Source organism: Antennarius striatus, chromosome 3 (genome assembly GCF_040054535.1).
Source record: "Antennarius striatus isolate MH-2024 chromosome 3, ASM4005453v1, whole genome shotgun sequence".
In the NCBI taxonomy this organism is placed as follows: Eukaryota; Metazoa; Chordata; class Actinopteri; order Lophiiformes; family Antennariidae; genus Antennarius; species Antennarius striatus.
This window is the reverse complement of record NC_090778.1, coordinates 3,189,375-3,261,463: the sequence shown is the minus strand read 5'-3', so window position 1 is coordinate 3,261,463 and position 72,089 is coordinate 3,189,375. Positions and strand designations below refer to the sequence as shown.

At 44.3% G+C, this 72,089-nt stretch overlaps 1 protein-coding gene across 1 annotated transcript; it reads right to left on the bottom strand.

Moving 5' to 3' along the window:
• Positions 1-14,526: 14,526 nt before the first annotated feature.
• LOC137592127 (sialate:O-sulfotransferase 2-like) lies at positions 14,527-34,969 on the bottom strand. Its single transcript, XM_068310046.1, has 7 exons — positions 34,679-34,969; positions 33,621-33,711; positions 28,866-28,987; positions 28,608-28,782; positions 22,654-22,818; positions 22,375-22,575; positions 14,527-14,879 (listed from the first exon to the last, which is right to left on the bottom strand). Exons 1-7 carry the CDS (start codon positions 34,967-34,969, stop codon positions 14,527-14,529), a joined length of 1,398 nt encoding a protein of 465 aa, XP_068166147.1.
• Between the last annotated feature and the right edge of the window lie 37,120 nt (positions 34,970-72,089).

Here is a 72,089-nt window from a genome sequence, read left to right as displayed (position 1 = left end):
TTGAGGCCAAGATTCTATTTAATAGAGTGTTGAAGATCAATTGTGTGAATAGGAAGCAGTATGAGGACGCTATCAGCATGGGGAAAGTGGTGGCCAAAGTAGAGAAGATGAACTTAACTCCTAAAGGGAATCAAGGAGTTAAGGGAGTGGTCTATGGAATGTTTGCTGGTATGTCGGAAAAAGAAATACTGGACAACATTAGAGGGGGACAGGTAACAGATGTACGGAGGCTTAAGAGTAGGGAGGGAGCTAGGGGGGGACACTCCACTTCTGCTAACATTTCAATCAATCTAATTTCATTTATTTAGCACTTAATCATGGCAACATATATTTCAAAGTGCTTTAACAGACAGAGAAACCCAACTGAACCCTCCAGAGCAAGCATAAGCAAAAGTGGCGGGGAAAAACTCCCTCGATGAGGAAGAAACTCTGGGCAGGACCCAGACTCTTTTGGGCGGTCATCCACCTTGACCGGTTGGGTGGAAAAGAAATCAAAGGAAGACAAGAACAGGGAAAGAGAAAGAGAGACATATAGAGGGTGGCAGATAGGCCAGATAGAGTCAGTGTCAATGTGGTTAAGGTTATGTTTCCCATTGCTAAAGTCAAGGCACAATTACAGCTGTGTGGATGACTGTATGGCGGCATGAAGGAAGAAGGAAGCAGGGCCCCAGCTGATGGATAGATGAGGGGTGTTAGTGGTGGGCTTGGAGGAGAAGGTCCACAGCACATGGATAGATGGGGCTGACACTGGTGGGCTTGGAGGTGCAGGTTCACAGAGGAAGGTCCATAGCGGATGGGTGGATGAGGGGTGAACCTGAGAAAAACCTGTGAGGACATAGAGCACAGAGACTCCAGGGAAGAAGTTGAGTTAGTATGGTGTGATTGGAGACTTGGAGAGTGAAATCGGAGAGGAGGAGGAGTAACAGAGATGGTTGGAGAGAAGGAGGAGGAGAGAGGAACTCAGTGAGTCTGGATGTTGAATCTCCAGCAGTGTAGGATTATAAGAGAGAGAGAGAGAAAAAAGTAGTGTCCTAAGTTGCCTTAATTGTAAAATTTGTGATTTTTTGTTTTAAGTCTAGTCTTAAATAGTGCGAGGGTGTCTGCCTCCCGAACTGAGGTAGGGAGGTGGTTCCACAATAGAGGGGCTTGATAGCAAAAGGCTCTAGCCCCCATCCTACTTTTGTAAATTCTAGGAACCACCAGTAGGCCAGTATGTTGAGAACGTAATGCTCTAGATGGATTATATGGAACTAAAAGTTCCTTCAGATAGGTCAGTGCCTGGCCATGAAGGGCTTTGTAAGTGAGGAGGAGTATTTTAAAATCTATCCTAGCTTTCACAGGAAGCCAGTGCAAAGAAGCCAACGCAGGAGAAATATGGTCTCTGGCACTGGACCTGGTCAGAACATGGGCAGCAGCATTCTGAATTAGTTGAAGAGTCTTCAGCAACTTTTTGGGGCAGCCTTAAAGAGTGCGTTACAATAATCTAATCTGGAAATGATGAAAGCGTGGATTCATTTCTCTGCATCACTGCCTGATTTTAGCAATGTTTGGGAGATGGAAAAAGGCCGTTCTAGAAACCTGTTTAATGTGTGTGTTAAACGAGAGCTCCTGATCAAAGATGACACCTAGGTTCCTCAGTGGTTTTGGCCTCAAAAGTGATGCCATCCAAGGCTATTACATCACTTGGCACTACATCCCTAACAGTTTTTGGGCCGAACACAATGACCTCAGTGTTAGCCGAATTTAGATGCAAAAAGTTATTGGTCATCCAATCTTTAATCTCTTTGATACACGCCTGTAATTTGCACAGCTGATTGACTTCATCAGGTTTAATCGAGGGATATAATTGTGTATCATCGGCATAACAATGGAAGTTGATGGAGTGTTTCCTTATCAAATTACCCAGAGGAAGCATGTATAAGATAAACAGTATTGGACTAAAAACCGAGCCTTGAGGAACTTCATAGCTAACTGTAGTTGACTGGGAGGAGTCGTTATGAACGTTAACAAACTGGGAACGGTCAGTTAAATAGGACTTAAACCACATCAGTGCTGATCCCTTAATACCAATTGTTTTGTCCAGTCGTGGCAGAAGAATATTGTGGTCAATTGTGTCAAACGCCACAATAAGGTCCAAGAGAACCAGTATAGAAACAAGTCTTCTGTCTGAGGCAGTTAGAAGGTCATTGCTAACGTTGACAAGTGCTGTTTCCGTACTATGATGTTCCCTAAATCCTGACTGGAAATTCTCAAATAAACTGTTGTATTTAAGGTAATCACAAAACTGATTAGCGACTATTTTCTCCAAGATCTTAGATATAAACGGGAGATTTGAGATGGGTCGATAATTATTTAGAACAGTAGGGTCCAGATTACGTTTTTTGAGAAGTGGCTTAATTACAGCTACTTTAAAGGACCGTGGTACATATCCAGTTGATAATGACAGGTTAATTATATTAAGGAAGTGGTTGCTAAGTAAAGGTAGGGCTTCTTTGATGAGTTTAGTTAGTATTGGATCTAACAGACAGGATGATGCTTTAGCTGAGGAGATTATTTTAATCAGCTGACTGATCTGTATTGGAGAAAAGACATCTATAGAACCAAAGGGTTCAGGAGTCAGCTGTTTGTTTTCCGGAACTAAGGGACCTAAAGAAGGACCAGAGTTTGAGGACAGGATGCCATTAATCTTTTCTCTGATGAGCCGGATCTTATTATTGAAGAAATTCATAAAATCATTGCTGTGGAGACTTGATGGAATACTAGGCTCAAATGCACTGTGGTTCTTTGTCAGTCTGGATAAAGTACTGAACAAGAATCTGTGATTGTTTGTATTTTCCTCGATTAATGATGAATAATAGGCTACTCTAGCGGAACGAAGTGCCTTCCTGTATTTATGTAAACCATCTTGCCACGCAGAGCGGTGTTCTCCTACTTTAGTAGAACGCCATTTCCTCTCAAGTTTTCGGGATTCTTGCTTTAATTGGTGGGTATGAGAATTAAACCAGGGAGCTCGCATCCCCAGCTTTATAGTGTTGTTTTTTAGTGGAGCAATTAAATCTAAGGATTTTCACAGAGAGTCTGAAGTAACATCAACAAACTCATCAATTTGAGATGGACTAACATTAACTGAGTTCGGAAAATGACCCACTGTGTAGTTCAGTAGTGGGATTAGATTAAGCATACTTGGGATTTCTTCCCTGAATTTAGAAATAGTATGATCTGACAAATTTCTAGTCCAAACTTATTTTGCAGGAAGGGAATTACACAATAGCCGAATGTTGAAACTTATCAGGCAGTGGTCAGAAAGGATAGGATTATGTGGAAAGATGACTAACTCTTCAATTTCAATCCCATAAATCAGGACTAAGTCCAGAGTATGCTTGAACTGGTGGGTAGATTCCTGTACACACTGACTAAAGCCTATGGAGTCTAGTAATGACATAAATGCCCTACTGAGATTAACATTACTGTCGTCCACGTGATTATTGAAATCACCAACAATAATGACCTTATCAGTTTTAAGAATTAAACTAGTTAAGAAATGGGCAAAAAAGTGCTTCACCGAACATGCCACCTACGGACATGTTGGTTATGAGTAAGGAGTCATTTTTGTCATTTGTGGTTGATGTATTGGTTGGAGCTAAGCGCATCTTTCTGTCAAAGACCGCAAATAGATCAGAAATTACGGGAAAGTGGTGGGGGCAGCTGAAAGGTTCCTTGGGGCAAAGCAGGTTCCAGAAAAGTTACATCAGCACATGTCGGAGGTACAGAATAGAGCACAGAGGATGAGGGAAAACAGTGAGGATGAGGATTCAAACATAGCAGATGATGTGGAGGATTGTTAGCATCATAATGTTTTGTATCCTCCAATGGAATGCACGGAGCCTAATTAAAAATGGTCAGGAGTTAAAAAAGTTTGTTGACAAGCTTGAGAATGAGCCAGAGCTGATTTGTATTCAGGAGACATGGTTAAAGCCCAGCTTGGATTTTGTAATCCCAGGATTTGAGTGCCTGAGGTTGGATCGGGCAGAATTGGTAGGTAGAGAGATAGAGGGGATTGATAAATCTCATGGGGGCTGTGTGACCTTTGTTAAAAATGGGCTGCAGTACAGGAGAGTGAATTTAAGTGCTAGTCTTGAGTGTATAGCTGTGGAGGTGTGGGGCAGCAACAGGTACAGTAATAATAGTTGTAAAAATAAAGATAGAGTTCCTGTGATTAACTTCTATAACCCCTGTAATTGTTTGTTATTGTCAGATTTTGATGAGATAATGGAGAAAGTACGGTGCCCTGTTGTATGGACAGATTTTAATGCACACAATCCTTTATGGGGTAGTAAGAAAAGGGACAGCAATGGGGTAGTAGTTGAAGACTTTCTGGATAAGCATGGGTTGGTAGCGATAAATGATGGTAGTCCAACAAGATATGATATTGCTAGAAACACCTCTAGTAACATAGATTTAGCAATAGTGTCCCCCAATTTAGCTAGAATAGGGTAGTGGGAGGTAATGGATAGTTGTACGCGGGGTAGTGATCATTTCCCAATTTTGTGTAGGTTTGGGAGAGAGTTGAGGAAGGAAGAGGGAGAGAGGGTACCCAGATATAACTTTTCCCAGGCCAAGTGGGATGAGTTTCGGGAAAGAACAAATAGCTTAGTAGGAGAGGTTGGCAGTGAGGGCTCTGTGGACAGGTGGAATAGCTCCATTAGTTCCATGATTCATGAAGCAGCTTGTGGCACCATTCCTGAGAAGCGAGAGCTTAAGGCCCAGAAGCGTGCACCGTGGTGGAACAAAAAGTGTGATGAAGCTGTAAGGAACAGGAATAGAGCGTATAGAATATTAAGGAAATATACAATGTTGGTTAATGTTATTGAATTTAAGCGATTGAGGGCCTTGGCAAGGAAAGTCATAAAAGAGCAAAAGAGGAATAGCTGGAGGAAATTTTGTGACACAATAAGTCCAGAGATGCCAGCAGGGCAGTTATGGTCAGCTGTGCACAAAATGTCAGAGGCTTATAGGAGAAGATCTATCCCAGAAAGGTAAAGTTGAGGCAGTGTCAAATAAGGAAAAGGCATTATGTTTGTAGATACTTTTCAGGAGGTGCATAAATCAGAGAATTTGGGGGTTGAGGGGTCTAGGAGGAGGGCAGAGGTGATGTCAGCTAATCGGTGGAAACTGGAGAGGAGCATGGAAAATGAGAGTCCAATTAATTTATTTTTCTCTATTAAGGAACTGAGGGATGCCATTACGGCTGGGGCAAATACCACTCCAGGGCGAGACAGACTGTCATACGAGCTCTTTAAACATCTAGACGACTTTGTGTTGGATGAGATCCTTGCTTTAATGAACACAGTATGGGCAGAGGGATGTCTACCGAAGGAATGGAAGCATGCAGTGGTGGTCCCGATTTTAAAGCCAGGCAAAGAGGTGTCGGATCCAAGTTCTTACCGGCCCATAGCGCTTACATCAGTCCTCTGCAAAATAATGGAGAGGATGGTTACAAATAGGTTAGAGTATTTCTTGGAATCAAGAGGGCTTTTTGTTAATTTCCAGAATGGCTTTAGGAGGGATCGCTCTACAATGGAGTCAGTTGCTTTGTTAGATCAAGAGGTAACACTTTATAATGAGTACACAATATTAAGCATTACTTAAGCATTAATAAATATTGAATTTATCATCTATAACGCATGAATACTCATTAGTATGTAGTTTATAAACGCAGCTATAAATGTTTTACTCATCATTTAGAAGCACAGTAGTTATGGATTAGTAAACACTGAATTCATCATTTATAAAACACGATTCTGACGTAAATACTCATTAGCATGTGGTTTATTAATCACAGTTATAAATGTTTTACTCTTCATTAATAAGCTCATCTATATAAATGATGAATTCAGCATTTCTAAATTAAGTATTACATCACTTACCCACCAGTTAGTTAGGATTTCTCAGTTGTTTGTTGGATCATTTAGAAAGCCTTTACATCACTTACCCACCAGTTAATATTTCTCAGCTGTTTGTAGGATCATTTAGAAAGCCTATGTAAATAATGAACAATATATTCAGATGTTCATGTCTGCATGCTCTTACATGCCCACTATTCAGACATGTACTAATGTGTGTCTAGTGTGTTAGTAGATGCTTTATAAAATCTCACAAATTCCATTTCCAATGGATGGCTTATAAAGTTATTAATTAAGGAATTTGTGAATTCAGGCTGTTACAAAGTACTTACTACTCGTTAATTAAGCATTTTGTGTGAGCTCATCTAAAGTGGAGATTATCTATGCCTTATAAAGTATTTACAAATGAGATTTTAAGGCTGGCAATGCCTCAAAACTCGCAGAAGTTCCAGACCAAGGAGAGACAAAACACTGGGACATAGAACTTATTGCATTGATATTTATTGGAACTTCCCAACATTGTAACTGTACAATTGAAAAATAGGATAAGCTTAACTAACCATAACTCGAATTGTCATGTAGATGACATGGATATTCCCAGAGCCTGTGCCTTGCTAATGGGGCTAATATATGCACACAACCTCAGTTACCGTAAAAAAACCCTTTGGAAGTCTTTCAAAAGATTTTCCTCGAGCTGGATGATCTCTAAGCAAGACCTAAGGTAACGACACTTAAAAATAAGCTGCTGTGCTAAAAAAAATCCAAAAGTTAGAGGTGGTCAAGATATTAAAATTGAAAATTGTGTTTTTATGATAAATATTGTTCTGTAATGTTAATTCTTACGACGCTAGCATCTGCACTAGGAGCTGGCAAATGTGCGAATGTGCACACATCTGGTTCAGTACAGTAGTCGCAACCGCACATAAATGACATTCAAGGCAAAACACCGGAAGTATTGTGAGATTTCTCAATACCGTAAGGCCTTGAAAGTTTTCTCAAACTAAACAATCAGCACTGACAGAGAGCTGAAAATCTGTGCTCTCTGTTTTTTAGCAAACTTTTGAGGAATTACAGTACTCAAGTTACTCAAAAGCTTCCTTAAAAATCAGAGGGCACAGATTTTCAGCTCTCTGTCAGTGTTGGAATTGTTTAGTTTGAGAAAACTTTTGAGGACTTACGGTATTGAGAAGCTGTGTGACAATCTTGCGGTATACTTGCAGTGTTTTGTCTTGACTGTCATTTATGCACGATTGTGACTGTACTGAACCATACGTATGCACATATACCCACATTTGCCAGCTCCTAGCCCGTATATGCTAGCACTTTAGTTAATTGGTTTGGAGACATTTGTCATCCTCAAATTCAGACGACATGTATTTTTGTAGTTCTTAAAGTTTTCTGTATAGGTGTACAGCTGATTTTGCACCTAGTTCAATTGAATGTACAAAAATTTTCACATCTAAATGAGATGTTGGTTGTTTGAATAAACAGGTAAAAAAATGTTATTTAGTCATAGAATGAAAGGATAGTAAGTTAGATTAACGTCAGTCTGTCGCTGAAAGTGCTCCTCTGCTGGGAGACGGTGGCGTGCGGGGGGGGGGGGGTGTTGTTCATGATGGCCCTGAATTTAGACATGGTCCTGATCCCCAGAACTGTCTCCACAGAGTCCAGGCTCAGCCGGACCACTGAGCCCGCTCTGCGGATGAGTCTGTTGAGACGATCCATATCTCTATTCCTGGCTCCGCCACCCCAACACACAATGGCGTATGACAGCACAGTGGAGATTACGGACTGATAGAACATGAGAAGGAGCTTAGGGCAGATGTTGAAGGAGGCCAGCCTCCTCAGGAAATACATCCTGCTCTGCCCCTTCTTGTACACCCAGTCCGAGTTGAGTGACCAGTCCAGTCTGCTGTCTAGCTGCAGTCCCAGGTACTTATAGTTTCCTACCGCCTCCACCTCACTGCCCTCAATGATCACTGGTTGTGGAGAGGGAGGTGCCCGCCGGAAATCCAGCACCATCTCCTTCATCTTAGAGACGTTGAGCTGGAGCTGGTTCTGTTGGCACCACTCCACGAAGTCAGCCACCAATGCCCTGTATTCCCCCTCATCACCCTCCCGGATACATGCCACAATCGCAGTATCATCAGAGTACTTCTGTATGTGGCATGTATCCGAGATGTGCTTGAAGTCCAATGTGTAGAGGGTGGAGAGAATGGGGGAGAGCACGGTCCCCTGTGGCGCCCCCGTGCTGCTGGTCACCATAGAAGAAAAACAGTCCCCCATTCGGACGTACAGGGGTCTGTCCATTAGGTAGTCCATGATCCAACTCACTAGGTAGGGGTCCACAGCCATGGAGGTCAGTTTGTCCTGTAGGAGCCAGGGCTGGATGGTGTTGAAGGCGCTCGAAAAGTCAAAGAAGAGCACCCTGATTGCACAGCCCCCGGTATCCAGGTAGGAGAGCACACGGTGGAGGAGGTACAAGACAGCGTCGTGAACCCCAACCTTGGCCTCATAGGCGAACTAGAGAGGGTCCATTGCACCCTGCACCTGTGGACGCATGAGCTCCAGGACCAGTCGCTCTAGGGTCTTCACTACGTGGGAGGTAAGAGCGACCGGTCGGTGGTCGTTAAGCTCAGTAGGGCGTCTTTTCTTGGGTACCGGGACGATGCAGGAGGTCTTTCACAGTGACGGGACCCTCCCCAGCCGCAGACTGAGGTTGAACAGTCGCTGCAGGGGGTCTCCTAGTTCCGAAGCACAGGCTTGGAGGAGTCTTGTGGAGATCTTATCCGGTCCAGCTGCCTGTAGGGACAGAGCCTCCGCAGCGTTGTCGTCACCAGGTCTGCAGTGATGACGGTCTCGGTCGTGGTGGGAGCAGGAAGTTGTGGCGAGGTTGGAAGTCCAGTGGTTGAGGTGGGGCCGTTGAGTTTCGCAGTGCTTGGAGTGGGCTCGGGAGAAGTGGCAGGGGCAGGGGTGGAAGGGGAAGTGGCAGGAGTGGAAGGAGAGGAAGCACAGAAGGAGGGAGCATCAGTGGATCAGTCTGCAGGGTCGGGAGAGGCCTGGGACAGGGAGCTGGGAGTGGTGGGGGAGCTGAACCGATTGAAAAAGCTGTTTAGTTCATTCGCTCGTTCACTGTTTCCCTCCACAGTGCTGCGCCCTTTCCCGTGTCCGGTGATGGTTCTCATCCCATTCCAGACCTCCTGCACCTGCTTGTGCCCCAGTTGCTTCTCCAGCTTCCTCCCATACGCGTCCTTGGCCTTCCTCAGGCAGAGTGTCACTTCCTGCTGGGCCTTCTTCATCTCCTCCTCGTTCTTGCTCCTGAACGCCCGCTTCTTCCTGTTCAGGACAGCCTTGACTTCCTTGGTTACCCAGGGTTTGTTGTTTGGGTAACACCTGACTGTCCTGACAGGGGCCACGGTGTCCACACAGAAGTTCATGTATTCTGTAAAACACTGAGCTGCCCCCTCAATGTCCTCCCCATGTGAGCCCGCGATGACATCCCAGTTGGTGGTCTGGAAGCAGTCCCTCAGTGTTTCCTCTGCTTCCGGGGACCACCTCCTGACCTGCCGTGTTGTTGCTGTCAGCCGTTTCACCAGCAGGATTTAGGTGGGCTGTAGGTACACTAGGTTGTGGTCTGGTTTACCTAGTCGAGGGAGGGGGGTGGCGGTGTATGCCTCCTTAGCATTAGTGTAAAACAGATAGATGGTTCTGTTCTTCCGTGTGGGACAGTCTACACACTGGACCATTGTGGGGAGAGATGAGTCCAAGGTGACGTGATTAAAGTCACCGGTGATAATGACGAGCGCCTCCGGGTGCTGGGTCCGAAGAGCGGAGGTGGTGCCACAGATGGTCTCTCGTGCCGTCTCAGGGTCCGCCCGTGGAGGGATGTAGACAGCGAGGACAATAACGTGTGAAAATTCACGTGCCAGGTAGTAGCGTCTGATGCTAACAGCTGTTAACTCCAGATCACGGTTACACAGTATTGATTTCATCGTCACATGTCCCGGATAGCACCATCTATCGTTGGTATAAATGATTAACCCACCTCCTTTCTTCTTACCGGCGATGTTCGTGTCCCGGTCCGCTCGTACGGAGGAGAAGCCGGTTAGTCCGACGTTAGCGTCTGGCACGTCGCCAGTTAGCCACGTCTCTGAGAACACAAACAGACTGGTCTCCCGGTAGCGCTGTTCAGTCCTGCAAAGCGCCGTCAGTTCAGTCAACTTGTTCGGTAGCGAGTTCACGTTCCCCATGATGACGGAGGGGACGGAGGGCTTGACTCGCCTCTGGTTAGTGGCTCTAGCCGTTAGTCTAGTCCTTTCAACGCGACCCGCTCGGCATCCGCAATATCTCCGTTGGAGCTCAGCGGGGATGAGATCGCGTGTTGCTGGGTCTCCTTTGACCCTCATAGACATCAACTCCTCCCTGGAGTACACTAGCATATTACTATACATTATCTAAATTTATGTTCAAATAATATACACAGAAACATAGAAAAAAAACGCAAAGTCAAGCATAAGAAACTCGCTCAGAGCAGAGGAAACTGCAGCCTGCTCGCGCATGCACAGAGAAACTATGTTCTGATTTTGGATAAGGAGGACAGACCTATGTGCGTTGTCGCTATGACGCCGAACAAACAATCAACTAACAAGTGCGAGCACACACGCAATACACAAACGCAAAACAAAGCACATTTCCCTACATAGCCTAGCATAAGGTGACTTTATTCATGCAGACAGATAATAGGAACGAAAATGTGAGCCCAACTTACGTGTGTTGTAGCTAGAGTTTTTTTGTCCGTACAAACAAAGCAAGAGATCATAGAAAAGCATGAAATAGGGATGCGTTTGGTTGATCTTACCAAAGAATATGGCCGTAATGCATCTACAATCACCACGTTATTAAAACAAAAGGAAGTTTAAGGAGTGTAAGGCATCGCGTGGGTGGTTGGAGAAGTTCAAAAGGAGGACTGGAATTCACTCTGTTGTTCATGGTGAGGCAAGAGGGCATGAATGAGGACAAACAAGGACAACAAACAATGAGGACAGCAGTTAAAAGGTAACTGACCATCATTTTTATTCTTTATTCTGTTTTTTACGTTAATGTAGCCGCAAGAGGACACAAGCCAGTGTCTTATTGTGCCGGTCCCAAGCCCGGATAAATACAGAGGGTTGCGTCAGGAAGGGCATCCGGCGTAAAACTTTTGCCAAATCAAATATGCGAATCAAACCTATGACTTCCATACCGGATCGGTCGAGGCCCGGGTTAACAACGACCGCCATCGGCGCTGTTGACCTACAGGGCGCCGGTGGAAATTGGATTACTGTTGGTCGAAGAAGGAGAGGAGGAAAGTGCGTTCGCACGAAGAAAGAGAAGAGGAACACCAAGAGTATAGGACTAAGAGTAGGGACGTTGAATGCTGGAACTATGACAGGAAAAGGTAGAGAGTTGGTTGACATGATGCAGAGGAGGAAGATAGACATACTGTGTGTCCAGGAGACCAGGTGGAAAGGTAGCAAGGCTAGAAGTTTAGGAGCAGGGTTCAAGTTGTTCTATCATGGTGTAGATGGGAAGAGAAATGGAGTAGGAGTTATCTTGAAGGAGGAGTTTGTTAGGAATGTCCTGGAGGTAAAAAGAGTGTCAGATAGAGTGATGAGTCTGAAGCTAGAAATAGAAGGTGTGATATTCAATGTTGTTAGCGGGTATGCTCCACAGGTAGGATGTGAGCTGGAGGAGAAGGAGAAATTCTGGTCGGACCTTCATGAAGTGATGCAGAGCATGCCCAGAAGTGAGAGAGTTGTCATTGGAGCAGACTTCAATGGACATGTTGGTGCAGGAAACAGAGGTGATGAGGAGGTGATGGGCAGGTTTGGTATCCAGGAGAGGAACGCAGAAGGACAGATGGTAGTTGACTTGGCAAAAAGGATGGAAATGGCTGTAGTGAATACTTTCTTCCAGAAGAGGCAGGAACATAGAGTGACCTATAAGAGTGGAGGTAGGAGCACACAGGTAGACTACATCTTGTGTAGACGGTGTAACCTGAAAGAGATCAGTGACTGCAAAGTAGTGGTAGGTGAGAGTGTAGCCAAACAGCATAGGATGGTGGTGTGTAGGATGACTCTGGTGGTGAGGAAGATGAAGAGGACAAAGGCAGAGCAGAAGACGAAATGGTGGAAGCTGAAAAAGGAAGAGTGTTGCATGACATTTAGGAAGGAGTTAAGACAGGCTCTGGGTGGTCAGGAGGTGCTTCCAGATGACTGGACAACTACAGCTAATGTGATCAGGGAGACAGGTAGGAGAGTACTTGGTGTGTCATCTGGAAGGAAAGTAGATAAGGAGACTTGGTGGTGGAATGAGGAGGTACAGGAGTGTATACAGAGAAAGAGGTTAGCCAAGAGGAAGTGGGACACTGAGAGGACTGAGGAGAGTAGACAGGAGTACAGGGAGATGCAGCGTAAGGTGAAGGTAGAGGTAGCAAAGGCCAAACAAGAAGCTTATGATGACTTGTATGCTAGGTTGGACAGTAAGGAGGGAGAGACTGATCTATACAGGTTGGCAAGACAGAGAGACAGAGATGGGAAGGACGTGCAGCAGGTTAGGGTGATTAAGGATAGGGATGGAAGTCTATTGACAGGTGCCAGTAGTGTGATGGGAAGATGGAAAGAGTACTTTGAAGAGTTGATGAATGTGGAAAATGAGAGAGAACAAAGACTAGAAGAGGTGACTGTTGTGGACCAGGATGTAGCAAAGATTAGTCAGGATGAAGTGAGGAGGGCATTGAAGAGGATGAAGAGTGGAAAGGCAGTCGGTCCAGATGATATACCTGTAGAGGTATGGAAGTGTCTAGGAGAGGTGGCGGTAGAGTTTCTGACTGGGTTGTTCAACAGGGTCTTAGATAGTGAGAAGATGCCTGAGGAATGGAGGAGAAGTGTGCTGGTGCCCATTTTTAAGAACAAGGGAGATGTGCAGAGTTGTGGCAACTACAGAGGAATAAAGCTGATGAGCCATACAATGAAGTTATGGGAGAGAGTAGTGGAAGCTAGACTAAGGGCAGAAGTGAACATTTGTGAGCAGCAGTATGGTTTCATGCCAAAAAAGAGTACTACAGATGCAGTATTTGCTTTGAGGATGTTGATAGAGAAGTACAGAGAAGGCCAGAGGGAGCTGCATTGTGTTTTTGTAGATCTGGAGAAAGCTTATGACAGGGTGCCCAGAGAGGAACTGTGGTATTGTATGAGGAAGTCTGGAGTGGCAGAGAAGTATGTTAGAGCGGTGCAGGACATGTATGAGGACTGTAAGACAGTGGTGAGGTGTGCTGTAGGTGTGACAGAGGAGTTCAAGGTGGAGGTGGGACTGCATCAGGGATCAGCTCTGAGCCCCTTCTTGTTTGCCATGGTGATGGACAGGCTGACAGACGAGGTTAGACAGGAATCTCCATGGACTATGATGTTTGCAGATGACATTGTGATCTGTAGTGAGAGCAGGGAACAGGTGGAGGAGAAGCTAGAGAGGTGGAGGTTTGTCCTGGAAAGGAGAGGAATGAAGGTTAGCCGCAGTAAGACAGAGTACATGTGTGTGAATGAGAGGGACCCAAGTGGAATAGTGAGGTTAGAGGGAGAAGAGATCAAGAAGGTGGAGGATTTTAAGTACTTAGGCTCAACAGTCCAGAGCAATGGAGAATGTGGAAAAGAGGTGAAGAAGCGTGTCCAGGCAGGATGGAACGGGTGGAGGAAAGTGTCAGGTGTGATGTGTGATAGAAGAGTTTCAGCTAAAATGAAGGGAAAGGTGTACAAAACTGTGGTGAGACCAGCGATGTTGTTTGGTCTAGAGACAGTGTCACTGAAGAAAAGACAGGAGACAGAGCTGGAGGTAGCAGAGATGAAGATGCTGAGGTTCTCTCTGGGAGTGACCAGGAAGGATAGGATCAGGAATGAGTACATCAGAGGGACAGCACATGTTAGAGGTCTTGGAGATAGAGTGAGAGAGGCCAGACTGAGATGGTTTGGACATGTCCAGAGGAGAGATAGTGAATATATTGGTAGAAGGATGCTGAGTTTTGAACTGCCAGGCAGGAGGCCTAGAGGAAGACCAAAGAGGAGGTTTATGGATGTAATGAGGGAAGACATGAAGGTAGTTGGTGTGAGAGAAGAGGATTCAAAGGACAGGGCTAGATGGAGGAAATTGATTCGCTGTGGCGACCCCTGAAGGGAAAAGCCGAAAGGAAAAGAAGAATTCTGTTTTTTACGTTATGCACAACTCTCATTTATTGTGTAATAATCTAATTGTAACATGTATTTGTTATATGTTTTGATGCATTTTTATGCTTTATAAAACATGTCTGAATTTTGGGGGGCTTGGAATGGATTAGGGCATTTGCATGCAAAACATGTCTCTCCTTACAAAATGTTCTACTTACGAAATTTCTTCCAGAACCAATGAATTTCGCAAGTAGAGGTACCACTGTATATCTTTTTTTCTTCTTCTTTTTTTAAATAGAGCAGGTGCGGCTTATTGTCCAGAAATTACGGTACATCACATCACCGTTTTGAAGAGTGATGTAATTACAGTCATTTCTAACCGTTAACAGTCTGTTAGCAGAACAATCCAAACTCAACCAACACATGGATCATTTTGCCATATATTCCTCTGGAAGTCCAGGTTGCTGTCTTTCCTTCAAGGCAGCATCTACTATTCTAATGTATTCACTGATGTTGGCATGCATTTCAGGAGTATAAGGGTTGTATTCAAGGTTTCCTTTCTTTGATCGTTTAAACTCTTCATCTATCTCGCCTTCGACACAAAGCAGGCAGTCCTCAGAAACCTTCAATCCCAGGAACTGGACTATTTTCCTCAGTTGGGGGAGCAGATTCCTCTGAAGGTCCTCATAGTAGATCACCTTGATGTTTTTTCCATAACTCAGCCAATTCAATATGTGGGAATGCCACGAATGAGCACCATTCTTCACATACACAGACCATCCTGCAGGACAAAACACAGGACAGAACAGAGTAATACCTAGAGATGTGAGTCTAATTTGGTGACTGAGCTCGTAAATCACACAACTCATGACTGAAACATATTTTCCCCATTTAAAATAAGTAAAATTGTTGTAATCCATTGCAGCTTTGTAAAAGACACATATCCCTCAAAATTTTGAAAAAAAAACAACAGCATATTTTGATCAACCAAAAGACATGCATACATTGCCTGTTCATAATTATAAGTTATGTAAGCAATGATAAAGTATGAAAAGAAATGCAAAAGTCATTCAGTTAAACAATCATCCAGTTAACTCAGGATAACTTTTTAAAACTCTGTATGGAGTTATTGAAGCTCCACATTACATTACAGAGTGGGTCTTTATTGTCTGACAAAATCTCTGAGATAAACACCGCAGGAATACCCTGCCATTGACCCTGTTTTTACCTGTAAAAACTATTTTATTGCTCATTGTTACTGTCAAATAATCCATGATGTGAAACCAAAACCATTCTAATACATATATGACGTTTAACTATATAAGGATTTAATGATATCCTTGAGATGGAGATAAAAACAAATCCAAACTAGAACCAATGCAGTCAGACTGCAACATCCCCGTGACAACCCTAAATTCAAAATTTTACCCTGACCTACTTCTTCTTCTTCTTTTCCTTTCGGCTTTTCCCTTCAGGGGTTGCCACAGCGAATCAATTGCCTCCATCTAGCCCTGTCCTTTGAATCCTCTTCTCTCACACCAACTACCTTCATGTCTTCCCTCATTACATCCATAAACCTCCTCTTTGGTCTTCCTCTACGCCTCCTGCCTGGCAGTTCAAAACTCAGCATCCTACTAATATATTCACTATCTCTCCTCTGGACATGTCCAAACCATCTCAGTCTGGCCTCTCTGACTTTATCTCCAAAACCTCTAACATGTGCTGTCCCTCTGATGTACTCATTCCTGATCCTATCCATCCTGGTCACTCCCAGAGAGAACCTCAGCATCTTCATCTCTGCTACCTCCAGCTCTGTCTCCTGTCTTTTCCTCAGTGACACTGTCTCTAGACCAAACAACATTGCTGGTCTCACCACAGTTTTGTACACCTTTCCTTTCATTTTAGCTGAAACTCTTCTATCACACATCACACCTGACACTTTCCTCCACCCGTTCCATCCTGCCTGGACATGCTTCTTCACCTCTTTTCCACACTCTCCATTGCTCTGGACTGTTGAGCCTAAGTACTTAAAATCCTCCACCTTCTTGATCTCTTCTCCCTGTAACCTCACTCTTCCACTTGGGTCCCTCTCATTCACACACATGTACTCTGTCTTACTGCGGCTAACCTTCATTCCTCTCCTTTCCAGGACAAACCTCCACCTCTCTAGCTTCTCCTCCACCTGTTCCCTGCTCTCACTGCAGATCACAATGTCATCTGCAAACATCATAGTCCATGGAGATTCCTGTCTAACCTCGTCTGTCAGCCTGTCCATCACCATAGCGAACAAGAAGGGGCTCAGAGCTGATCCCTGATGCAGTCCCACCTCTACCTTGAACTCCTCTGTCACACCTACAGCACACCTCACCACTGTCTTACAGTCCTCATACATGTCCTGCACCGCTCTAACATACTTCTCTGCCACTCCAGACTTCCTCATACAATACCACAGTTCCTCTCTGGGCACCCTGTCATAAGCTTTCTCCAGATCTACAAAAACACAATGCAGCTCCCTCTGGCCTTCTCTGTACTTCTCTATCAACATCCTCAAAGCAAATACTTCATCTGTAGCAGTCTTCATCTCTTTTTTGGCATGAAACCATACTGCTGCTCACAAATGTTCACTTCTGCCCTTAGTCTAGCTTCCACTACTCTTTCCCATAACTTCATTGTATGGCTTATCAGCTTTATTCCTCTGTAGTTGCCACAACTCTGCACATCTCCCTTGTTCTTAAAAATGGGCACCAGCACACTTCTCCTCCATTCCTCAGGCATCTTCTCACTATCTAAGATCCTGTTGAACAACCCAGTCAGAAACTCTACTGCCACCTCTCCTAGACACTTCCATACCTCTACAGGTATATCATCTGGACCGACTGCCTTTCCGCTCTTCATCCTCTTCAATGCCCTCCTCACTTCATCCTGACTAATCTTTGCTACATCCTGGTCCACAACAATCACCTCTTCTAGTCTTTGTTCTCTCTCATTTTCCACGTTCATCAACTCTTCAAAGTACTCTTTCCATCTTCACATCACACTACTGGCACCTGTCAATAGACTTCCATCCATATCCTTAATCACCCCAACCTGCTGCACGTCCTTCCCATCTCTGTCTCTCTGTCTTGCCAACCGGTATAGATCAGTCTCTCCCTCCTTACTGTCCAACCTAGCATACCTACTTCTATAGGTCATCACAGCTAGAGCTCTGACCTACTTTCATTGATCAAAGCACTAGCTTTGATCAACGGTACCTGAGAGCACAAAAGTTGAAATTTGACCTTGGCCTACCTTCCTCAAGGTCATGGTCAGCATCTCACATTCTGAAATGTCACTTTTAGCACTTTGAAAAATTATTATAGGCCATTTTATTGTAAGTGATTACAGTAAATAACATATTAAAAACATATCTTGCAAACTGAAAGAAGAGAGGAATTGAGAAATTTAATGCTCAGCTTTACGTTACTATGCTCTGTGAATGTTGATTCAGTCATTCAGTTAATTCTGCATGTTTATGTAGCTGATATAATGCCATTATTGTTATTATTAAGGCACTACCTATAATAAAAATCTGATCATTAAAACACAATATGCACAAGTATTTACTTTACAGACGAGGTTTTAACCAGTTAACTCTGTCTCAGTACCAACAAGATATTTTTAGATCAGATATAAACGAACTTTCCAAACAAAATGGGTTAAAGGGACAGTAAAGTTAAAATGAAACGGGTCTGTATTTGAAGTACATAAGTTAAAAAAAAAAGGCTTGGTGGCATTTTTATTTTTTTTGTTTTTCAATGGAGACTTAGAAAAGTGAAATTTATCCTAAATTATGGAGCGCGCCATGACAGCGGAAGTGACGCAACCGTAGACAACGGGGTGACGCCATATCATTGCAGAAAAAGTTAGCGACAAGGTGAGAGCTGGCATTTTCATAATAATTTATCTGAATATCGCCAAAAATAATGTCGTCGTCATCGGAAACTGAAGACGAGTCCCCAGTGAACCCACCTGGGCTGTGATTATTCCATATAATTACCACCCGATGTACAAGGAGGATGAGTGTTTGGACATCTAGCGATTGATCCCTGATGTCTTCATTCTTGGAACTATCCTCAATTTATTCTTATAAGTCACCAGTTCATCAACTTTTTGCACAATGGGACGACACATGCACATCACAGACAGAAGGGGAACATGCAAAGTCCACACAGAAAGGTTCTGAGTCAGGATTTGAAATTCTGGCTTTGAGGCGACAGTGCCATCTACTGTACTGTACTTCTATTATCATTCTATTATGAAACATCTAAATCTGTTTATTCACATTCCCAGATTCCTCCACATATTATGATCCACTGGAGAGATTATAAATGCATTATGTTCCATCTGCTCTTGTTCTCTCTGTCTTGCCTTTTTTTCATGTACAAATATATCTTAGCTGGTGTGTTTGTGCAGCAACTCCTATTCCTTTTCAGCTGGGAAGCTGAATTGTGCCTCAAAGGATCGCTGTTACACTCCATTTTAGGAGGGTATTTTCATTGACACTAGTAACAGTCAAGACAGCCTAACAATTGGTATCCTTATTAAAATATAGTGTACATATTTTAAAAATGAACAATTTACAATTAAACTACTCCGGTCATCCAGATTATGTGCGTGATTGTCTGTATGTGGTCGACTGGGAGGAGTGCTGATTGTATAGTTTGATGGCTGTCGGCAGGAAATACCTGCGATAGCGTTCAAGTATTTTGGGTGAAGCAACCAATCGCTGAAGGAGCTCTCCAGTGATCATAATGTGCCCAGCAGGGGGTGGAAGCTGTTCTTCATCACTGATGACAGTTTGGCTGTCATCCTCCTTTCTCCCACCACCTCCACTGAGTCCAGGGGGCAACCTAGGACAGAGCCTGTCTTGCTGATCAGCCGGTCCAGTCTTCTCCTGTCGGCGGCAGTGATGCTGCTCCCCCAGCACACCACCCCATGAAAAATAGCTGAGGCCACCACGGTCTCGTAGGAGGTCTGCAGGAGTGGCCCTGCAGCGTGGAGGGATGAGCAGGAGGAGGGGTGGATCGAATCTGTTTAAGAATTCATTCAGGTTATCTGCCCACTTAAGGTCCCCAGCGACTTGATGGTCGGGTCATTTATGGCCTGAGATGGTCCTCAAAACCAACATTTTTGAGGTTGCAAGACTGCAAGCATCTACCGGCGCTTTCGCCCATTAATTGAATGTTCATTTTCAAAGAATGCCAATGTGTGCAAACGCACCATCATGTAGCTAAGTCTGGCCAATATTCAACAACCTATTGTGAGCAGAGCAGCAGTCACACCTGCTTTATTCACCTGCTGTATTATAGATTCTATACAAGCCCAGGTTTCATACCTAGTGAGCAGTGACATGCAGTCATGGGAGGCAGGTGAGGCACGGCCTCCGAATAACTTAATAAGTATTTGAGCACCTGTGTATGAAACATTTTTTCTTCTGGACAAACTGGTTCACACATGTTACGCCCAGTCTAGGAGTGCCTGAGCATAAATGAACAGGCCCCCTCGTCAGCAAGTCTCAACGAGCCACCAGACGAATGGTTGTAGTATTTGGAGAAAAAAGATTGAAGTTCTTTTGAGCCTGCAGTGCAGAAGCTATTTTAAAAAGAATGTCTCGAACAAGGATTGGAATCAAGATTAACTACTTCAGAGCTATGAAGGATTTAAATACTTTTACAAACTTCTGGTGTGGCAAGGATGTCTTATGTTCTGTGCTGAGTGAGAATCTTGTGTTCAGCCATTGCTTGAATTAATTTATGTATATTTCTTTTAGTTAGCTCGTCAAACATCTTTTATTTCAAAGGCACATTCTAATTAATCCGAAGGGAATAATCAGTGTGAGGATCCTGACTGAGATACAGGACTGCATGTAATAATCTTCAAGTATTCTTGTTTAATGTCCAACAGTTCACTTTTTCTGTTTTCATTTTTTCATAAGATTTTTTTTTTTTTTACCAGAGCGTTCAGCAAAACAATTTTCGATTGATTCATACTTCACTAAAGCAGAAGTAAACAAACCACATTGTATGATTACAATCATATCTTCTTTACTTTGGTATTATTTTCCTACTATTAATTCTTTTTGAATATGAATTCCTTTTTGCGTGAATCTATTTTGGATTTTGTGAAGATGCTTTTTTTTTTATCAATGTGATCACTTTGATTATGAGCTTGAGAACAGTTTCATGAGTTGATTATTTGTTTTCATGAATAAAAAGTTAAATGTATTCTTTAGTAAGCACCATCAGACAAAAGAAAGAAGGACTCAGATTCCTGTTTAAGAACACTAGAGCAGGGCGAGTGCTTATTGAAGCAGGAGCTCTAATGTGGATTTGTTTTTACTTTCACCTCATGCTGCATCTCCCTGTACTCCTGTCTACTCTCCTCAGTCCTCTCAGTGTCCCACTTCCTCTTAGCTAACCTCTTTCTCTCTATACACTCCTGTACCTCCTCATTCCACCACCAGGTCTCCTTATCTACTTTCCTTCCAGATGACACACCAAGTACTCTCCTACCTGTCTCCCTGATCACGTTAGCTGTAGTTGTCCAGTCATCTAGAAGCACCTCCTGACCACCCAGAGCCTGTCTTAACTCCTTCCTAAAAGTCATGCAACTCTCTTCCTTTTTCAGCTTCCACCATTTCATCTTCTGCACTGTCTTTGTCCTCTTCGTCTTCCTCACCACCAGTCATCCTACACACCACCATCCTATGCTGTTTGGCTACACTCTCACCTACCACTACTTTGCAGTCACTGATCTCCTTCAGATTACACCGTCTACACAAGATGTAGTCTACCTGTGTGCCCCTACCTCCACTCATACGCAGGGCTTGAAATTGCACCCATTTTGGTCGCATATGCGCCCAAAATCTTATCAGTGCGACTTAATTATATTTGGGAGCACCGGTGCGACTAGGGAAAAAAATCTGGTGTGCCTTTTTTTGTGAGACCGCGCTCCTGCGGTCCTGCCAGGAACCAATGAGAGAGCAGCTGTGGCTGCTGTCCTGGGCGAGGGAGAGAGGAGGAATGGAGATGGACGGAGCGTCTCTATCACTCTGTCACTGGCTTGCTTTTGGGTAGGTGCTCCTAAAGTCTTTGCTGGTGCTACTAACTTCTACATTTGGGAGCACCAGTGCTACCAAGAAAAAAAGTTAATTTCGAGCCCTGCTTATAGGTCACCATATGTTCCTGCCTCTTTTGGAAGAAAGTATTCACTACAGCCATTTCCATCCTTTTTGCAAAGTCAACTATCATCTGTCCTTCTGCGTTCCTCTCCTGGATACCAAACTTGCCCATCACCTCCTCATCACCTCTGTTTCTTGCACCAACATGTCCATTGAAGTCTGCTCCAATGACAACTGTCTCACTTCTAGGTATGCTCTGCATCACTTCCTCAAAGTCCAACCAGAATTTCTCCTTCTCCTCCAGCTCATACCAACAGCATACCCACTAACAACATTGAACATCACGCCCTCTATTTCTAGTTTCAGACTCATCACTCTATCTGACACTCTTTTTACCTCCAGGACAATTCTAACAGACTCCTCCTTCAAGATAACTCCTACTCCATTTCTCTTCATATCTACACCATGATAGAGCAACTTTAACCCTGCTCCTAAACTTATAGCCTTGCTACCTTTCCACCTGGTCTCCTGGCCACACAGTATGTCTACCTTCCTCCTCTGCATCATGTCAACCAACTCTCTACCTTTTCCTGTCATAGTTCCAACATTCAATGTCCCTACTCTCAGTCCTATACTCTTTGGGTTCCTCTTCTCTCTCTTCCTACGAACACACTTTCCTCCTCTCTTTCTTCGACCAACAGTAGTCCAATTTCCACCGGCATCCTGTAGGTCAACAGCACCACTGGCGGTCGTTGTTAACCCGGGCCTTGACCGATCCGGCATGGAAGTCATAGGTTTGATTTGCATGTTTGATTTGGCAAAAGTTTTACGCTGGATGCCCTTCCTGACACAATCCTCTGTATTTATCCGGGCTTGGGACCGGCACAATAAGACACTGGCTTGTGTCCTCTTTTGGACACAAGCCAGTGTCAAGGCCACAAAACCTGCTCTTCAGGTTTTCAATTTGTTCCTTTCAAAGTAAAATCCCACCTCTATAATTATTACCATATCAGAAGTTGTTATACCTGAGATTGAAATCTTACTTTGGTGGATCAAAAGTTCTTGAGTTGGAAAAAGAAATACATACTAAAAAAAAAAGATTCTGACACCGCCTCACCTGTCCCTTTCCAGTCATCCTTGGAAGCAAATCCAGTGTGGCCACCATGTTTTCTGTTAAATTCTGATATGATGGCTTTGTAGGGATTTCGGATCAATAGGATGCTGGAATCAAATTCATCAATACTCTCCTTCTTTTTGCTGTGTGTCTTAATGCAGATCGTTGTCCCCTTCCTCCCGTCTTCCCCCTCTCCTTTAAATCCTATGGAAGAATGATCTCACATAATTAATCACACACAAATACATGCATGAATCAAGTCAAACGAATGTTGGTGCTTACCCTGACTGTAAAGAGTTTTGTCAAAGTATACACTGCCAGTGTAGAAGCCAGTGGTGAGCTCTATGAGATGCCGTACCCAGGTGTTGCCAGATCCAGGAAAACTGGTGAGGGCCACAAGTTTGTTTTCCTGAGGAGGCAGGAAACCTCGTTCCAGGCAGCGGTTATCTGACAAAAAATACAGATTTTACTATGAATTTATTGATATTATCCATTATAATTAACACCATAGCGGCACGGTGGATGGGTAGCACTGTCGCAGCACAGCAAGGCGGTTCCGAGTTCGCGTTCTGCTCTGTGCGGGATGTTCTCTCTATGTCTGCGTGGGTTCTCTTCGGGTTGTCTGGCTTCCTCCCACCTCCAAAAACATGCTCTTCAGGTTAATCAGCCGGTCCCAAATTGCCTGTAGGTGTGAGTGTGTGCCTGGGTGATTGTCTTTGTCTATATGTGGCTCCGCTGTGTTCACTACATCAAGCCCAGAGTGTCCCCTGCTTCCCGCCCCAGTCAGCTGGGATAGGCTCCAGCACCCCGCTACCCCCGACGGTGAAGGAAGTATGTTGCTGACATCTCTGCTGCCAGAGGAAGGATGACAGACCAAAACCTATTCTGGAATAATTATACAATTCTATATTATTCTATATATTATGCTATAGTGATGCTATAGATACTATGCTTCGGAACTAGGGGACCCCCTGCAACAATTGTTCAACCTCAGTCTGCGGCTGGGGAGGGTCCCGTCACTGTGGAAGACCTCCTGCATTGTCCCTGTACCCAAGAAAGGACGCCCTACTGAGCTCAACGACCACCGACCGGTCGCTCTTACCTCCCACGTAATGAAGACCCTAGAGCGACTGGTCCTGGAGCTCATGCGTACACAGGTGCAGGGTGCTATGGACCCTCTCCAGTTTGCCTATCAGACCAAGGTTGGGGTTGACGATGCTGTCATGTACCTCCTCCACCGCACACTCTCCTACCTGGAAGCCGGGGGCTGTGCCGTCAGAGTGCTCTTCTTCGACTTTTCGAGTGCCTTCAACACCATCCAGCCCCAGCTCCTGCAGGATAAACTGACCTCCATGGCTGTGGACCCCTACCTCGTGAGCTGGATTACGGACTACCTAACGGACAGACCCCAGTACGTCCGTATGGGGGACTGCTTGTCTTCTATGGTGACCAGCAGCACGGGGGCGCCACAGGGGACCGTTCTATCCCCCATTCTCTTCACCCTCTACACATCAGACTTCAAGCACAACTCGGATACATGCCACATACAGAAGTACTCCGATGACACCGCGATAGTGGCATGTATCCGGGAGGGTGATGAGGGGGGGTACAGGGCATTGGTGGCTGACTTCGTGGAGTGGTGCCAACAGAACCAGCTCCAGCTCAACGTCTCCAAGACAAAGGAGATGGTTCTGGATTTCCGGCGGGCTCCTCCCTCTCCACAGCCGGTGATCATCAATGGCAGTGAGGTGGAAGTGGTAGAAAACTATAAGTACCTGGGACTGCAGCTAGACAGCAGACTGGACTGGTCACTCAACTCCAACTGTGTATACAAGAAGGGGCAGAGCAGGATGTACTTCCTAAGGAGGCTGGCCTCTTTCAACATCTGTCCTAAGCTCCTTTTCATGTTCTATCAGTCCGTAGTCTCCAGTGTGCTGTCATACGCCATTGTGTGTTGGGGTGGGGGGGCCAGGAAAAGAGATATGGACCGTCTGAACAGACTCATCCGCAGAGCGGGCTCAGTGGTCGGGCTGAGCCTGGACTCTGTGGATATGCTTCTGGAGAGCAGGACCATGTCTAAAATTAAGGCCATCATGAACAACACCAGGCACCCCCTACACACCACCTTCTCCCAGCAGAGAAGCACCTTCTGCGGCAGACTGCTGTCACACAGCGCCTCCACAGAGAGGCTGAGGTCCTCCTTCGTGCCCCGTGCCATCAGGGGGTACAATGACTCTCTCAGGAGGAGCGGGGGGGAGGTGGCGAGGTCAGCACGGGGTTGAAAATGGATTTAATTTAATTTAATTTAAATTTAATTTTATACTGTTGTATATATATATATATATAAAATTTATTTATTTATTTTTTATACTGTTTTTATATTTTAATTCAATTTTATACTGTTTAGAGTTTATTTTATACTGTTTATATCTTTATACTGTAATATTTTTATATTTTATACTGTTTATATTTTTAGTTATAGTTTAGTATATAAGTCCTGTTAGTGCTGCATGTGCCTGTCTGTTAGTGTAATGTATGTCTTGTGGTATGTCCTGTGATGTCAGTGTTTCCTTTTCTCCTGGTGTTTATCCAGTATTATTTGTTAAGTAATGCCTGAGCAGTGGATATATGCAATTTCCTCCGGGATTAATAAAGTATCTATCTATCTATCTATCTATCTATAGTGTATTATAGTGCCATATTGGGCCGGATATAAGACAGTGCTTCTTGCATTGAAATAATACTCAAAAAGTAGGGGTCGTCTTACATTCGGGGTCTAGACATTATACCCATTCACAACGCTATATGGCGCCAGATATCTTTAAAGCGAATGCTGAACTTATCTCCCCAGGCCAAAGCGAACCCCTGTCACGAAGAAGAAAAATAAAAAATAGCGGTAAGAAAGAAAAGAGAAGAAAATAAGAGAAGAGATAACAGAAACTGGAGAAAAGTAGAGACAATCTCGAGAAAAGTGAGTCGAAGATCGCCCAGGTTAACACGCAGCTGAAGAGAAGTTATGATGCAAACTTCAAGATGATGGTGATAAATGACGCAGAGTCTTCAAACAATTGCAAATCGGCTGTGAAATATGGTGTCACAGAGTGTAATGTACCAAGGTGGAGAGCTCAAAAAGATCGCCTAAAAAATGCTCACAGTCAGAGAAAAGCTTTCCGCGTACTGTAATTATTTTCTGTATAAAAATTTAATTTGGTGTTCAAAAAGTCTTTTTTCAAACTTGAGTCTTGAAAAAGACGGGGTTGTCTTATAATCAGGGTCGTCTCATAATCGGGCCTATACAGTCTTCTTCTTTTCCTTTCGGCTTTTCCCTTCAGGGGTCGCCACAGCGAATCAATTTCCTCCATCTAGCCCTGTCCTTTGAATCCTCTTCTCTCACACCAACTACCTTCATGTCTTCCCTCATTACATCCATAAACCTCCTCTTTGGTCTTCTTCTAGGCCTCCTGCCTGGCAGTGCAAAACTCAGCATCCTTCTACCAATATATTCACTGTCTCTCCTCTGGACATGTCCAAACCATCTCAGTCTGGCCTCTCTGACTTTATCTCCAAAACCTTTAACATGTGCTGTCCCTCTGATGTACTCATTCCTGATCCTATCCTTCCTAGTCACTCCCAGAGAGAACCTCAGCATCTTCATCTCTGCTACCTCTAGCTCTGTCTCCCGTCTTTTCTTCAGTGACACTGTCTCTAGGCCAAACAACATCGCTGGTCTCACCACAGTTTTGTACACCTTTCCTTTCATTTTAGCTGAAACTCTTCTATCACACATCACACCTGACACTTTCCTCCACCCGTTCCATCCTGCCTGGACACGCTTCTTCACCTCTTTTCCACACTCTCCATTACTCTGGACTATTGAGACTAAGTACTTAAAATCCTCCACCTTCTTGATCTCTTCTCCCTGTAACCTCACTCTTCCACTTGGGTCCCTCTCATTGACACACACGTACTCTGTCTTACTGCGACTAACCTTCTCTCCTTTCCAGGACATACCTTCACCTCTCCAGCTTCTCCTCCGCCTGTTCCCTGCTCTCACTGCAGATCACAATGTCATCTGCAAACATCATAGTCCATGGAGATTATCTGTACTTCTCTATCAACATCCTCAAAGCAAATACTGCATAGTCTTTGTTCTCTCTCATTTTCCACGTTCATCAACTCTTCAAAGTACTCTTTCCATCTTCCCATCACACTACTGGCACCTGCCAATAGACTTCCATCCCTATCCTTAATCACCCTAACCTGCTGCATGTCCTTCCCATCTCTATCTCTCTGTCTTGCCAACCTGTATAGATCAGTCTCTCCCTCCTTACTGTCCAACCTAGCATAAATGTCATCTGCAAACAGTTTGGCCTTTGCTACCTCTACCTTCACCTTACGCTGCATCTCCCTGTACTCCTGTCTACTCTCCTCAGTCCTCTCAGTGTCCCGCTTCCTCTTAGCTAACCTCTTTCTCTCTATACACTCCTGTTCCTCCTCATTCCACCACCAAGTCTCCTTATCTACTTTCCTTCCAGATGACACGCCAAGTACTCTCCTACCTGTCTCCCTGATCACATTAGCTGTAGTTTTCCAGTCATCTGGAAGCACCTCTTGACCACCCAGAGCCTGTCTTAACTCCTTCCTAAAAGTCATGCAACACTCTTCCTTTTTCAGCTTCCACCATTTCGTCTTCTGCTCTGCCTTTGCCCTCTTGATCTTCCTCACCACCAGAGTCATCCTGCACACCACCATCCTATGCTGTTTGGCTGCACTCTCGCCTACCACTACTTTACAGTCACTGATCTCCTTCAGATTACACCGTCTACACAAGATGTAGTCTACCTGTGTGCTCCTACCGCCACTCTTATAGGTCACTCTATGTTCCTGCCTCTTCTGGAAGAAAGTATTCACTACAGCCATTTCCATCCTTTTTGCAAAGTCAACTACCATCTGTCCTTCTGCGTTCCTCTCCTGGATTCCAAACCTGCCCCTCACCTCCTCATCACCTGTTTCCTGCACCAACATGTCCATTGAAGTCTGCACCAATGACAACTCTCTCACGTCTAGGCATGCTTTGCATCACTTCGTCAAAATCCGACCAGAATTTCTCCTTCTCTTCCAGCTCACATCCTACCTGTGGAGCATACCCGCTAACAACATTGAACATCACACCTTCTATTTCTAGCTTCAGACTCATCACTCTATCCGACACTCTTTTTACCTCCAGGACATTCCTAACAAACTCCTCCTTCAAGATAACTCCTACTCCATTTCTCTTCCCATCTATACCATGATAGAACAACTTGAACCCTGCTCCTAAACTTGTAGCCTTGCTACCTTTCCACCTGGTCTCCTGTACACACAGTATGTCTACCTTCCTTCTCTGCATCATGTCAACCAACTCTCTACCTTTTCCTGTCATAGTTCCAACATTCAATGTCCCTACTCTCAGTCCTAAACTCTTGGGGTTCCTCTTCTCTCTCTTCCTACAAACACACTTTCCTCCTCTCTTTCTTCGACCAACAGTAGTCCAATTTCCACCGGCATCCTGTAGGTCAACAGCACCAATGGCGGTCGTTGTTAACCCGGGCCTTGACTGATCCGGCATGGAAGTCATAGGTTTGATTTGCATGTTTGATTTGGCAAAAGTTGTACGTGGGATGCCCTTCCTGACGCAACCCTCTGTATTTATCCGGGCTTGGGACCGGCACAATAAGACACTGGCTTGTGTCCTCTTGCGGCTACATTATTCGGGCCAATACGGCAATTGTACTATAATATACTATCACAATGGAGTTTGTGGTGAAGACGTTTAACTCCATCATAAACACAAGAACAGTCAGTGATACAGTCACATTATGAGGTGTTGTTTTTCATTTGGATCACTTTCAGATGTGTTCACATGTTTAGTCAGTGAAAGTTTTTTTGTTTTTGTTTATTTTAACAATCAGTGTAGAACTCCTGTTTCATGTACTAGGTTCTAATTTTTCTGATCTGAGCTGCCAACAACATTTTGTCAGTAAATGTAATAAATGTACATGTGTAGTCAATAAGTAAATAAGCCCTCAAGCCAATGACATTGTTTAAAACACACACACACACACACACACACACACACACAGACACACACACACGCACACACACACACACACACACACACGTGGCTCTTGTCTAATGAGAAACATCAAAATATCAAACACAGAGGACAGTCAAGCGTTACTTTGATCAAGCCTTACCTTGAATCTGTATCCGATACACAACAAAGTACTCATTGTTCCCACACCTCTCAAACTCTCCCCCCGGGCAGTGGGGGAGACACATGTCTTCATTCTGCAGCTCATGAAGGGAGAAGAGATGAGTTGGAAAACCACAGTGACAATGATCCCCAGCCAGAACAGCCAATGATTGATCCTGAAATAGAGAAGCCATTGGTAATGGAATACACGCATGTGTTCCAATGTCCCAATGTATTTGTCAGTGGACATTTTTCCAACCTTCTCTGTGCACATGACCACACATTTGTCCACAGACATGTTTTGGATGACTGTACTGATAGGAAATGCAAGAGTGATGTTGTCTGGCCTGTGGAAACATCCTTTGAAAATGGGCTTTTCATCTGGAAGGTAGAGGAGCAAAACATCACACAAGTCCAGTTTTATGGTCACTGAAGAAGTTGAAAAAAGTTGAGACCCCAATGATGAGACAGAGAGGAGACAGTCAGCAGACACAGGTGAGAGTCTGTTCAATGCCCTTGATTGTCCTGAAGCCTCTTCAAACCAAAAATATACTGTACATGTGTGAGTGTTTGTGTGTGTGTGTGTGTGTGTGTGTGTGTGCGTATACAACAGAGAGAGACAGAGGTAGTCCTAAACAGACAAATATTCAACTTCGAAACATTCGGATATACGGACAAGCATGGACCTATATGTGTTATAGGAACCACACGCAAATCACGAATTCCGCCATATAGTGGCGAACTGTTTATCTTGTTATTTACGGTAATTTAAACATTTATGAACCCTCCCCATACTGATATTAAACCATCTTCTATCTGTGTCACCTTTCCCCACACTCTGATAGACTGTTTAAGGCGCTTTTTGTCTCATGAAAGTAGGCACTGTATTTTACTTTTGTTCCGCTTTTTGCCACATCCCCGGCTGAGCAGCACCGCTGCATTTGCACAGCTCCAAAACTCGTCTCCACCTCTTGTTGTTTGTTGTTGCCTTTGTCTCAGAGCATCAGGCTCTGTACTTGTATACTTTTTATCATGGATGATAAAACAAAGACTAGTGATGACAGTGGTAGTGGTGAGAATCTTCCTGATGACAACTCTGTCTCTCACCGGCAATAACTTCCCTATCTTCCTCCTTTGCGCTAAAGGTGAGCTATATGCTACATGCTTTTGCACCATATAGTGGATTGTGAACATCAACAGCTAACTCTGGCAATTGTTTTTGGATGGTCTTAAAGAAGTGGTTGAGATTTCATTGAAATGTTTTCTTCTTCTCCTCAAGGATTAAATAATGAGTAAATTTTACCGTGAATTAATCTGAATTAAAAGAAATTGCGTGAATCACGAGTGCCGCTTAATGGTAGATATTTTAATCATTCATTCATCTTCATCCTGTCATCCGTAGTCGGGTCGTGGGGCCAGCGGTTTCAACAGGGAACCCCAGACTTCCCTGTCCGCGGCCACACCAATCAGCTCTGACTGGGGGTCCCAAGCGTTCCCAAACCAGTGTTTAGATATAATCCCTCCACCTGGTCCTGGGTCCTCCCCAAGGTCTCCACCTCCCCAGGGAGGTTCCCTGGTGGCATCTGCACCAGATGCCCAAACCACCTCACCCGACTCCTTTCTACACAAAGGAGCGGTGACTCTACTCTGAGCCTAATGTATAGCAGTGTTTCTCACCCTGTCTCTGAGGGAGACACCAGCTACCCGCCTGAGAAAGCCCAATTCGGCCGCTTTACCTGCAATCTCGTTCTTTCTTTATTCTTTCTTGTTCCTGTTTCACTGTCTCACCTGGAGAAGCCGGGGAGCACTGTGAGGATCATGTTTTTTTATTTCTTGAGCGCTTTAAATACAATACAACCGGAACTGTTTTGGGACAAACTGGAGATCACCGGGTTGGACCACCACCTCACAGCCTGGATACTGGACTACTTGACCAACCACCTGCAGTTTGTGACGACTCGGGACTGTGTGTCAACCACGGTTGTCTGCAGTACGGGGGCACCGAAGGGAACGGTTCTGGCTCTATTCCTGTTCACCCTCTACACTGCAAAAAATACGACCCCACTCACCGTCTCTCTCGCTCTACGGCCACACAGGTGAGCGGGTGCGCCTATTAAACTATATTAACACCCCCCTCCACAACACATACTCTAAACAACATCACAACAACAGTAAACACAATATTAAAACCATCATTCTCTTACAAAATACCTCTAAATCTGTTCATGGCTCCAACACTAATCTTTTTCTTTCTTGTAATTGATATATGTTGTCATTTCAGAATCTTTCTCATCCTTCCTCCATAAAATCTGCTCATTTCTATTACCTGTGTTGCTCAGCCTGCTCCTGCTCATCATCTAATCAACCTGTTTACTACTTATACTCTGTTTAGCCGTCAGTCAGATTTGACATTAATCCCTACTTTAAAGGCTTCCTGTTCTTCCATTTTAATAAGTCTTAGTCAATGAATCACCTCCTTCACAGGATAGTACTTTACTGAACTTCAACTTTGGGAATGATATCCTTCTATGTTGGTCATTTGAATCTTTTCATGTCCAGTACAATATCTAATGATAGAAAATCTTGCGTAACAGCTGGAAAAGTTGATTATGAATGTCTTTTATGAAAGACGTCATATCTTGGGTTGTTTCCAGAATTAAATATAATTAAAAGGACTAAACTAATGCAAACCTGTATCGTCACATGAACCATGTTGATCTCTGTTTATTGTTAATGTTAAAGTTACATGGTAAAACCTTAAAATGTTATTTGTTATTTTTTTAAGTGGAGAACTCATGAGTAATATGCTGATAAGCATAATGATATGCTTATAATAATATGCTAATAAGCATAATAATATGCTTATCAGCATATTACTGCGGCTCAGCTTGTTCTGGAGGGTCCTGTTGGGGTTCTCTGCCTGTAAAAGCACTTCGAAGTATCTGTTGATGTGTTTAAGTACTTTAAAAATAAAAGCAGATTGATTTATGGATAAAATTCAAAGAATTACTGATTTAGTGTGAGGTTTATAACTGTAAACATAACAATAGTATAAATGTGACTCAGCTGCCTCAGAGATATTCTTGATGGCTCAGTCCTTGCTATTCCCATAATGCCCAATGCGCTCAGGGTCTTGCGGAGCGAATGCCCCACAAATCCCCTGCTGCCAACATCGATGGGCATAGATCTTTGATACACGCCTGTAATTTGTACAGCTGATCGACTTCATTTAATCGAGAGATATAATTGTGTATCATCGGCATAACAATGGAAGTTGATGGAGTGTTTCCTTATCAAATTACCCGGAGGAAGCATGTATAAGATAAACAGTATTGGACTAAAAACCGAGCCTTGAGGAACTCCATAGCTAACTGTAGTTGACTGGGAGGAGTCGTTATGAACGTTAACAAACTGGGAACGGTCAGTTAAATAGGACTTAAACCACTTCAATGCTGATCCCTTAATACCAATTGTTTTGTCCAGTCGTGGCAGAAGAATATTGTGGTCAATTGTGTCAAACGCCGCACTAAGGTCCAAGAGAACCAGTATAGAAACAAGTCTTCTGTCTGAAGCGGTTAGAAGGTCGTTGCTAACCTTGACAAGTGCTGTTTCCGTACTATGTTGTTCCCTAAATCCTGACTGGAAATTCTCAAATAAACTGTTGGATTTAAGGAAATCACATAACTGATTAGCGACTATTTTCTCCACGATCTTAGATAAAAACGGGAGATTTGAGATGGGTCGATAATTATTTAGAACAGTAGGGTCGCCCTACGAACGCCCCACAAATCCCCTCCTGCCAACATTGATGGGCATACATTGTGCCTTTCAGCCCTGTTGACAACATCTGATGACCAGATGTTCAGGGGAGAGGGGGATGAGGAGGTGTTGGAGGGGGGCAGGGGGAGGGGGCTGCAGCGTGGAGGGATGGGCAAGGGGAGGGGTGGATACCTGATCGAATCTGTTGAAGAATTCATTCAGGTTATCTGCCCACTTAAGGTCCCCAGCAACTTGATGGTCGGGTCATTTATGGCCTGAGATGGTCTTCAAAACCAACATTTTTGAGGTTGCAAGACTGCAAGTCCCTACTGGTGCTTTCGCCCATTAATTGCATGTTCATTTTCAAAGAATGCCAATGTGTGCAAACGCACCATCATGTAGCCAAGTGTGGCCAATATCCAACAACCTTTGCGGTCACTGAAGTTTTGTGAGCAGAGCAGCAGTCACACCTCCTTTATTCACCTGCTGTATTACAGATTCCACACAAGCCCAGGTTTCATACCTAGTGAGCAGTGACATGCATAAAGGGAAGCAGGTGAGGCACGGCTTCTGATTAATTTAAGTGCTAATGAGGGTTTGAGCACTTGCTGTGTGAAACATTTTTTCGTCTGGACAAACTGGTTCACACATTAGTGATGGGCAAATGAAGCTTTTGTGAAGCACTGAATCACTTGAGCCAACTGGTTTGAAAATGGGTTCATTCATCGAAGTTTCAGTTATAGTGACCTCTCCTGGCAAAGTTCAAACCCTGCACTGCAAGTTCGTTTGACAAGAAGCTTTCAGCTACACACATGCACAATCACCTCCTTTTTGCTTGCACTTAAAGTATCTTTCATTTTAAATGTTGATATACCCTAGACTAAATATTATATTCTATGCACTTATAATAATTGACAAATCTGTGGAGTGTTGTTGAGTAGAGAATGCAGGGAAAATCTGGTATTGGTTGGGTGTGCTAGTGCAACTATGGAAGGGCTGATAATTTGGGATGAGGGTGGTCAAAGATTTTTATTGAGATACATAATTTTTTCAACAGTATTTGGGTTAAGTCTGTTTCTTTTCTTGGTGACAATTTCTCCACATTTGGAGAAGACTCGTTCACATGGAACAGATGAAGCAGGTGTGCATTAATTTTTTTTTCGCCAGTTTAAACAAATTAGGATAAACACTCTGGTGGTTCTTCCAGTAATCCACTAGGTCTTCTGACCTGGCCAGTGGTGGTTCGGTCAAGTACTGCTGCACCTCCACAGTTGCGTCTGCAGTCGCATTCCTTGCCCTCCTTGCATCCGAAGCATCTCGATCCAGCGTTTCCCAAAGGTTCCTATCTGAGAGACAAACATGACAACAATCATCAGCATTTTAACTTATTAGAAAAAAAATACTATTCATAATATTACTTGTTGATGTTAGAGTTTCAGCAGATGCTGGTTGAGCCGATGTGGAGGGCTGTTCCTCAGAGACTGTGGGGAGGGTGGTTTTGTTCCTTATACATTCGAAGCACTGTGCTGTCAGTTGCCTCACTGCTGCCTGGGCCTGTCCTTGATTGTAGAATCCAATAGTTTTAAATCTTGGATCCAGCAGCGTCGACATTGTCAGTACCGTTTGGCTTTCCGCGGTCTCAAATTTATTTTGCATCATACACACTAAGTTTTGTCCCAGTTGTTTCGCTGTTTCATGGGTTGTTTTTCCCGTAGTGTCAAACAAATACAACATAAGCATTTTTACCATTGGGATCACTTTGGACACTGACACTCTCTTTTCCTCAGAGAGTTCGACCGTTGCCTGGTGAAAGGGGGAAAGTAATTGGAGGCATGTTGCTGTCGTGTCATATTCATCAGAAGACAGTGGGATGACATCATTTTTTAGTGTTGCCAGAGCTTCACCCACTGACTGTCTCTCTTCGTATAAGCGTTGCAGCATGAGGAAGGTGCTGTTCCAGCGTGTGTCCACCTCTTGAATGAGTTTTTTGACAGGAATGCCCATCTGCTCTTGAACTTCTTTCAGCTTTTCTTTGGCTGTTGTGCTGGCTCTAAAGAAAGACACCACCTTCCGTGCCCTTGTGCGTAGTTCGTTGAGGCCAGGGGTTGCATCCAGAGACTTTTTAACGAGCAGATTCAAAGAATGTGCAAAACAGAGTGCATGTCTCAAGTTAAGCATTCTGACAGAAGCAAGCATATTGGCTCCTGCGTCAGTCACAGTTGAGGTCACTTTTCCCTCAAGGCTCCATTCCTCCATCAGAGATCTTGTGGCTGCACTGATGTTAGCTGCAGTATGTGCTTCAGGGAACGGCACCACTCCCAGGAGCACTGTGTCCAGCTTCATCGGGTCCTCCATGTAGTGGCAGGTCACTGCAAGATAGGCCTCCATGTTAATGGACGTCCACATGTCAGCAGTGAGACTCACAGCCTCCACCCTCGCCATGACAGCTTTGGCCTTGGTCTTCTCCTCCTCATATCTCTGAAGCACCATGCTCTTGAGAGCTCGCCTGGATGGAAGAACATATGTGGGATCAAGCAATCCCACAAACTCCTTGAAGCCACAGTCATCCACGATGGAAAAAAGTAGCGAGTCTTTCACCACCATATTTACCAGAGCTTCATCCAGCTCTCGCTTCCGGTCCACTATGACAAACAGAAATAAAAAGTAAATGATTAAAATAATACCATAAGATTAATGTGAAACTACACTTAAGTTAAGCTGGCCTACGACTCATGAAACACAGCCAGACCACATTGTGTTAGTGTGTCTAATAATATAATAATATAGCCAACCTTGATTTGCGGTCCCCTGATTTCCAGCAGCTCCATGTTTGGCAGTGAAGTGCCTAATCATGGAGGAAGTATTCCCATGATACTTCAGCTCAGCAGAACACACCAAGCACTGGACCTGGACAGAAAGTTATTTGTTAATAATAATACAGTTTGACTCTATAAAGCTGTCACATTAACAGCATAATTTATTATCAGTAATCAATATACACGGATGATAGACCATAGCTGTAGCTAGTTACTGTTAGACATGTAACTTCCTTCATTACAGATGTGACAGTACACCTACCTTATCTGCAGCGATCAGAATGAAGTGTTCCCACATTTCAGAACAACCTCTCTTCCTGGCTGGCTCCATAATGATCAAATGATCCAAAAAAGCAACGCAACGCAATAACAACAACAACTCTCCGACAAAAGCCCACAAACGGTGCATTTTCCAGAGCGTATATAAAGGACTTTTGGCGCTAACATTCAAAACTGTCACAGGTGAGGAGGCGTGTCAGTGAATGACATCCTTGGACCGCGAACCAGTCGGGTGGTTCCCTCGGGAAACGAAGCAGTTGCTGCTTTGGACGTCATTGTCATGTGACTATCTTCCGCCCCAAAGCAAGCTCCGAAGCAGTGGTTCTATTGAATTGTAGTTCTAGGGTTTGAAACGTGTAACGAAGCTTCAGTGTCGAACTGCCATCACTATCACACATGTTACACCCAGTCTAGGAGTGCCTGAGCATAACATGAACAGACCCCATCGTCAGCAAGTCCCAAGGAGCCACCAGACGAATGGTTGTGGTATATATTGAAAACCAAGTTTAGATTTACAAGGACTAAATATTAAATAATATGTTGAGCTCACTTCAGGGTGGAATAATGCCAAAATAACAAACTAAAACAACCCTATCCGCAAAAGAATAATAATTGACCTAAAAGAAAAACAAATGACAGGATCTAACCTTCCTAAATAAATTACACAGGAGAAAAGCATGACCAAATAAACGGCAGTCCAACCCAACTTCTCAACCGAGACTAAGCAGTTCATTTGAGACAAAATGTGGCTGGTTGGAAGCTGGAGAGGATGAAGATCGGCTGCCTGCTGAACCTGCCGCCCACGAATGACTGACAACTTGAATCTTATATACCTGATGAGGCCTTGGCGCAGCCAATCAGGAGAGGGAACAGGTCTGCTTCGCCCAATCACCGTCGAGTGATGGCACAGGCTACTCTGCATACATAAGGAGCAGAAAGAAAAATGGAGTAAAAGGACAATCCCAACCCACACATGACGCTACTCGTCACAACACAAGTACATAGTGAGTGTGTGATGTGTGACAGTTGTGTTACTGTCCTCTGTGTTCATATGAAGGTGTTTAGAACCGCTGACATCAACGTTTGCTAGTTTGGCATCTCTGAATGTAAAGTGTGTGTGTGTGTGTCTGTGTGCAGGTGCTCAGGAAGAGAGGGGCTCCAGGGGAGGAAGGTGAAGTACCAGAGAAGCAGAGGACAGTTAAAGGTCCTGAAGAACTCACAGTGCTGCTCAGAGTTAAGGGAGCAAAACCGGGGGATGCGGGGTTCAAGGCAATCAACCCTTTACAAATTGACACGTCACTACGGAGTCAGATAGGCAAGAGTTTTGAGGCCAAGATTCTATTTAGTAGAGTGTTGAAGATCAATTGTGTGAATAGGAAGCAGTATGAGGACGCTATCGGCATGGGGAAAGTGGTGGCCAAAGTAGAGAAGATAAACTTAACTCCTAAAGGGAATCAAGGAGTTAAGGGAGTGGTCTATGGAATGTTTGCTGGTATGTCGGAAAAAGACATACTGGACAACATTAGAGGGGGACAGGTAACAGATGTACGGAGGCTTAAGAGTAGGGAGGGAGCTAAGGGGGACACTCCGCTTCTGCTAACATTTCAATCAATCCAATTTTATTTATATAGCACTTAATCATGGCAACAGACATTTCAAAGTGCTTTAACAGACAGAGAAACCCAACTGAACCCTCCAGAGCAAGTATAAGCAAAAGTGGCGGGGAAAAACTCCCTCGATGAGGAAGAAACTCTGGGCAGGACCCACACTCTTTTGGGCGGTCATCCTCCTTGACCGTTTGGGTGGAAAAGAAATCAAAGGAATACAAGAACAGGGAAAGAGAAAGAGAGACAGACAGAGGGTGGCAGATAGGCCAGATAGAGTCAGTGTCAATGTGGTTAAGGTTATGTTTCCCATTGCCAAAGTCAAGGCACAACTACAGCTGTGTGGATGACTGTATGGCGGCATGGAGGAAGAAGGAAGCAGGGCCCCAGCTGATGGATAGATGAGGGGTGTTACTGGTGGGCTAGGATGAGATGGTCCACAGCACATGGATAGATGGGGCTGACACTGGTGGGCTTGGAGGTGCAGGTTGACAGAGGAAGGTCCATAGCGGAAGGGCAGATGAGGGGTTGAACAGTATGATGACTTGAAGGAAGCGAGGCAGCCGGACCCCAGTCAATGGTTAGGTGAGGGGTGATACTGGTGGATGGGAGGTGCAGGTCCACAGCAGATGGTCCACAGCAGATGGTCTACAGCAGATGGGTGGATAAGGGGGGGATCAGTATGGTGGCGCGGAGGCAAAAAGGAAGCCGGACCCCAGCCGATGATTAGGTAAGCGGTGATACTGGTGGGATGAGAAGAGCAGGTCCATAGCGGATGGGTGGATGAGGGGTGAACCTGAGAAAAACCTGTGAGGACATAGAGCACAGAGACTCCAGGGAAGAAGTTGAGTTAGTATGGTGTGATTGGAGACTTGGAGAGTGAAATCGGAGAGGAGGAGGAGTAACAGAGATGGTTGGAGAGAAGGAGGAGGAGAGAGGAACTCAGTGAGTCTGGATGTTGAATCTCCAGCAGAGTAGGATTATAAGAGAGAGAGAAAAAAAGTAGTATCCTAAGTTGCCTTAATTGTAAAATTTGTGATTTTTTGTTTTAAGTCTAGTCTTAAATAGTGCGAGGGTGTCTGCCTCCCGAACTGAGGTAGGGAGGTGGTTCCACAATAGAGGGGCTTGATAGCAAAAGGCTCTAGCCCCCATCCTACTTTTGTAAATTCTAGGAACCACCAGTAGGCCAGTATGTTGAGAACGTAATGCTCTAGATGGATTATATGTAACTAAAAGTTCCTTCAGATAGGTCAGTGCCTGGCCATGAAGGGCTTTGTAAGTGAGGAGGAGTATTTTAAAATCTATCCTAGCTTTCACAGGAAGCCAGTGCAGAGAAGCCAACACAGGATAAATATGGTGTCTGGCACTGGTCCTGGTCAGAACATGGGTGGCAGCATTCTGACTTAGTTGAAGAGTCTTCAGCGACTTTTTGGGGCAGCCTGAAAGAGTGCGTTACAGTAATCTAGTCTGGAAGTGATGAAAGTGTGGATTCATTTCTCTGTATCATTCCGTTTTGAAATATGCCTGATTTTAGCAATGTTTGGGAGATGGAAAAAGGCCGTTCTAGAAACCTGCTTAATGTGCGTGTTAAACGAGAGCTCCTGATCAAAGATGACACCTAGGTTCCTCAGTGGTTTTGGCCTCAAAAGTGATGCCATCCAAGGCTATTACATCACTTGGCACTACATCCCTAACAGTTTTTGGGCCGAGCACAATGACCTCAGTGTTAGCCGAATTGAAATGCAAAAAGTTATTGGTCATCCAATCTTTAATCTCTTTGATACACGCCTGTAATTTGCACAGCTGATTGACTTCATCAGGTTTAATCGAGAGATATAATTGTGTATCATCGGCATAACAATGGAAGTTGATGGAGTGTTTACTTATCAAATTACCCAGAGGAAGCATGTATAAGATAAACAGTATTGGACTAAAAACCGAGCCTTGAGGAACTCCATAGCTAACTGTAGTTGACTGGGAGGAGTCGTTATGAACGTTAACAAACTGGGAACGGTCAGTTAAATAGTTTTTAAACCACCTCAATGCTGATCCCTTAATACCAATTGTTTTTTCCAGTTGTGCCAGAAGAATATTGTGGTCAATTGTGTCAAACGCTGCACTAAGGTCCAAGAGAACCAGTATAGAAACAAGTCTTCTGTCTGAGGCAGTTAGAAGGTCATTGCTAACCTTGACAAGTGCTGTTTCCGTACTATGATGTTCCCTAAATCCTGACTGGAAATTCTCAAATAAACTGTTGGATTTAAGGAAATCACATAACTGATTAGCGACTATTTTCTCCAAGATCTTAGATAAAAACGGGAGATTTGAGATGGGTCGATAATTATTTAGAACAGTAGGGTCCAGATTACGTTTTTTGAGAAGTGGCTTAATTACAGCTACTTTAAAGGACCGTGGTACATATCCAGTTGATAATGACAGGTTAATTATATTAAGGAAGTGGTTGCTAAGTAAAGGTAGGGCATCTTTGATGAGTTTAGTTAGTATTGGATCTAACAGACAGGAGGATGCTTTAGCTGAGGAGATTATTTTAATCAGCTGACTGATCTGTATTGGAGAAAAGACATCCATAGAACCAAAGGGTTCAGGAGTCAGCTGTTTGTTTTCCGGAAGTAAGGGACCTAAAGAAGGACCAGAGTTTGAGGACAGGATGCCATTAATCTTTTCTCTGATGAGCCGGATCTTATTATTGAAGAAATTCATAAAATCATTGCTGTGGAGACTTGATGGAATACTAGGCTCAAATGCACTGTGGTTCTTTGTCAGTCTGGATAAAGTACTGAACAAGAATCTGTGATTGTTTGTATTGTCCTCGATTAATGATGAATAATAGGCTACTCTAGCGGAACAAAGTGCCTTCCTGTATTTATGTAAACCATCTTGCCACGCAGAGCAGTGTTCTCCTACTTTAGTAGAACGCCATTTCCTTTTTCGGGATTCTTACTTTAATTGGTGGGTATGAGAATTAAACCAGGGAGCTCGCATCCCCAGTTTTATAGTGTTGTTTTTTAGTGGAGCAATTAAATCTAAGGATTTTCACAGAGAGTCTGAAGTAACATCAACAAACTCATCAATTTGAGATGGACTAACATTAACTGAGTTCGGAAAATGACCCACTGTGTAGTTCAGTAGTGGGATTAGATTAAGCATACTTGGGATTTCTTCCCTGAATTTAGAAATAGCATGATCTGACAAATTTCTAGTACAAACTTATTTTGCAGGAAGGGAATTACACAATATCCGAATGTTGAAAGTTATCAGGCAGTGGTCAGAAAGGATAGGATTATGTGGAAAGATGACTAACTCTTCAATTTCAATCCCATAAATCAGGACTAAATCCAGAGTATGCTTGAACTGGTGGGTAGATTCCTGTACACACTGACTAAAGCCTATGGAGTCTAGTAATGACATAAATGCCCTACTGAGGTTAACATTACTGTCGTCCACGTGAATATTGAAATCACCAACAATAATGACCTTATCAGTTTTAAGAATTAAACTAGTTAAGAAATGGGCAAAAAAGTGCTTCACCGAACATGCCACCTACGGACATGTTGGTTATGAGTAAGGAGTCATTTTTGTCATTTGTGGTTGATGTATTGGTTGGAGCTAAGCGCATCTTTCTGTCAAAGACCGCAAATAGATCAGAAATTACGGGAAAGTGGTGGGGGCAGCTGAAAGGTTCCTTGGGGCAAAGCAGGTTCCAGAAAAGTTACATCAGCACATGTCGGAGGTACAGAATAGAGCACAGAGGATGAGGGAAAACAGTGAGGATGAGGATTCAAACATAGCAGATGATGTGGAGGATTGTTAGCATCATAATGTTTTGTATCCTCCAATGGAATGCACGGAGCCTAATTAAAAATGGTCAGGAGTTAAAAAAGTTTGTTGACAAGCTTGAGAATGAGCCAGAGCTGATTTGTATTCAGGAGACATGGTTAAAGCCCAGCTTGGATTTTGTAATCCCAGGATTTGAGTGCCTGAGGTTGGATCGGGCAGAATTGGTAGGTAGAGAGATAGAGGGGATTGATAAATCTCATGGGGGCTGTGTGACCTTTGTTAAAAATGGGCTGCAGTACAGGAGAGTGAATTTAAGTGCTAGTCTTGAGTGTATAGCTGTGGAGGTGTGGGGCAGCAACAGGTACAGTAATAATAGTTGTAAAAATAAAGATAGAGTTCCTGTGATTAACTTCTATAACCCCTGTAATTGTTTGTTATTGTCAGATTTTGATGAGATAATGGAGAAAGTACGGTGCCCTGTTGTATGGACAGATTTTAATGCACACAATCCTTTATGGGGTAGTAAGAAAAGGGACAGCAATGGGGTAGTAGTTGAAGACTTTCTGGATAAGCATGGGTTGGTAGCGATAAATGATGGTAGTCCAACAAGATATGATATTGCTAGAAACACCTCTAGTAACATAGATTTAGCAATAGTGTCCCCCAATTTAGCTAGAATAGGGTAGTGGGAGGTAATGGATAGTTGTACGCGGGGTAGTGATCATTTCCCAATTTTGTGTAGGTTTGGGAGAGAGTTGAGGAAGGAAGAGGGAGAGAGGGTACCCAGATATAACTTTTCCCAGGCCAAGTGGGATGAGTTTCGGGAAAGAACAAATAGCTTAGTAGGAGAGGTTGGCAGTGAGGGCTCTGTGGACAGGTGGAATAGCTCCATTAGTTCCATGATTCATGAAGCAGCTTGTGGCACCATTCCTGAGAAGCGAGAGCTTAAGGCCCAGAAGCGTGCACCGTGGTGGAACAAAAAGTGTGATGAAGCTGTAAGGAACAGGAATAGAGCGTATAGAATATTAAGGAAATATACAATGTTGGTTAATGTTATTGAATTTAAGCGATTGAGGGCCTTGGCAAGGAAAGTCATAAAAGAGCAAAAGAGGAATAGCTGGAGGAAATTTTGTGACACAATAAGTCCAGAGATGCCAGCAGGGCAGTTATGGTCAGCTGTGCACAAAATGTCAGAGGCTTATAGGAGAAGATCTATCCCAGAAAGGTAAGGTTGAGGCAGTGTCAAATAAGGAAAAGGCATTATGTTTGTAGATACTTTTCAGGAGGTGCATAAATCAGAGAATTTGGGGGTTGAGGGGTCTAGGAGGAGGGCAGAGGTGATGTCAGCTAATCGGTGGAAACTGGAGAGGAGCATGGAAAATGAGAGTCCAATTAATTTATTTTTCTCTATTAAGGAACTGAGGGATGCCATTACGGCTGGGGCAAATACCACTCCAGGGCGAGACAGACTGTCATACGAGCTCTTTAAACATCTAGACGACTTTGTGTTGGATGAGATCCTTGCTTTAATGAACACAGTATGGGCAGAGGGATGTCTACCGAAGGAATGGAAGCATGCAGTGGTGGTCCCGATTTTAAAGCCAGGCAAAGAGGTGTCGGATCCAAGTTCTTACCGGCCCATAGCGCTTACATCAGTCCTCTGCAAAATAATGGAGAGGATGGTTACAAATAGGTTAGAGTATTTCTTGGAATCAAGAGGGCTTTTTGTTAATCTTCAGAATGGCTTTAGGAGGGGTCGCTCTACAATGGAGTCAGTTGCTTTGTTAGATCAAGAGGTAACACTTTATAATGAGTACACAATATTAAGCATTACTTAAGCATTAATAAATATTGAATTTATCATCTATAACGCATGAATACTCATTAGTATGTAGTTTATAAACGCAGCTATAAATGTTTTACTCATCATTTAGAAGCACAGTAGTTATGGATTAGTAAACACTGAATTCATCATTTATAAAACACGATTCTGACGTAAATACTCATTAGCATGTGGTTTATTAATCACAGTTATAAATGTTTTACTCTTCATTAATAAGCTCATCTATATAAATGATGAATTCAGCATTTCTAAATTAAGTATTACATCACTTACCCACCAGTTAGTTAGGATTTTTCAGTTGTTTGTTGGATCATTTAGAAAGCCTTTACATCACTTACCCACCAGTTAGTTAAGATTCCTCAGTTGTTTGTAGGATCATTTAGAAAGCCTATGTAAATAATGAACAATATATTTAGATGTTCATGTCTGCATGCTCTTACATGCCCACTATTCAGACATGTACTAATGTGTGTCTAGTGTGTTAGTAGATGCTTTATAAAATCTCACAAATTCCATTTCCAATGGATGGCTTATAAAGTTATTAATTAAGGAATTTGTGAATTCAGGCTGTTACAGAGTACTTACTACTCGTTAATTAAGCATTTTGTGTGAGCTCATCTAAAGTGGAGATTATCTATGCCTTATAAAGTATTTACAAATGAGATTTTAAGGCTGGCAATGCCTCAAAACTCGCAGAAGTTCCAGACCAAGGAGAGATAAAACACTGGGACATAGAACTTATTGCATTGATATTTATTGCAACTTCCCAACATTGTAACTGTACAATTGAAAAATAGGATAAGCTTAACTAACCATAACTCGAATTGTCATGTAGATGACATGGATATTCCCAGAGCCTGTGCCTTGCTAATGGGGCTAATATATGCACACAACCTCAGTTACCGTAAAAAACACTTCAGAAGTCTTTCAAAAGATTTTCCTCGAGCTGGATGATCTCTAAGCAAGACCTAAGGTAACGACACTTAAAACTAAGCTGCTGTGCTAAATAAAATCCAAAAGTTAGAGGTGGTCAAGATATTAAAATTTAAAATCGTGTTTTTATGATAAATATTGTTCTGTAATGTTAATTCTTACGATGCCAGCGTCTGCATTAGGAGCTGGCAAATGTGCGAATGTGCACACATATGGTTCAGTACAGTAGTCGCAACCGCGCATAAATGACATTCAAGGCAAAACACAGGAAGTATTGTGAGATTTTTCAATACCGTAAGGCCTTGAAAGTTTTCTCAAACTAAACAATCAGCACTGACAGAGAGCTGAAAATCTGTGCTCTCTGTTTTTTAGCAAACTTTTGAGGAATTACAGTACTCAAGTTACTCAAAAGCTTCCTTAAAAATCAGAGGGCACAGATTTTCAGCTCTCTGTCAGTGTTGGAATTGTTTATTTTGAGAAAACTTTCGAGGACTTACGGTATTGAGAAGCTGTGTGACAATCTTGGACAATCTTGCGGTATACTTGCAGTGTTTTGTCTTGACTGTCATTTATGCACGATTGTGACTGTACTGAACCATATGTATGCACATATACCCACATTTGCCAGCTCCTAGCCCGTATATGCTAGCACTTTAGTTAATTGGTTTGGAGACATTTGTCATCCTCAAATGCAGACGACATGTATTTTTGTAGTTCTTTAAGTTTTCTGTATAGGTGTACAGCTGATTTTGCACCTAGTTCAATGGAATGTACAAAAATTTTCACATCTAAATGAGATGTTGGTTGTTTGAATAAACAGGTAAAAAAATGGATTCTTTGTGTGTGGTATATTCTGACTTAGATAAGTTCTTGTACCAAAAAAAAAAATTGACGTAACAATTTCCATGGAAATTATTTAGTCATAGAATGAAAGGATAATAAGTTAGATTAACGTCAGTCTGTCGCTGAAAGTCCTCTGCTGGGAGACGGTGGCGTGCGGGGGGGGGGGGGGGGGGCTGGTGTTGTTCATGATGGCCCTGAATTTAGACATGGTCCTGATCCCCAGAACTGTCTCCACAGAGTCCAGGCTCAGCCGGACCACTGAGCCCGCTCTGCGGATGAGTCTGTTGAGACGATCCATATCTCTATTCCTGGCTCCGCCACCCCAACACACCATGGCGTATGACAGCACAGTGGAGATTACGGACTGATAGAACATGAGAAGGAGCTTAGGGCAGATGTTGAAGGAGGCCAGCCTCCTCAGGAAATACATCCTGCTCTGCCCCTTCTTGTACACCCAGTCCGAGTTGAGTGACCAGTCCAGTCTGCTGTCTAGCTGCAGTCCCAGGTACTTATAGTTTCCTACCGCCTCCACCTCACTGCCCTCAATGATCACTGGTTGTGGAGAGGGAGGTGCCCGCCGGAAATCCAGCACCATCTCCTTCATCTTAGAGACGTTGAGCTGGAGCTGGTTCTGTTGGCACCACTCCACGAAGTCAGCCACCAATGCCCTGTACTCCCCCTCATCACCCTCCCGGATACATGCCACAATCGCAGTATCATCAGAGTACTTCTGTATGTGGCATGTATCCGAGATGTGCTTGAAGTCCAATGTGTAGAGGGTGGAGAGAATGGGGGAGAGCACGGTCCCCTGTGGCGCCCCCGTGCTGCTGGTCACCATAGAAGAAAAACAGTCCCCCATTCGGACGTACAGGGGTCTGTCCATTAGGTAGTCCGTGATCCAACTCACAAGGTAGGGGTCCACAGCCATGGAGGTCAGTTTGTCCTGTAGGAGCCCGGGCTGGATGGTGTTGAAGGCGCTCGAAAAGTCAAAGAAGAGCACCCTGATTGCACAGCCCCCGGTGTCCAGGTAGGAGAGCACACGGTGGAGGAGGTACAAGACAGCGTCGTGAACCCCAACCTTGGCCTCATAGGCGAACTAGAGAGGGTCCATTGCACCCTGCACCTGTGGACGCATGAGCTCCAGGACCAGTCGCTCTAGGGTCTTCGCTACGTGGGAGGTAAGAGCGACCGGTCGGTGGTCGTTAAGCTCAGTAGGGAGTCTTTTCTTGGGTACCGGGACGATGCAGGAGGTCTTCCACAGTGACGGGACCCTCCCCAGCCGCAGACTGAGGTTGAACAGTCGCTGCAGGGGGTCCCCTAGTTCCGAAGCACAGGCTTGGAGGAGTCTTGTGGAGATCTTATCTGGTCCAGGTGCCTTAAAGGGACAGAGCCTCCACAGCGTTGTCGTCACCAGGTCTGCAGTGATGACGGTCTCGGTCGTGGTGGGAGCAGGAAGTTGTGGCGAGGTTGGAAGTCCAGTGGTTGAGGTGGGGCCGTTGAGTTTCGCAGCGCTTGGAGTGGGCTCGGGAGAAGTGGCAGGGGCAGGGGTGGAAGGGGAAGTGGCAGGAGTGGAAGGAGAGGAAGCACAGAAGGAGGGAGCATCAGTGGATCAGTCTGCAGGGTCGGGAGAGGCCTGGGACGAGGAGCTGGGAGTGGTGGGGGAGCTGAACTGATTGAAAAAGCTGTTTAGTTCATTCGCTCGTTCACTGTTTCCCGCCACAGTGCTGCGCCCTTTCCCGTGTCCGGTGATGGTTCTCATCCCATTCCAGACCTCCTGCACCTGCTTGTGCCCCAGCTGCTTCTCCAGCTTCCTCCAGTACACCTCCTTGGCCTCCCTCAGGCAGAGTCTCACTTCCTGCTGGGCCTTCTTCATCTCCTCCTCGTTCTTGCTCCTGAACGCCCGCTTCTTCCTGTTCAGGACAGCCTTGACTTCCTTGGTTACCCAGGGTTTGTTGTTGGGGTAACACCTGACTGTCCTGACAGGGGCCACGGTGTCCACACAGAAGTTCATGTATTCTGTAAAACACTGAGCTGCCCCCTCAATGTCCTCCCCATGTGAGCCCGCGATGACATCCCAGTTGGTGGTCTGGAAGCAGTCCCTCAGTGTTTCCTCTGCTTCCGGGGACCACCTCCTGACCTGCCGTGTTGTTGCTGGCAGCCGTTTCACCAGCAGGATTTAGGTGGGCTGTAGGTACACTAGGTTGTGGTCTGATTTACCTAGTCGAGGGAGGGGGGTGGCGGTGTATGCCTCCTTAGCATTAGTGTAGAACAGATAGATGGTTCTGTTCTTCCGTGTGGGACAGTCTACACACTGGACCATTGTGGGGAGAGATGAGTCCAAGGTGACGTGATTAAAGTCACCGGTGATAATGACGAGCGCCTCCGGGTGCTGGGTCCGAAGAGCGGAGGTGGTGCCACAGATGGTCTCTCGTGCCGTCTCAGGGTCCGCCCGTGGAGGGATGTAGACTGCGAGGACAATAACGTGTGAAAATTCACGTGCCAGGTAGTAGCGTCTGATGCTAACAGCTGTTAACTCCAGATCGCGGTTACACAGTATTGATTTCATCGTCACATGTCCCGGATAGCACCATCTATCGTTGGTATAAATGATTAATCCACCTCCTTTCTTCTTACCGGCGGTGTTCGTGTCCCGGTCCGCTCGTACGGAGGAGAAGCCGGTTAGTCCGAAGTTAGCGTCTGGCACGTCGCCAGTTAGCCACGTCTCTGAGAACACAAACAGACTGGTCTCCCGGTAGCGCTGTTCAGTCCTGCACAGCGCCGTCAGTTCAGTCAACTTGTTCGGTAGCGAGTTCACGTTCCCCATGATGATGGAGGGGATGGAGGGCTTGACTCGCCTCTGGTTAGTGGCTCTAGCCGTTAGTCTAGTCCTTTCAATGCGACCCGCTCGGCATCCGCAATATCTCCGTTGGAGCTCAGCAGGGATGAGATCGCGTGTTGCTGGGTCTCCTTTGACCCTCATAGACATCAACTCCTCCCTGGAGTACACTAGCATATTACTATACATTATCTAAATTTATGTTCAAATAATATACACAGAAACATAGAAAAAAAACACAAAGTCAAGCATAAGAAACTCGCTCAGAGCAGAGGAAACTGCAGCCTGCTTGTGCATGCACAGAGAAACAATGTTCTGATTTTGGATAAGGAGGACAGACCTATGTGCGTTGTTGCTATGACGCCGAACAAACAATCAACTAACAAGTGCGAGCACACACGCAATACACAAACGCAAAACAAAGCACATTTCCCTACATAGCCTAGCATAAGTTGACTTTATTCATGCAGACAGATAATAGGAACGAAAATGTGAGCCCAACTTACGTGTGTTGTAGCTAGAGTTTTTTTGTCCGTACAAACAAAGCAAGAGATCATAGAAAAGCATGAAATAGGGATGCGTTTGGTTGATCTTACCAAAGAATATGGCCGTAATGCATCTACAATCACCACGTTATTAAAACAAAAGGAAGTTTAAGGAGTGTAAGGCATCGCGTGGGTGGTTGGAGAAGTTCAAAAGGAGGACTGGAATTCACTCTGTTGTTCATGGTGAGGCAAGAGGGCATGAATGAGGACAAACAAGGACAACAAACAATGAGGACAGCAGTTAAAAGGTAACTGACCATCATTTTTGTTCTTTATTCTGTTTTTTACGTTATGCACAACTCTCATTTATTGTGTAATAATCTAATTGTAACAGGCATTTGTTACATGTTTTGATGCATTTTTATGCTTTATAAAACATGTCTGAATTTTCGGGGGCTTGGAATGGATTAGGGCATATGCATGCAAAACGTGTCTCTCCTTACAAAATGTTCTACTTACGAAATTTCTTCCAGAACCAATGAATTTTGCAAGTAGAGGTACCACTGTTTATCTTTTTTTCTTCTTCTTCTTTTTTTAAATAGAGCAGGTGTGGCTTATTGTCCAGAAATTACGGTACATCACATCACCGTTTTGAAGAGTGATGTTATTACAGTCATTTCTAACCGTTAACAGTCTGTTAGCAGAACAATCCAAACTCAACCAACACATGGATCATTTTGCCATATATTCCTCTGGAAGTCCAGGTTGCTGTCTTTCCTTCAAGGCAGCATCTACTATTCTAATGTATTCACTGATGTTGGCATGCATTTCAGGAGTATAAGGGTTGTATTCAAGGTTTCCTTTCTTTGATCGTTTAAACTCTTCATCTATCTCGCCTTCGACACACAGCAGGCGGTCGTCAGAAACCTTCAATCCCAGGAACTGGACTATTTTCCTCAGTTGGGGGAGCAGATTCCTCTGAAGGTCCTCATAGTAGATCACCTTGATGTTTTTTCCATAACTCAGCCAATTCAATATGTGGGAATTCCACGAATGAGCACCATTCTTCACATACACAGACCATCCTGCAGGACAAAAGACAGGACAGAACAGAGTAGTACCTAGAGATGTGAGTCTATTTTGGTGACTGAGGTCGTAAGTCACACAACTCATGACTGAAACATATTTTCCCCATTTAAAATAAGTAAAATTGTTGTAATCCATTGCAGCTTTGTAAAAAGACACATATCCCTCCAAATTTTGAAAAAAAAACAACAGCATATTTTGATCAACCAAAAGAAATGCATACATTGCCTGTTCATAATTATAAGTTACGTAAGCAATGATAAAGTATGAAAAGAAATGCAAAAGTCATTCAGTTAAACAATCATCCAGTTAACTCAGGATAACTTTTTAAAACTCTGTATGGAGTTATTGAAGCTCCACATTACATTACAGAGTGGGTCTTTATTGTCTGACAAAATCTCTGAGATAAACACCGCAGGAATACCCTGCCATTGACCCTGTTTTTACCTGTAAAAACTATTTTATTGCTCATTGTTACTGTCAAATAATCCATGATGTGAAACCAAAACCATTCTAATACATATATGACGTTTAACTATATAAGGATTTAATGATATCCTTGAGATGGAGACAAAAACATATCCAAACTAGAACCAATGCAGTCAGACTGCAACATCCCCGTGACAACCCTGAATTCAAAATTTTACCCTGACCTGCTTCTTCTTTTCCTTTCGGCTTTTCCCTTCAGGGGTCGCCACAGCGAATCAATTGCCTCCATCTAGCCCTGTCCTTTGAATACTCTTCTCTCACACCAACTACCTTCATGTCTTCCCTCATTACATCCATAAACCTCCTCTTTGGTCTTCCTCTAGGCCTCCTTCCTGGCAGTTCAAAACTCAGCATCCTTCTACTAATATATTCACTATCTCTCCTCTGGACATGTCCAAACCATCTCAGTCTGGCCTCTCTGACTTTATCTCCAAAACCTCTAACATGTGCTGTCCCTCTGATGTACTTATTCCTGATCCTATCCATCCTGGTCACTCCCAGAGAGAACCTCAGCATCTTCATCTCTGCTACCTCTAGCTCTGTCTCCTGTCTTTTCTTCAGTGACACTGTCTCTAGACCAAACAACATCGCTGGTCTCACCACAGTTTTGTACACCTTTCCTTTCATTTTAGCTTAAAATCTTCTATCACACATCACACCTGACACTTTCCTCCACCCGTTCCATCCTGCCTGGACACGCTTCTTCACCTCTTTTCCACACTCTCCATTGCTCTGGACTGTTGAGCCTAAGTACTTAAAATCCTCCACCTTCTTGATCTCTTCTCCCTGTAACCTCACCTGGGTCCCTCTCAGTCACACACATGTACTCTGTCTTACTGCGGCTAACCTTCATTCCTCTCCTTTCCAGGACAAACCTCCACCTCTCTAGCTTCTCCTCCACCTGTTCCCTGCTCTCACTGCAGATCACAATGTCATCTGCAAACATCATAGTCCATGGAGATTCCTGTCTAACCTCGTCTGTCAGCCTGTCCATCACCATAGCGAACAAGAAGGGGCTCAGAGCTGATCCCTGATGCAGTCCCACCTCCACCTTGAACTCCTCTGTCACACCTACAGCACACCTCATCACTGTCTTACAGTCCTCAAACATGTCCTGCACCGCTCTAACATACTTCTCTGCCACTCCAGACTTCCTCATACAATACCACAGTTCCTCTCTGGGCACCCTGTCATAAGCTTTCTCCAGATCTACAAAAACACAATGCAGCTCCCTCTGGCCTTCTCTGTACTTCTCTATCAGCATCCTCAAAGCAAATACTTCATCTGTAGCACTCTTTTTTGGCATGAAACCATACTGCTGCTCACAAATGTTCACTTCTGCCCTTAGCCTAGCTTCCACTACTCTTTCCCATAACTTCATTGTATGGCTTATCAGCTTTATTCCTCTGTAGTTGCCACAACTCTGCACATCTCCCTTGTTCTTAAAAATGGGCACCAGCACACTTCTCCTCCATTCCTCAGGCATCTTCTCACTATCTAAGATCCTGTTGAACAACCCAGTCAGAAACTCTACTGCCACCTCTCCTAGACACTTCCATACCTCCACAGGTGTATCATCAGGACCGACTGCCTTTCCACTCTTCATCCTCTTCAATGCCCTCCTCACTTCATCCTGACTAATCTTTGCTACATCCTGGTCCACATCAATCACCTCTTCTAGTCTTTGCTCTCTGTCATTTTCCACGTTCATCAACTCTTCAAAGTACTCTTTCCATCATCCCATCACACTACTGGCACCTGTCAATAGACTTCCATCCCTATCCTTAATCACCCCAACCTGCCGCACGTCCTTCCCATCTCTGTCTCTCTGTCTTGCCAACCGGTATAGATCAGTCTCTCCCTCCTTACTGTCCAACCTAGCATACCTACTTCTATAGGTCATCACAGCTAGAGCTCTGACCTACTTTCATTGATCAAAGCACTAGCTTTGATCAACGGTTCCTGAGAGCACAAAAGTTGAAATTTGACCTTGGCCTACCTTCCTCAAGGTCATGGTCAGCATCTCACTTTCTGAAATGTCACTTTTAGCACTTTGAAAAATTATTATAGGCCATTTTATTGTAAGTGATTACAGTAAATAACATATTAAAAACATATCTTGCAAACTGAACGAAGAGAGGAATTGAGAAATTTAATGCTCAGCTTTACGTTACTATGCTCTGTGAATGTTGATTCAGTCATTCAGTTAATTCTGCATGTTTATGTAGCTGATATAATGCCATTATTGTTATTATTAAGGAACTACCTATAATAAAAATCTGATCATTGAAACACAATATGCACAAGTATTTACTTTACAGACGAGGTTTTAACAAGTTAACTCTGTCTCAGTACCAACAAGATAATTTTAGATCCGATATAAATGAACTTTCCAAACAAAATGGGTTAAAGGGACAGTAAAGTTAAAATGAACCGGGTCTGTATTTGAAGTATATAAGTTTAAAAAAAAAAGGCTTGGTGGCATTTTTATTTTTTTTGTTTTTCAATGGGGACTTAGAAAAACGAAATTTATCCTAAATTATAGAGCGCGCCATGACAGCGGAAGTGACACAACCGTAGACAACGGGGTGACGCCATATCATTGCAGAAAAAGCTAGCGACAAGGTGAGAGCTGGCATTTTCATAATAATTTATCTGAATATCGCCAAAAATAATGTCGTCGTCATCGGAAACTGAAGACGAGTCCCCAGTGAACCCACCTGGGCTGTGATTATTCCATATAATTACCACCCGATGTACAAGGAGGATGAGTGTTTGGACATCTAGCGATTGATCCCTGATGTCTTCATTCTTGTAACTATCCTCAATTTATTCTTATAAGTCACCAGTTCATCAACTTTTTGTACAATGGGACGACACATGCACATCACAGACAGAAGGGGGTCGCATATGCACCCAAAATTTTATCAGTGCGACTTAAATATAACTAGGGAAAAAAATCTGGTGTGCCTTTTTTTGTGAGACCGCGCTCCTGCGGTCCTGCCAGGAACCAATGAGAGAGCAGCTGTGGCTGCTGTCCTGGGCGAGGGAGAGAGGAGGAATGGAGGTGGACGGAGCGTCTCTATCGCTCTGTCACTGGCTTGCTTTTGGGTAGGTGCTCCTAAAGTCTTTGCTGGTGCTACTAACTTCTACATTTGGGAGCACCAGTGCTACCAAGAAAAAAAGTTAATTTCGAGCCCTGCTTATAGGTCACCATATGTTCCTGCCTCTTTTGGAAGAAAGTATTTACTATGGCCATTTCCATCCTTTTTGCAAAGTCAACTATCATCTGTCCTTCTGCGTTCCTCTCCTGGATACCAAACTTGCTCATCACCTCCTCATCACCTCTGTTTCTTGCACCAACATGTCCATTGAAGTCTGCTCCAATGACAACTGTCTCACTTCTAGGTATGCTCTGCATCACTTCATCAAAGTCCAACCAGAATTTCTCCTTCTCCTCCAGCTCATACCAACAGCATACCCACTAACAACATTGAACATCACGCCCTCTATTTCTAGTTTCAGAGTCATCACTCTATCCGACACACTTTTTACCTCCAGGACAATTCTAACAGACTCCTCCTTCAAGATAACTCCTACTCCATTTCTCTTCATATGTACACCATGATAGAACAACTTGAACCCTGCTCCTAAACTTATAGCCTTGCTACCTTTCCACCTGGTCTCCTGGCCACACAGTATGTCTACCTTCCTCCTCTGCATCATGTCAACCAACTCTCTACCTTTTCCTGTCATAGTTCCAACATTCAATGTCCCTACTCTCAGTCCTATACTCTTTGGGTTCCTCTTCTCTCTCTTCCTACGAACACACTTTCCTCCTCTCTTTCTTCGACCAACAGTAGTCCAATTTCCACCGGCATCCTGTAGGTCAACAGCACCACTGGCGGTCGTTGTTAACCCGGGCCTTGACCGATCCGGCATGGAAGTCATAGGTTTGATTTGCATGTTTGATTTGGCAAAAGTTTTACGCTGGATGCCCTTCCTGACACAATCCTCTGTATTTATCCGGGCTTGGGACCGGCACAATAAGACACTGGCTTGTGTCCTCTTTTGGACACAAGCCAGTGTCAAGGGCACAAAACCTGCTCTTCAGGTTTTCAATTTGTTCCTTTCAAAGTAAAATCCCACCTCTATAATTATTACCATATCAGAAGTTGTTATACCTGAGATTGAAATCTTACTTTGGTGCATCAAAAGTTCTTGAGTTGGAAAAAGAAATAAATACTAAAAAAAAATATTCTGACAGCTCCTCACCTGTCCCTTTCCAGTCATCCTTGGAAGCAAATCCAGTGTGGCCACCATGTTTTCTGTTAAATTCTGATATGATGGCTTTGTAGGGATTTCGGATCAATAGGATGCTGGAATCAAATTCATCAATACTCTCCTTCTTTTTGCTGTGTGTCTTAATGCAGATCGTTGTCCCCTTCTTCCAGTCTTCCCTCTCTCCTTTAAATCCTATGAAAGAATGATCTCACATAATTAATCACACACAAATACATGCATGAATCAAGTCAAACGAATGTTGGTGCTTACCCTGACTGTAAAGAGTTTTGTCAAAGTATACACTGCCAGTGTAGAAGCCAGTGGTGAGCTCTATGAGATGCCGTACCCAGGTGTTGCCAGATCCAGGAAAACTGGTGAGGGCCACAAGTTTGTTTTCCTGAGGAGGCAGGAAACCTCGTTCCAGGCAGCGGTTATCTGACAAAAAATACAGATTTTACTATGAATTTATTGATATTATCCATTATAATTAACACCATAGCGGCACGGTGGATGGGTAGCACTGTCGCAGCACAGCAAGGCGGTTCCGAGTTCGCGTTCTGCTCTGTGCGGGATGTTCTCTCTATGTCTGCGTGGGTTCTCTTCGGGTTGTCTGGCTTCCTCCCACCTCCAAAAACATGCTCTTCAGGTTAATCAGCCGGTCCCAAATTGCCTGTAGGTGTGAGTGTGTGCCTGGGTGCTGGTCTTTGTATATATGTGACTCCGCTGTGTTCACTACATCAAGCCCAGAGTGTCCCCTGCTTCCCGCCCCAGTCAGCTGGGATAGGCTCCAGCACCCCGCTACCCCCGACGGGGAAGGAAGTATGTTGCTGACATCTCTGCTGCCAGAGGAAGGATGACAGACCAAAACCTATTCTGGAATAATTATACAATTCTATATTATTCTATATATTATGCTATAGTGTATTATAGTACCATATTGGGCCGGATATAAGACAGTGTTTCTTGCATTGAAATAATACTCAAAAAGTAGGGGTCGTCTTACATTCGGGGTCTAGACATTATACCCATTCACAACGCTATATGGCGCCAGATATCTTTAAAGCGAATGCTGAACTTATCTCCCCAGGCCAAAGCGAACCCCTGTCACGAAGAAGAAAAATAAAAATAGCGGTAGCACGAACAAGAAAAATAAAAAATAGCGGTAAGGAAGAAAAGAGAAGAAAATAAGAGAAGAGATAACAGAAACTGGAGAAAAGTAGCGACAATCTCGAGAAAAGTGAGTCGAAGATCGACCAGGTTAACACGCAGCTGAGGAGAAGTTATGATGCAAACTTCAAGATGATGGTGATAAATGACGCAGAGTCTTCAAACAATTGCAAATCGGCTGTGAAATATGGTGTCACAGAGTGTAATGTACCAAGGTGGAGAGCTCAAAAAGATCGCCTAAAAATGCTCACAGTCAGAGAAAAGCTTTCCGCGTACTGTAATTATTTTCTGTATAAAAATTTAATTTGGTGTTCAAAAAGTCTTTTTTCAAACTTCAGTCTTGAAAAAGACGGGGTTGTCTTATAATCAGGGTCGTCTCATATTCGGGCCTATACAGTCTTCTTCTTTTCCTTTCGGCTTTTCCCTTCAAGGGTCGCCACAGCGAATCAATTGCCTCCATCTAGCCCTGTCCTTTGAATCCTCTTCTCTCACACCAACTACCTTCATGTCTTCCCTCATTACATCCATAAACCTCCTCTTTGGTCTTCCTCTAGGCCTCCTGCCTGGCAGTGCAAAACTCAGCATCCTTCTACCAATATATTCACTGTCTCTCCTCTGGACATGTCCAAACCATCTCAGTCTGGCCTCTCTGACTTTATCTCCAAAACCTTTAACATGTGCTGTCCCTCTGATGTACTCATTCCTGATCCTATCCTTCCTAGTCACTCCCAGAGAGAACCTCGGCATCTTCATCTCTGCTACCTCTAGCTCTGTCTCCTGTCTTTTCTTCAGTGACACTGTCTCTAGGCCAAACAACATCGCTGGTCTCACCACAGTTTTGTACACCTTTCCTTTCATTTTAGCTGAAACTCTTCTATCACACATCACACCTGACACTTTCCTCCACCCGTTCCATCCTGCCTGGACACGCTTCTTCACCTCTTTTCCACACTCTCCATTACTCTGGACTGTTGAGACTAAGTACTTAAAATCCTCCACCTTCTTGATCTCTTCTCCCTGTAACCTCACTCTTCCACTTGGGTCCCTCTCATTCACACACATGTACTCTGTCTTACTGCGACTAACCTTTTCTCCTTTCCAGGACAAACCTTCACCTCTCCAGCTTCTCCTCCGCCTGTTCCCTGCTCTCACTGCAGATCACAATGTCATCTGCAAACATCATAGTCCATGGAGATTATCTGTACTTCTCTATCAACATCCTCAAAGCAAATACTGCATAGTCTTTGTTCTCTCTCATTTTCCACGTTCATCAACTCTTCAAAGTACTCTTTCCATCTTCCCATCACACTACTGGCACCTGTCAATAGACTTCCATCCCTATCCTTAATCACCCTAACCTGCTGCATGTCCTTCCCATCTCTATCTCTCTGTCTTGCCAACCGGTATAGATCAGTCTCTCCCTCCTTACTGTCCAACCTAGCAAACAGTTTGGCCTTTGCTACCTCTACCTTCACCTTACGCTGCATCTCCCTGTACTCCTGTCTACTCTCCTCAGTCCTCTCAGTGTCCCGCTTCCTCTTAGCTAACCTCTTTCTCTGTATACACTCCTGTTCCTCCTCATTCCACCACCAAGTCTCCTTATCTACTTTCCTTCCAGATGACACACCAAGTACTCTCCTACCTGTCTCCCTGATCACATTAGCTGTAGTTGTCCATTCATCTGGAAGCACCTCTTGACCACCCAGAGCCTGTCTTAACTCCTTCCTAAAAGTCATGCAACACTCTTCCTTTTTCAGCTTCCACCATTTTGTCTTCTGCTCTGCCTTTGCCCTCTTCATCTTCCTCACCACCAGAGTCATGCTACACACCATCATCTTATGCTGTTTGGCTACACTCTCGCCTACCACTACTTTGCAGTCACTGATCTCCTTCAGGTTACAACGTCTACACAAGATGTAGTCTACCTGTGTGCTCCTACCGCCACTCTTATAGGTCACTCTATGTTCCTGCCTCTTCTGGAAGAAAGTATTCACTACAGCCATTTCCATCCTTTTTGCAAAGTCAACTACCATCTGTCCTTCTGCGTTCCTCTCCTGGATACCAAACCTGCCCCTCACCTCCTCATCACCTCTGTTTCCTGCACCAACATGTCCATTGAAGTCTGCTCCAATGACAACTCTCTCACTTCTAGGTATGCTCTGCATCACTTCATCAAAGTCCGACCAGAATTTCTCCTTCTCCTCCAGCTCACATCCTACCTGTGGAGCATACCCGCTAACAACATTGAACATCACACCTTCTATTTCTAGCTTCAGACTCATCACTCTATCCGACACTCTTTTTACCTCCAGGACATTCCTAACAAACTCCTCCTTCAAGATAACTCCTACTCCATTTCTCTTCCCATCTATACCATGATAGAACAACTTGAACCCTGCTCCTAAACTTCCAGCCTTGCTACTTTTCCACCTGGTCTCCTGTACAAACAATATGTCTACCTTCCTTCTCTGCATCATGTCAACCAACTCTCTACCTTTTCCTGTCATAGTTCCAACATTCAATGTCCCTACTCTCAGTCCTAAACTCTTGGGGTTCCTCTTCTCTCTCTTCCTACGAACACACTTTCCTCCTCCTTTTCTTCGACCAACAGTAGTCCAATTTCCACCAGCATCCTGTAGGTCAACAGCACCGATGGCGGTCGTTGTTAACCCGGGCCTTGACTGATCCGGCATGGAAGTCATAGGTTTGATTTGCATGTTTGATTTTGCAAAAGTTGTACGTGGGATGCCCTTCCTGACGCAACCCTCTGTATTTATCCGGGCTTGGGACCGGCACAATAAGACACTGGCTTGTGTCCTCTTGCGGCTACATTATTCGGGCCAATACGGCAATTGTACTATAATATACTATCACAATGGAGTTTGTGGTGAGGACGTTTAACACCATCATAAACACAAGAACAGTCAGTTATACAGTCACATTATGAGGTGTTGTTTTTCATTTGGATCACTTTCAGATGTGTTCACATGTTTAGTCAGTGAAAGTTTTTTTTTGTTTTTGTTTATTTTAACAATCAGTGTAAAACTCCTGTTTCATGTACTAGGTTCTAATTTTTCTGATCTGAGCTGCCAACAACATTTTGTCAGTAAATGTAATAAATGTACATGTGTAGTCAATAAGTAAATAAGCCCTCAAGCCAATGACATTGTTTAAAACACACACACACACACACACACACACACACACACACACACACACACACACACACACACACACACACACACACACACACACACACACACACACACACACACACACACACACGTGGCTCTTGTCTAATGAGAAACATCAAAATATCAAACACAGAGGACAGTCAAGCATTACTTTGATCAAGCCTTACCTTGAATCTGTATCCGATACACAACAAAGTACTCATTGTTCCCACACCTCTCAAACTCTCCCCCCGGGCAGTGGGGGAGACACATGTCCTCATTCTGCAGCTCATGAAGGGAGAAGAGATGAGTTGGAAAACCACAGTGACAACGATCCCCAGCCAGAACAGCCAATGATTGCTCCTGAAATAGAGAAGCCATTGGTAATGGAATACACGCATGTGTTCCTATGTCCCAATGTATTTGTCAGTGGACATTTTTCCAACCTTCTCTGTGCACATGACCACACATTTGTCCACAGACATGTTTTGGATGACTGTACTGATAGGAAATGCAAGAGTGATGTTGTCTGGCCTGTGGAAACATCCTTTGAAAATGGGCTTTTCATCTGAAAGGTAGAGGAGCAAAACATCACACAAGTCTAGTTTTATGGTCACTGAAGAAGTTGAAAAAAGTGGGAGCCCAATGATGAGACAGAGAGGAGACAGTCAGCAGACACAGGTGAGAGTCTGTTCAATGCCCTTGATTGTCCTGAAGCCTCTTCAAACAAAAGATATACTGTACATGTATGGGTGTTTGTGTGTGTGTGCATACACAACAGAGAGAGAGAGAGAGGTAGTCCTAAACAGACAAATATTCAACTTGGAAACATTCGGATATATGGACAAGCATGCACCTCCATGTGTTATAGGAACCACACGCAAATCACGAATTCCGCCATATAATGGCGAACTATTTATCTTGTTATTTACGGTAATTTAAACATTTATGAACCCTCCCCATACTGATATTAAACCATCTTCTATCTGTGTCACCTTTCCCCACACTCTGATAGACTGTTTAAGGCACTTTTGTGTCTCACGAAAGTAGGCACTGTATTTTACTTTTGTTCCGCTTTTTGCCACATCCCCAGCTGAGCAGCACCGCTGCATTTGCACAGCTCCAAAACTCGTCTCAACCTCTTGTTGTTTGTTGTTGCCTTTGTCTCAGAGCATCAGGCTCTGTACTTGGATGCTTTTTAACATGGAAGATAAAACAAAGACTAGTGATGACAGTGGTAGTGGTAAGAGTCTTCCTGATGACAACTCTGTCTCCCACTGGCAATAACTTCCCCCTCTTCCTCTGCGCTAAAGGTGAGCTATATGCTACATGCTTTTGCACCATATAGTGGATTGTGAACATCAACAGCTAACTGGCAATTGTTTCTTAAAAATCGGTCTTAAAAAAGTGGTTGAGAGTTCATTGAAATGTTTTCTTCTTCTCCTCAAGGATTAAATAATGAGTAAATTTTACCGTGAATTAATCTGAATTAAAAGAAATTGCGAGAATCATGAGTGCCGCTTAATGGTAGATATTATAACTATCCATTCATCTTCATCCACTCATCCATAGTCGGGTCGTGGGGCCAGCGGTTTCAACAGGGAACCCCAGACTTCCCTGTCCGTGGTCACACCAACCAGCTCTGACTGGGGGTCCCAAAGCGTTCCCAAACCAATGTTGAGATATAATCCCTCCACCTGGTCCTGGGTCCTCCCCAAGGTCTCCACCTCCCCAGGGAGGTTCCCTGGTGGCATCTGCACCAGATGCCCAAACCACCTCACCCGACTCCTTTCTACACAAAGGAGCGGTGTCTCTACTCTGAGCCTCATGTATAGCAGTGTGTCTCACCCTGTCTCTGAGGGAGACACCAGCTACCCGCCTGAGAAAGCCCAATTCGGGCGCTTTACCTGCAACCTCGTTCTTTCTTTCTTCTTTCTTGTTTCACTGTCTCACCTGGAGAAGCCGGGGAGCACTGTGAGGATCATGTTTTTTTTTATTTCTCCAGCGCTTTCAATACAATACAACCGGCACTGTTGAGGGACAAACTGGAGATCACCGGGTTGGACCACCACCTCACAGCCTGGATACTGGACTACTTGACCAATCACCTGCAGTTTGTGAGGACTTGGGACTGTGTGTCAACCACGGTTGTCTGCAGCACGGGGGCACCACAAGGAACGGTTCTGGCTCTATTCCTGTTCACCCTCTACACTGCAGACTTCTCCTACAACTCCCCCACATGTCACCTGCAGAAGTTCTCTGACGACTCTGCCTCATCACTGATGGGGACAACAGATAGTACAGAGAACTGACCCAGGACTTTGTGGACTGGTGCCAGCGGAACCGCCTCCAGATCAACGCAGGTAAAACCAAGGAGCTGGTGGTGGATTTCCGCGGGCGATCACTCTGCCCGGTTACACCGGTGAATATCCAGGGTAAGGACATCGAGGTGGTGTCCTCGTACAAGTACCTGGGTGTTCATCTGAACAATAAACTGGACTGGAGTACCAACACTCACTCTCTCTATAAAAAGGGTCAGAGCAGACTTTATCTGCTCAGGGGGCTGAGGTTCTCTGGAGTGCGGGGGCCACTCCTAAGGACTTTCTATGACACTGTGGTAGCCTCAGCTATTTTTCATGGGGTGGTCTGCTGGGGCAGCAGCATCACTGCGGCCGACAGGAAGAGATTGGACAGGCTGATTAGGAGGGCGGGTTCTGTCCGAGGATGCTCCCTGGAACTCAGTGGAGGTGGTGGTGGAGAGGATGATGATGAAGAACCACTCCCACCCTCTACAGGGCACACTAAGATCACTAGAGAGCTCCTTCCATGATAGGTTGCTTCACCCAAGATGCGTGAAGGAACGCTATCGCAGCTCCTTCCTGCCCATGGCCGTCAGACTGTATAACCTGCAATCCTCCCAGCAGACCACTGAAAGAACTCAAAGAACAAAACATTCTAAATCTGGATGACCACTGTAATCTACAGTTCTGCAGTCTGTAGTGTATAATTTTTGCAGTGTAAATATAACTGTAAATTTCTGATAATATGATATATGTTAATATGTTTACAATATGTAAATATGTATATTTCATTTGTTGCATATGTTAAATGTATGTATATTATTTATTTATGTATGACCCCCCCCCCCCGCTGCCACGATCGCACAAATTTCCCCACTGTGGGGCAATAAAGGATGATTATTATTATTCTTTTGGTCATGACACATCATTTATGACCATAGGTGAGGGTAGGAACAAAGATTGAAAAGTAGATGGAGAGCTTCGCCTCTCAGCTTTGCTCTCTTTGTTGCAACAGTGCAGTAAAGCGAGTACAATACCGCTCCTGCTGCTCCTCTGTCCACTCTCAAGTTCCATTGTTCCCTCACTCATGAACAAGACCCCAAGATACTTAAACTCCTTCACTTAGGGAAGAACCTCGTTCCCCAGTCGGAGAAAGCAGTCTACCGTTTTCCTGATAGGAACCATGGCCTCAGATTTGAAGGTGTGGGTCCTTATTCCGGCCGCTTCACACTCGGCTGCAACCTCACAGGCCTATGATGCAAACATGGCAACATCATCTGCAAAAAGCAGTAATGCATTCTTAGCCCACCAAACTGTGAACCCTCCTCAACACGACGATGAATCAATATCCTGTCCATGACAATCACGAACAGAATTAGTGACAAAACCCTCTGGTCCACCACTGTGTTTTAATATACTATATGTTTTTATTCTTATTTGTTGTAGAGTAACATGATATTATGTGCCTTTAATGGTTTTCTAGGGTTTTTTAAGGTCCAATACTTGTGGTAGACGAGTGAAATGACATGAATTTGATTGTTTTTCTGCGTACTTTTTTGTAAACCAACAGATAATCGAGAATGACTTAACTCAAAACAACTTGTATTTTATTTTGTTATGCATTGTTTTTATGTTATTGTTTCTGGTAAGTCTTAAATACTTCCATATTTAGAGGAGTAATGGCACTTAAATGGCCTCAATGGTGATTGTAGATTGAAATTTAATGAATAACAACTTAGGAACAATTCAACTTATGACCAACCTCACGGAATCACTTGGGCTCTATGTTGAGGACTACCGTGATGTATGTATATGTGTGTACATATATGTGTGTGTGTGTGTGTGTGTGTGTGTGTGTGTCTGTATACAGTATGTTTTGATAAGAACAGGGTTTTTTGCCGTGCTTTCTTTTCCAGCTTTCTGTTTTTACATTACACAGACTCACAGCGACTCATCAGCTTGAAGACAGACAGTCGGTTGACTCCTCCACACAGGGTTGTCTCTCCTCTACAAAACATTTTGCAATCTCTGTCTACTGTGGTGTGCGTGAAGACGAGGTTACCACAGAAGCACATGGTTCCAGCCTCCAGACCTGCATATTTGTAACCTCTGGGGGAAGAGAAAGGAGAAAAGATATGTAATGTAGATCAATAAAAGCTGGGAGGTTTGACCCATTGCTTCATGACATATGAGGGATGAAAGATGTTGAAGTTGAGATAATGACATATCAAAATACATTATGGAAAATTTTACTGTTAAAGATGATTTACATTACACTTTTTAGGTGGATGTATGAGAGGAAAATGGAGAAACATGTAGTACAGGAAATGGCAAGATAAATGTTTTGAAAGCAGGAGCATTCATTACACATTTTGTCCAGAGCGATGGAGAGTGTGGAAAAGAGGTAAAGAAGCGCATACAGGCAGGATGTAACGGGTGGAGGAAAGTGTCAGGTGTGATGTGTGATAGAGGAGTTTCAGCTAAAATGAAAGGAAAGGTGTACAAAACTGTGGTGAGACCAGCGATGTTGTTTGTTCTAGAGACAGTGTCACTGAGGAAAAGACAGGAGACAGAGCTGGAGGTAGCAGAGATGAAGATGCTGAGGTTCTCTCTAGGAGTGACCAGGATGGATAGCATCAGGAATGAGTACATCAGAGGGACAGCACATGTTAGAGGTTCTGGAGATAAAGTCAGAGAGGCCAGACTGAGATGGTTTGGACATGTCCAGAGGAGAGACAGTGAATATATTGGTAGAAGGAGGCTGAGTTTTGAACTGCCAGGCAGGAGGCCTAGAGGAAGACCAAAGATGAGGTTTATGGATGTAGTGAAAGAGGACATGAAGGTAGTTGGTGTGAGAGAAGAGGATGCAGAAGACAGGTTTAGATGGAGGCAACTGATTGGCTGTGGCGACCCCTGAAGGGAAAAGCCGAAAGAAAAAGAAGAATCGTTCATTACACATTTTAGCTCAATCCGTAAATCACAACTGAAACTGGAAAACTTGATTATCATGTATCTTCTGATTAAAATATCCATTCTTTCATCTTCCTTAAATATAAGATGATCGCTGATCTACTTTGTGGGTCACAGGTTTAACTGGAACCTACCCCACTTGGCAATGAGAGAGAGGTGGTGAACACCCCGGATGCATCGTGGGGCCACGCATAGACAGACAACCACTCATGCACAGATGATTTTGGTGTGAACATTTCACTCAAGGCGAGAGGAAACCGGAGAAGACAGATGTGGTGATACATACATACAAACTCAGTACACAGAACTTTCTTGCAGTGCAGCAAGAGTGCTACACATTTCATGGCATATCAGTCCATCAAGAAAATTCTGGAAAGATGTTTGTAGTTATTAACTTTCATTCAGCATCAGTATGAGCATTAACATTGGTGACAATGCCTGACTCTACAGAAAACCACAACTGCAAAAAACCTCATGGCTACAATCACTGTTTTTCATCCTACAGCTCATCTTTCGTCTCTCTTCTGTCAGTTTATTTTTTATTTTATATACTGTTACAATCCCTGAAGGGAAATTAGTAGCACACTCTAGCAATCCGTCAAATCGCAAGCATATATATGTGTTTACAGGCCCTGAACACTCACACAAAAGGGGCCTGTAGGCTTGCAGTGGGAGGCAGAGTGGCGGGCAGCTCATTCTTGATGTGCAACTGCTTGAGTCTATACTTATTTCTGACAAGAGAGGAAAAAGAAGATGAATTCTATTTGATGTTGTTGCTGCTATAATACCTTTCACCACAGTTGTTCTGGCAACGGAGGACAGTCATGTTTTCATCAACAAAGGAATATCCTCGCAGTGTTTTATTCTGAGTGTTGTCAGGATAGCAGCCAATATACTTTGCTGAAAAAGACAACAAAATTTTACGAAGCCTGATGAGCTGAGATGCACAAAGAAACATGTACAACAACAAGATGAGTGAGATGAGTATTGGAGTTTCACATACAAAGCAGTGCTGCTCTGCAGGGGTTGCAACAGAAAAAGGAAGTACAGTAGTCGCATATAGCAGCACGCAGTTTTTTCGTATGTTGAATGTTTGTATCTTGAGGATTTCCTACGTTTGGGCAACTCACTTCTTAGGAGGAACTTGTCCTTGTTATTGTCACTTTTTTCTTTGACCTCAAGTTTCCTGTAGGTGGTTTTATCTGTCCTGGGCACCCCCTCTCCATGGCTGACCCCAGGAAAACCAAAGTGCTGGAAGATGACGGTTCCAGTAGTGAGGAAGAGGAAGATGAGGAAGAAGAACTGCACACGTTTCCCACAGACATCCATGATGGGTCCCCTTGGAGAATTAAAAATAATATGAGCAAGAGATGACACATAATTTTCCAGAACATTCAAGGGGATAACTCTCTGATTGTCCCAGGACCAGAGCTTTGAAGTGGTTCATGGAACGAAAAGGAAAACCGGAAACTTTTGGTATTTTGGCAGGAACCAAAACGAAACTGAAAACTTTATATTTTTTAATGTTCTGGAACAGAATCGGAACAGAAAATAATTGTAAACCAGTTAATACCGGGTTTTTTTTCGTTCTTGAAAAAAATATTTGACCTCATGTTTCACTCCCTTTCATTCACTGGACGTGGGATGAGAGCAGAGAGAAGTAGCGGCTATCAGCAGCAGCTAAGAAAAGGGCAGTCTCCCAGTCACCATTTAATCATAACATGTAAACACTGCAGTATGTCAATCTGAAAAATGTATGATTTAGACATGAACTCACTGGCTGTGTGTCCCCGTACTACCAGCGCTTTGTAGCAATGTTGAGCTATGGGAGAAGCACAACAAAGATCTGTTGTTCAGCAATACATGACATGGTGGAAGTTATTCTTGTCTTATGTCATGTAGTGTCTAAGTAGGAGGCATAAGCCTTAACTACAGTGATATAACTGTCATAAAGCAGAGGTGTAGTGCTGTGGTACTATTTACTGTAGGGTAGGGATATATCTATAATTGTAGTATATAAACTAATTGCCTTAAGTTACTGTATTTTGCGCACCATTCGGCTCATTGTACAAAGAGGCGCAGTCTAAATAACGGAGTTTATTTCTCGACTTTAACCAGACACACGGTACACCTTATTGTTCGGTTCATGCTTTTTAACAGAAGCAAAAAGGTGACTGTGGTTGGACTGTGTTGTACTATGTATTTAAATTTCAAAAAATACACCGACATTTTGTAAATATGTTTTCATTTCTTTATTTTTTGATAAATCTGTGCTAAATCCTTGAAGTCCTCATCTTCGGTCTGCACAGAACACCTCGGTAGTTTCAACATCGCTGATCGTCTGGTTCCCGGGTGTCTGTCCGGTAATGATGCCGGCTTTAGAGAAACATCGGACAAAAGTCTGAGCAGACACGTTAGTCCAGGATCCACAATCCACCACATATTGTGGGGGTGTTCACGTCTCTCATCCATCGCTCCACGACGCCCCAGCTTAACTTTGAAGGCTCTGTTCACACCGATGTCCAGCGGTTGGAGTTCTTTCGTTAATCCTCCAGGATGATGACAAGCTCCGAATTCAGCCGCTTGACGTTGTTTTGTGACAGAAGGTGTGGTGTGGGGGGGCATGGAGTCACAGATCAAGAGAGATGGCGAAGCGTGAAAAAAGCCACCCGGTCTCTTTACGTGAACCGGAAGAACCGGAACTGATAGCCTGGAGTTTACATGTTGCGTCATAAGCGTGTCTCTTCACTGACGTCATTGTCGGGGGTCTTTAGCTAATCAAATGTGGTTAACAGCATACCTGCGGTACAGTCCCGGTGTAACAACTCAACCCCGAACGAATCGTTGTTAACACGCACAAGGGGTACTTTATGGGGATGATAGCAAGTTCTTAAATAAGGATGTGTAAGAAATAATACCAAACAAACACCACCTGCTTTACGTGCTCTAGACGCAGTGTATTAGTGAACATAGGAACAACAACAAAAACAAACTTAATAAACAACACGCCCCTTTTCCCAGAATAAAGTTATAAACCCTCAAAATTAATTGTTCAACATCAGTTTACGCATCCACCGCTGCGCGCCCCGATGTCCGCGCTCAGACGCGAGTGATGATCGCGTCACTGGATGGTTCAGTCAGAGGGGGGAAACGAATACCAAAAAAAACCCTTGTAATCCTCAAAAATGGCAAACTGAAAACCCCCTGTCCCGGCCGGGAACACAAGAGTCACTATAAAAAAACAAAAAACAAAAAAGGTTCGGTCTCACCGGAGAGGGAGATGCGCCCGCTGCCTGGTAGGATTCGAACATCCAATGCGTTGACAGCTCCGACGGGACCGTTTCCTCCGTCTCAGGTTGTAAGGATCAATTTTCGTTGGGGAATCCAGTTATTTTACCACCTACACAGGTGTCTCTACTCGGGTACTGGACCACTTCCTTCTTTCCTTTTTTTTCCCCTCTTTTCTCTCACCTGGGAGACTCGCTTATATGGCCTCTGGTTCATGCCTCCCTGGCAGGTGCGACTATTTCCCAGGCCATTAGTCCATCATTGATCATTACAATGGAATCTTTAGTCCGTTATGTGCTGTCTGACATCCTTAGCAAGAAAATATGTATTACACCATACCTTTATCGCACCTTTTACCCCACTTTAATTGTTCCATATATTCAATATCACATTAATGTGACGGTGTCACAGATCCCCCCCCCCCCCCAGCTGGAGGCACAGGAGGCTGAACCCCAAAGTAGGGTTTCAGGTTCACCACATTAATAGTGTCTATTTTTTTCTTGTGGTCATTCCACTGTATTCGATAATTGATGGGCCCTAATTTCTTCATCACAGTATCTGGTCCCGACCACTTGGGCGCAAGCTTTGATGAAAAGTGTTCAGTTGCGGTCGAGAGTGGGTGAGCGCGGACCCAGACCAGTTCTCCCGGCAGGAGCTGCGCACCTCTCCTGTGGGTATTATAATACCTGGCTTGTCTGGATTGACACACTTCAACTCTCTTCTTGACATGATTAATCAGTTCGTTTTGCCTCTCTAGTAGGGAATACGGAGGTTCATGGGGTGACGGTGGTGTGATTACCCTTTCCAGTGGTCCTTTCAGAGATCTTCCCAATAGTAACACGGCAGGCGGTTGTCCAGTGGTCTCCTGGTAGGCCGTGTTGATGGCAAAACAGAATTCTCTGATCCATTGATCCCAGTTCCTGTGGTTGTCCCCAACATAGGAGGCAATCATCGTCTTAATGGTCCGGTTTGATCGTTCCGTGAAGTTAGCTTGGGGGTGATAGCTGGTGGTGAACTTTTGGGTCACTCCCCAAGCCCTGCAGAGGTTTTCCATCTCCTTACTCGTGAACTGTGGCCCCCGATCTGAGACCACCTCACGTGGAACACCAAATCGGGTGAAGATCTCATCCTTCAAGATGGTGACAAGGCGATGTGTTTTGCTGTCCTTTAAAGGAAACATCTCCACCCATTTTGTAAAATAATCCACAATCACGAATAAAAAGACTCCTCCTTTCTTGCTTCGGGGAAATGGCCCCATCAAATCCATCCCCAGCTTCTCCCAGGGAGCCTCAACGGGAGTAGCCTGCATGAAACCCGCTGGTCGCTGGTTGTCAGGTTTGTAGGCTTGGCAGATGTTACATTCCTTCACATGCCTCCATACATCTTTACGAACAGACGGCCACCAGGCCACTTCAAGGACTTTCAAAAGGGTTTTCAGTCGACCCAGGTGTCCACTTAACGGATGGTCATGGAAGTATTTAAGAAAAGTACTTACAAGATCTTTGGGGACCACAAGTTGGTACTTGTTCCCTCCGTTTGCAGGTGACCGCCGGTATAGCAACCCCTGCAAAACGGTGAATCCCACTCGGTTTGGCCTGGATCCCGAATCGCTGGAAATGGCCTCTTTGGCCCATTCACTGACCTCTGCATCCTTTTCCTGCATATCTCCTATCTCATACAAAGAAATGGGCAGATCGGCAGAACACTGAGACATGTTCAGGGCAACATACGCTGCTGTCAAGGAGGTTGGAGGAACACTTCTGGAAAGAGCATCAGGCACGATGTTATGCAAACCTTTGCGATAGTGGACTTTAAAAGAGAATTGCTGAAGTCGGAGTATCCAGCGGGTCAACCGGGAAGATGTCTTAGGACAATTGAATGCCCAGGTTAAAGCTGCGTGGTCAGTATGTACCGAGAATTCAACCCCCTCAAGGTAGTGTCTCCATTTTTCAACTGCCCACACAACTGCAAGACACTCCTTTTCCGAAGTGGAGTAATTACATTCAGCCTTTTTTAAACCCCTGGAGGCATAGGCAATGACCTTCTCTTCTTCATTAGTCCTTTGAATGAGCACAGCTCCTAAACCTAGATCGCTTGCATCGGTGTGGACTTCGAAGGGAACAGCCTGATCAGGTTGGGCCAGGACAGGAGCATTAACAAGCGCCGATTTTAGTTGGTCGAAACTCCGCTGACAGACTTCATCCCATATCCATGGTACATCCTTCCTCTTCAGGCGGTTTAAAGTGGCTGCCAAATCGGCAAAATGGTCAATGAATTTGTGGTACCACCCAACAAGACCAAGGAACCGCTGCAAAGACTTAACGCTGGTGGGGGTCGGATAACCGGTCACAGCCCTGGTCTTCTCAGGGTCTATATGCACCCCTTCCTCCGAGACCACATGACCCAAGAAAGTCAGTTCACGCTGGAAAAAGAGACATTTCTTTAAATTGAGTGTCAAATTTGCGCCATGTAGCTTCTCCATAACAGCATTGAGATCTATAATATGTTGTTGAGCGGTGGCTGAGTACACGATAACATCGTCAATATATACACAACAAATGTGACCCCTTAACTCGCCTAAGACCTTCTCCATTAGTCTTTGAAATGTGGCCCCAGCATTTTTGAGACCAAACGGCATGGTTTTGAATTGGTAAAGGCCCATAGGTGTGATTACCGCTGTCTTGGCCCTACTTTCTGGTGACATGGCCACCTGCCAATAACCCGATTTTAGGTCCAGTGTGCTGAAGAAGGCTGCTCCATGCATGGACTCCAACAGTTCGTGAATAAGGGGCATCGGGTAAGCATCTGAGTGCGTTTTCGTATTCAGGCGACGGTAATCCACACAGAATCTCAAAGACCCATCAGGTTTGGTTACTAGCACGACTGGAGCACCCCAACCCGACTGAGAAGGTTCAATAATTCCATCCTTGAGCATCTGCTCAATATGTTCAGCAATAATTTGCCGTTTGTATGGAGAAACACGGTATGCTTTGCAGCGGACAGGGACTTCGTCCGTGGTGAAGATCTTGTGCTCTTCCACTGTTGTCCTTCCGAGTTTCCCTGAACACACCTTCGGCCAGGACTGCAGCAGTACACCAATCTCAGGAGGATATTCAAAATCTGTAAAAGCAGTTGATTCAGATGGGGGGATAGACACTGAAGGCAGGTTAGCTGGAACAGCTACGTAAAGACTTGCATTGCGGTGCGTTACTTGGTCGTGCTCTAAAGAGGGTGGTAGAAATGGATGGAAATCATAACCACTGGCCCCCTTGACCCCATATGTCTGGTCTCCCATATTGACGATAGTGGAGGTCTTGGCGAGAAAGTCCAAACCCAGGACGATGGAGAAGGCGAGATGGTCTTCAGCCATGATGTAGGTATCCAAGGACCACAAAGTATCATGCCAGCAGAACAATAACTGCACCTTGCCTAAGGCCCTATAAAGTCGTCCATCAGCAAGGGCAAAGTGCTGATTTTCACTCGGCACCAGTTGCTCACCTTCACGTGCCACTTCCAGCCATCTGTCTCGACGCATTAGAGAAAATGTGCACCCGGTGTCAAACACTGCCTGGAACAGCTTCCCTCTGACCTCTATGGGGACGTGCAAAAGAGTTAATGGAGCTTTCTTTACCTGGTGAACCATAGATACCTCGGCATGCTTTTTCTGAACACTTTTCTCACCCGGTTTTCTCATTTTCGCTTTCTGTTGATCCACCTTCCCCCAGTATTCCTTGGAAGAACTGCAATCTTTCTCTACCAAGGTACCAATGTGAACAAGCTGGTCCACATTAGTGACAGTACCTCTAAGGCAGCCAGCTATTCTGGGGTTACAGTTATTCAGTATTTTGCGCACCAGCTCTGCTTCTATAATATCAGGTTTCCACCGGAGACAAAGTGCCCGATAATCATATGCAAAATCTCTTAAACTCTGCTCCGGTAGCTGCACCATGTTTCTCAGCTTTTCTTCCACTTCAGAGAGATAATCAGGGGGAAGGAAGGCAGCTTTGAAAGACTCTTTGAACTCTGTCCAGGTACGTACGTTGTTCTTTGCCACAGTCCACCAGCTATGCGCGGGCCCTTTCAGGACACCGGAAAGAGCGCCCATTAGTTCTTTGTCTGGTAATGGATGCACAGCAATAGATAGATAGATAGATAGATAGATAGATAGATAGATAGATACTTTATTAATCCCGGAGGAAATTGCATATATCCACTGCTCAGGCATTACTTAACAAATAATACTGGATAAACACCAGGAGAAAAGGAAACACTGACATCACAGGACATACCACAAGACATACATTACACTAACAGACAGGCACATGCAGCACTAACAGGACTTATATACTAAACTATAACTAAAAATATAAACAGTATAAAATTTAAAAATATTACAGTATTAAAATATAAACAGTATAAAATAAAATCTAAACAGTATAAAATTGAATTAAAATATAAAAACAGTATAAAAATAAATAAATAAATTTTATATATATATATATATACAACAGTATAAAATTAAATTTAAATTAAATTAAATCCATTTTCAACCCCGTGCTGACCTCGCCACCTCCCCCCCGCTCCTCCTGAGAGAGTCATTGTACCCCCTGATGGCACGGGGCACGAAGGAGGACCTCAGCCTCTCTGTGGAGGCGCTGTGTGACAGCAGTCTGCCGCTGAAGGTGCTTCTCTGCTGGGAGAAGGTGGTGTGTAGGGGGTGCCTGGTGTTGTTCATGATGGCCTTAATTTTAGACATGGTCCTGCTCTCCAGAAGCATATCCACAGAGTCCAGGCTCAGCCCGACCACTGAGCCCGCTCTGCGGATGAGTCTGTTCAGACGGTCCATATCTCTTTTCCTGGCCCCCCCACCCCAACACACAATGGCGTATGACAGCACACTGGAGACTACGGACTGATAGAACATGAAAAGGATCTTAGGACAGATGTTGAAGGAGGCCAGCCTCCTTAGGAAGTACATCCTGCTCTGCCCCTTCTTGTACACACAGTTGGAGTTGAGTGACCAGTCCAGTCTGCTGTCTAGCTGCAGTCCCAGGTACTTATAGTTTTCTACCACCTCCACCTCACTGCCATTGATGATCACCGGCTGTGGAGAGGGAGGTGCCCGCCGGAAATCCAGAACCATCTCCTTTGTCTTGGAGACGTTGAGCTGGAGCTGGTTCTGTTGGCACCACTCCACGAAGTCAGCCACCAATGCCCTGTACCCCCCCTCATCACCCTCCCGGATACATGCCACTATCGCGGTGTCATCGGAGTACTTCTGTATGTGGCATGTATCCGAGTTGTGCTTGAAGTCTGATGTGTAGAGGGTGAAGAGAATGGGGGATAGAACGGTCCCCTGTGGCGCCCCCGTGCTGCTGGTCACCATAGAAGACAAGCAGTCGCCCATACGGACGTACTGGGGTCTGTCCGTTAGGTAGTCCGTAATCCAGCTCACGAGGTAGGGGTCCACAGCCATGGAGGTCAGTTTATCCTGCAGGAGCTGGGGCTGGATGGTGTTGAAGGCACTCGA

Bases quoted from the DNA above. Each gene is read 5' to 3' on its own strand.
- LOC137592127 (XM_068310046.1), bottom strand. From the start codon at position 34,969: ATGGTGGTGAAAGACTCGCTACTTTTTTCCATCGTGGATGACTGTGGC. The intron at 28,783-28,865 runs GTTGGAAAAATG...TCTCTATTTCAG, and splicing joins TGGTCATGTGCACAGAGAAG to GATCAATCATTGGCTGTTCT. The intron at 22,819-28,607 runs GTAAGGCTTGAT...ATTTTTTGTCAG, and splicing joins GTATCGGATACAGATTCAAG to ATAACCGCTGCCTGGAACGA.